Below are 71,717 nucleotides of genomic sequence, written 5' to 3'. Positions count from 1 at the left end.
TAATGGTTCTAGACTGTGCGCAAGAACAGAGGGATCTTGGGGTGGCAGGGGTTATTGAGATGGTATTTAGCAAAGCAGGTGGAATCTTGAATTTCTTAAATAATGTTATTCAGTACAAAAGTTGTTTTAAAAAGGTTTAATTGGAATTTTTCATTTATGACACGTAAGACTTATTATCAGATAGTTCAGTTGTACAGTTACGTTAATCATAACTGAGGTTATAAATAATTTGCACCCATTTGGTCAAAATTTACATTTGTGTTATCAAACAAAAAAACAGAGCAAAAGACAAAATACAGCAAAAGAGGTAAGTGTCTATTTACATTGCAGTGACCCCTGTCTAACTTCCCCCTGACCCCTACTTCCCTACTCTGATAGTTTCCCCCTTCTCCCCCCCCGCCGCCACCCCACCCTGACCCTGCTCCCTCCTCTAGCTGCTAGTCATGAACAGGTTTTTTAAGAGGTTGGTGAATTGTTTCCACGTGTAGTTTAACCCTTCATCTGATCCTCTGCTGCCGATATTTATTTTCTCTAGTTTTAGAAACTCCTCCAGGTGGGATAGCCAGTCTGAGGCCTTGGGTGGTGCTGCCGACCTCCATCCAAGCAGAAGTCTCCGCCAGGCAATCAGGGAGGCGAATGCCAGGGCGTTGCCCACACCCCCTCCCCACAAAGAGCTCTGAATGCTCCGATACCCCAAAGCCAGCCAATGAAGGCCACCCCCACCACTCTGGACATGAGACATGGCCTCGAAGGAGATGGTCCAGAACCCAATGAGTTTGGGGCAGGACCCGAACATGTGTTTGGGTGAACCCCCTGGAACTGCTCGCACGTATTCTCCACCTCGGCGAAGAATCCGCTCATCCGTGTCCTGGTTAGGTGTGCCCGGTGCACCACCCCGGGCTGCATTAGGCTCAGCCCTCCGCATGAGGAGGTGCAGTTTACCCTGAACAGAGCTTCGATTCAGAGCCCTCCTCCTTCTCCAGGCCCTGTTCCACCCCCCAACTTTCTCACATCCCGTCCAATGGGGCCCTCTTCACACAATCGTCGCCACATTTATCGTCCCCTAGCAGGTCCGGCACCAATCGCCTGTCCAGTAGGGTGTGTCCAGGCATCTGGGGAAACATCGCGGTCTCCTTGTGGAGGAAGTTCCGCACCTGTAAATACCGGAGTTCATTCCCTTTCGGGAGCTGGAGCATCTCGGTTAGCTCTCCCAGGGTCATTACTCTGCCCTCCACATACATGTCCCTTACTGTCAGTACCCCTCCATCTTCTCTCCACGTTTTGAAAGTGGCGTCTATTTTCGCCAGGATAAATTTGTGGTTCCTACAGATGGGGGCTGCAACAGACATGTCACCCAGTCTGAAATGGTGCTTGAGCTGGTTCCAGGCCCGTAATGTGGCTCCTCGAGTGCTTGGCTGGGGGAATGGGAGTGAGACGGTGGCCAGCACCCGGAGGGACATCCCAGTACAAGTGGCATCCTCCATCTGCCACCTTCGGCTCTCTCTCTTTTAAAAAAAAAATATATATTTATTAAAGTTTTTTAACACAATTTTTGTCCCTTACAAACAATAACCCCCTCCCCCCCCCGTAACAAAATAGCGAGAAATTGCGCAGAGCAAGATATATACATGGCAAAATGATATATTTACATGGCTTTGTACACTGGCTCTCTCCCATACGTGCCAGTTTCCCCAACCCTTCATGTTATCTCTTGATCATCCACCCACCCAGGCAGTCCCCCCCCCCCCCCCCCCCCCCCCCGCCCCCAAGATTGCTGCTGCTGATGACCGATCTTCCTCTAACGCTCCGCGAGATAGTCTAGGAACGGTTGCCACCGCCTGTAGAACCCCTGCGCAGACCCTCTCAAGGCGAACTTAATCCTCTCCAACTTTATGAACCCAGCCATGTCGTTTATCCAGGCCTCCACGCTGGGGGGCTTCGCCTCCTTCCACATTAGTAAGATCCTTCGCCGGGCTACTAGGGACGCAAAGGCCAGAATGTCGGCCTCTTTCGCCTCCTGCACTCCCAGTTCGTCCACTGCTCCAAATATTGCTAGCCCCCAGCTTGGCTTGACCTGGACTTTTACCACCTGAGATATTGCTCCCACCACTCCTCTCCAGAACCCCTCCAGTGCCGGGCATGGCCAAAACATATGGACATGGTTCGCCGGGCTCCCTGAGCACCTTCCACATCTGTCCTCTACCCCAAAGAACCTGCTCAACCTCGCCCCCGTCAGGTGAGCTCTGTGAACCACCTTAAATTGTATCAGGCTGAGCCTGGCACACGAGGAGGAGGAATTAACCCTACCTAGGTCATCTGCCCACAGACCTTCCTCGATCTCCTCCTCCAGCTCCTCCTCCCATTTACCCTTCAACTCTTCTACCAGCGCTTCCCCCTCTTCTTTCATCTCCTGGTGTATTTCCGACACCTTGCCCTCCCCGACCCATACACCCGAGATCACTCTGTCTTGAATTTCTTGTGCCGGGAGCAACGGGAATTCCCTCACCTGTTGCCTCACAAAAGCCCTCACCTGCATATATCTAAAGGCATTTCCCGGGGGTAACTCAAACTTCTCCTCCAGTGCCCCTAGGCTCGCAAACGTCCCGTCGATGAACAGGTCCCCCATTCTTCCAATCCCCGCCCGATGCCAGCTCTGGAACCCCCCGTCCATCTTCCCCGGGACAAACCGGTGGTTACCCCTGATCGGGGACCACACCGATGCTCCCATTGCACCCCTGTGCCGTCTCCACTGGCCCCAGATCCTTAACGTTGCCGCCACCACCGGGCTCGTGGTATACTTTGTCGGCGAGAGCGGCAGCGGTGCCGTCACCAACGCCCCCAGGCTCGTTCCTTTACAGGTCGCCATCTCCATCCTCTTCCATGCCGCCCCCTCTCCCTCCATAACCCATTTGCGGATCATCGACACATTTGCTGCCCAGTAGTAGCTCCCCAGGTTTGGCAGCGCCAACCCTCCTCGGTCCCTACTGCGTTCCAGGAACCCTCTCCTTACCCTCGGGGTCTTATTCGCCCACACAAACCCCATAATACTCCTGCCTACTCTCTTAAAAAAGGCCTTAGTGATCACGATGGGAAGGCACTGAAACACAAACAAAAACCTCGGAAGGACCACCATTTTGACCGACTGCACTCTACCCGCCAGCGAGAGCGGTAACATGTCCCATCTTTTGAAATCCTCCTCCATTTGCTCCACCAACCTCGTCAGATTCAGTTTATGTAGGGCCCCCCAACTCCTGGCTATCTGGATCCCCAGATACTGAAAGCTCCCCTCCGCTCTCCTCAGCGGTAGGTCCCGTTTCCCTCTTTCTTGGTCCCCCGCCTGTAATACAAAGAGCTCACTCTTCCCTACATTGAGCTTATAGCCCAAAAACTCCCCAAACTCCCTCAGAGTTTGCATGACCTCCACCATCCCCTCCATTGGATCCGCCACGTACAGCAACAGGTCATCCGCATATTGCGACACCCGATGGTCTTCTCCCCCTCGGACCACCCCCCTCCATTTATTAGACTCCCTCAATGACATGGCCAATGGTTCGATCGCCAATGCGAACAACAGGGGGGACAGGGGGCACCCCTGCCTCGTCCCTTGGTACAGTCAAAAGTACTCCGACCTCCGCCGGTTCGTCACTACACGCGCCACCGGGGCTCTGTAAAGGAGCTTAACCCAACTGATAAACCCTCCCCCGAACCCAAACCTACGCAGCACCTCCCAGAGGTACTCCCACTCTACTCGGTCAAAGGCCTTCTCCGCGTCCATAGCTGCCACTATCTCCGCCTCTCCCTCCTCCGATGGCATCATTATCACGTTTAAGAGCCGCCGCACATTGGTATTTAGCTTCCTACCCTTTACAAATCCTGTCTGGTCCTCGTGAATCACCCCCGGGACACAGTCCTCGATCCTCGTGGCCAGCACTTTTGACCGCAACTTTGCATCCACATTAAAGAGCGAAATCGGCCTGTACGATCCACATTGCAGTGGGTCCTTGTCCCGCTTTAGGATCAAATAAATTGTCGCTTCCGACATTGTCGGAGGCAGGGTCCCCTCCTCTCTTGCCTCATTAAAGGTCCTCACTAGTAGCGGGGCCAACAGGTCTACGTACTTCCTGTAGAACTCCACCGGGAACCCGTCCGGTCCCGTGGCCTTCCCCGCCTGCATGCTCTCCAAACCCTTGCTCAGCGCCTCCAACCCAATTGGTGCCCCCAAACCAGCCACCTCTTGCTCCTCCACCCTCGGGAATCTCAGTTGGTCTAGGAATCGTCTCATACCCTCTTCCCCCGCTGGGGGCTGGGATCTGTACAGCTCTTCATAGAAGGCCTTAAATACCTCGTTTATTTTCGTTGCACTCCGAACTGTGACTCCCCTTCCATCTTTGACTCCCCCTATTTCCCTCGCTGCCGTCCTTTTACGGAGCTGGTGTGCCAGCATCCGACTAGCCTTTTCCGCATACTCGTAGGTCGCCCCCTGCGCTTTCCTCCACTGTGTCTCCGCCTTCCCTGTGGTCAACAGGTCAAACTACGTCTGGAGCCGTCGTCTTTCCCCAAGTAAACTTTCCTCCGGGGCCTCTGCGTATCTCCTGTCCACTCTCAAAATCTCCCCCACTAACCTCTCCCTTTCCATGCCCTCTGTCTTCTCCCTATGAGCCCTAATGGAGATTAGCTCTCCCCTGATCACCGCCTTCAACGCCTCCCATACCACCCCTACCCGCACCTCCCCGTTGTCGTTGGCCTCCAAGTACCTTTCGATACACCCCCTCACCTTCCCACACACCACCTCGTCCGCCAGCAGTCCCACATCCAGCCGCCACAGCGGGCGTTGGTCCCTCTCCTCTCCCAGCGCCAGTTCCACCCAGTGCGGGGCATGGTCCGAAACAGCTATGGCCGAATACTCCATCCCCTCCACCCTCGGGATGAGCGCCCTGCCCAGAACAAAAAAATCTATCCGGGAGTAGGCTTTGTGTACATGGGAAAAGAAAGAAAATTCCCTGGCCTGTGGCCTTACAAACCGCCATGGGTCCACTCCCCCCATCTGATCCATAAACCCCCTAAGGAGAAACCCCGCGCTTTCCACAGCCCGCTCAGCCCCCTCTGGCGCAGCTCCTGTCGCGGCCTTGTCTCGCTCCCCCAGCCCATATAACATTTCCTGCGTGTGATTGACCCCCTATATACAACCATCACACATCAAACCTCGAACATCCCCCCCACCCTCACAAACCCTCAGTTAGAGTCCAATTTTTGGGCTTGTACAAAGGTCCACGCCTCTTCCCGATCCCGAATCCTTCAATTGCCGAAAGCATAGGCGCCAGCATCTCCTTGTGCATCTCCTCACGCTGCTCTTCGAAGCAGCGCTTGATGAACTCCTGCAGCTCCGCTTTGTCCCTGGCCGCCGCCATTTTGTTTTTTTTACCTCGCTTCTCCCGTTGCTCCAGTGCCGCGTTTCTGGCCGTTGCACTTCGGGTCCGTTTCATAGGTGTTGGAGGGGGACCTCTCTCTTCCCTTCCCCACGGGTGTTTGTCAAAAAAAGTTCCGTTGGGGCTCCTCTAGCGAGCCCGAAAGTCCGTGGTAGCGGGAGCTGCCGAATCGTGCGGCTTAGCTCTGCATCGCCGCAACCGGAAGTCACCTTCGGCTCTCTCAACCACACCCGCACCCTCTTTGTTGTTGCTGCCCAGTGATAGACTAGGAGTTTTGCAGAGCCAAGCCCCCAATATGTCGTCCTCTTTGTCGGACGGTTTTCCGTATCCTAGGGTTCTTTCCCGCCCAGATGAAGGCCATGATCAGTTTATCCACCCTGGTGAAGAAGGATTTAGGGATGAAGATTGGGAGTGATCTAAATAGGAAGAGGACCCTAGGCAGCACGTTCGTTTTTACCATCTGCACTCTTCCCGCCAGGGAGAGTGGGAGCGAGTCCCATCTCTGAAGGTCCCCCTTCACCTCCTCCACCAGGCTGGACAGGTTCCATTTATGGAGCCACATCCAGTCGTGAGCTATCTGGGTCCCCTTCATTTGGGCCGGTTTGAACGGCAGCCACCTCAACTCTGCTCCTCCCCCTTGGGCGTTCACCGGGAAGACCTTGCTCTTGCTTAAGTTTAGTTTGTAACACAAGAAGGCTCCAAACTCCCTCAGGAGTTCCATTATCCTGCCCATTCTGGCTAGGCGGATCAACACGTAGAAAGCAGGTCATCTGTACAGAGTGAAACTCTGTGCTGCCTGCCCCCTCTCTGGATGCCTGACTACCCCTTGGCTGATCGAAGGGTGATGGTCAGTGGCTCAATTACCGGTGTGACCAACAACAGGGACAGCGGGCATCCCTGCCTTGTGCCTCTATTCAGCCAAAAATATTCAGAGCTGGTGGTGTTTGTCCGCACGCTCGCCATGGGAGCGCCGTACAGTAATTTCACCCACAATGTGAACACTGGCCCAAACTGTTCATGCACCCCCACAAGATACCTCCATTCTACTTGATTGAAGGCTTTCTCAGCATCCAGGGAGACGATAACACCTGGTGTCCCTCCCTGGGTGGGGTCATAACCACATTGAGCAGGTGTATTATGTTCGCCATTAGCTGCCTGCCCTTCTCTAACCCGGTCTGATCTTCCGTAATCACTTCCGTAATCTCTCCAGCCGCCTCCCCAGAGCTTTCGCCAGGACTTTGACATCTATGTTCAGGAGTGCGATGGGTCTATATGACCCACACTCTGCTGTACCTTTTGTCTTTTTTGGGGGATCAGTAAGATCGATGCCTGTGCCAACGTGGGTGTCAGGACCCTCCTCGACAGCGAGTCATTGACCATCTCCAGCAGGTGCGGGACCAATGCTGCTGGGAACATCTTATAGAAGTCCACCGGGGAACCCATCCCACCCCTGTGATTTATCTGACTGCATGAAATTAATGCATTCCATGATCTCTTCCAGTTGTTTCGGTGCTTCCAGTTCCTGTCTCCTGTCCTCCCCCACGACTGGTATGTTCAGCCCATCGAGCAAAAGTCGGAAAGTTAGGCTGAACCTTTTTAAAGCATCATTTAGGCTACAACTACAGTATTGGATCCAGTTCTAGTCACTGTATTTTAAGAAAATCCTTCAGAGGGTGCAGTGGAGATTTACTAGAATGTTTCCAGGAAAGGGTGATTTTAGTTCCAAAGTTAGGTTGGAGAAGCTGGAGATGTTCTCATTGGAGCAAGGGAGATTGAGGGGAGATTTGATAGAGATGTACAAGATTATGACAGGTTTAGAGAATGTAGACAAAGAAAACATCTTCACCCAATCTATGGAATTCCCAGCCGTCAGTGAAGCAGTTGAGGTTCCATCATTAAATGTTTTCAAGATAAAGATAGATAGTTTTTTGAAGAATAAAGGAATAAAGGGTTATGGTGTTCGGGCGGGAAAGTGGAGCTGAGTCCACAAAAGATCAGCCATGATCTCACTGAATAGCGGAGCAGGCTCGAGGGGCCAGATGGCCTACTCCTGCTCCTAGTTCTTATGTAAAATCAATTCCCAATAGCTGATGTTACAAGGACTAGGGAACTCAGATAGAAGGTTTTAGACAAGAGATGCAGGCAGAATGTGACAAAGAACTTTTTTATGCAGAGAATAATAATGCCCCAGAACTCACTATCAGTGAGGGTAGCAGAAGAGGAGACAATAAATGGTTTCAAAAGGAAATTGGATGGACACTTGAGGAAAATAAACTTCCAGGGTTATGGTGATAGCGCAGGGAAATGGGGCTGAGTGGATTGCTCCACAGACAGCTAGCATGGACTCAATGGGCCATGTGGCCTCTTTCTGTGCCGTTATGACTTTATAAGCTGAATATTATGCTGGGGGGCAGGATCTCCACCCGCCGCTTGGAGGGCTCACCGCTCAGCTATTTAACAGCCGTCAGGCCATCAATCTACTGGAGGCTGGCCTTCTTCACCCACCAGGGGCGAAGTGCCACCTTCAAAGCTGTTGGTCAATCAAAAGGATAGCAGCTCTGTTGTCTTGACAACTCGGGAAGCAGTGGGGACTGCTGGGATGGGAAGCGGGCTCTGATGGATCCAGACATAAAGGTGAGTCTGCAGGCTCACTGGGGCTAGACCGGCAGATCCCAGCGACGGAAGCAGGGAGTGGGGGTGCCGAAGTGGACAGGGCAGAAGGGAAGAGGTACCAGCCTCCCTGAAGCAGCCTCCCCGAACAGGCGGCGGAATGTGGCGACTAGGGGCTTTTCACAGTAACTTCATTTGAAGCCTACTTGTGACAATAAGCGATTTTCATTTCATTGCATTTCAAGAGGTAATGTGGGGAGAGGGGCAGCGAATGCCTTGGTGGGGGGCCTCTGATGGACACAGGGGAGGCCCTAATTGGAGGTACTATCCTCTTACCCTGACCATCAATCCACTAGCTATCACCTAGCAGGCTGGGTATGACGTCAGCCTGCTGTGCCACAGGTAAACTCACAGTGGCAGCAGGGAGAGGAAGTGTGACCATTAATTGGCCACTTCATAGTCTCAATCTGCATGGTCCAAAGGAGGGCAATTCACACAACAGTTCCCCCACCCTGGTAAAATTGCAGTCGGGACGGGCAGGGCAGTGGGCACAGGGCCCTGTGATGGCTGCCAAATTGATAGCCCCACAACCCCTCCTGCCATCCTACCCTGGGGGGGGGTGGGGGTTGCTGTAAAATTCCAGCTTATGACTCTATGACTCAAACAGAGATGGCGGAGTCACTGGACCTATATTTTGCCTCTGTCTTCACAGTAGAGGAGAATAAACATTTTCCAAAAACTGGAGTTAATGCAGAGGAACATGGTGCAATAACCATCACCAGGGAGACGGTATTGAATAAACTAATGGGATTAAAGGCAGATAGATCTCCCGGGCCTGATGTCATTTAACAAGATTCTGGCCATGATTTCATTGACTGGCAGAAGAGACTCGAGGGGCTGAATGATCCACTCCTGTTGCTATGTTAATTAGTTCCTGCATTTCCTCATAATAATAATCTTTATTAGTGTCACAAGTAAGCAGTGGCGTGGTGGTATTGTCGCTGGACTAGTAATCCAACCTCTGGGGCCTTGGGTTTGAATGCTGCCTGGGCAGATGGTGAAATTTGAATTCAATAAGTCTAATGATGACCATGAAACCATTGTCATAAAAAAACACCTGGTTCACTAATGTCCCTTTGGGAAGGAAATCTGTCGTCCTTACCTGGTCTTGCCTACATACGACTCCAGATCCACAGCTATGCAGTTGACTCTTAAATGCTGGCCCGGCCACTGATGCCCACATCTCTTGAACGAATAATGGAAAAACAAAAAACACTGAAATGCAGAACCCCTAGTTGCCACACATGTTCAGGTACACTAAGGGAGAATTCAGAAAGTCCAATTCACCTTAACAAGCTGTGGTAATACCAGGTATTGCGGTACCTGAGAGGTGGATGACCATTGGTTAGACCCAGGAGTCTACCATTGGCTGATGTACATAGCTCCGCCCTGAGAGGCGGAGTATAAGAACCGATGCCATCCCAGCAGCCTTCACTTTCTGTATCGAAGCTGCTGGGGAAGTGTTCTAGCAGATTAAAGCCTATTAGCTATGACTCACCTTGTCTTGAGAGTAATTGATTACGCATCAATTTAATCTGCTACAACTTCAGTTGAAAGGATGGATCTCCGTATCAAACCGGAGTGCCTTCAGCTCAGCCCCCACGCGGACAACTCTGTTGCTATTTTTAAACATTGGCTGGCGTGCTTTAAGGGCTACCTCGACACGGCCACCGACACCTCCACAGAAGGAAAAAAGATGCATCTCCTACGCTCACGGGTCAGCCCTGGGATCTACCCCCTTATCGAGGAGGCGGCGAATTATGCTGCCGCGACCGAGCTGCTAGAAGGACATTATATCCACCCTGTGAACCAGGTCTACGCTCGTCACCTGCTGGCGACTAGGCGGCAAAGCCCCAAGGAAACGTTGGAAGACTTCTACTGGGCGCTGCTGGTGCTGGGCCGAAACTGTGGCTGCCCGCCAGTTTCGGGAACGAGCACACGGAACTTTTGATCAGGGATGCTTTCGTGGCAGGTATGACCTCCCCCGATATCCGCTGAAGGCTACTAGAAATGGACACTCTGGGACTTGCAGAGGCATGGGCACTGGCGGGGTCCATGGACGTTGCATATAAAAACGCGCTGTCCTTTGCTCCCGATCGCGCGGCGCCCCCCTGGGCTGCGTGGCACCCCGTAGCGGCAGCCCCTCAGACCTTTCCCCTGACCTCGCAAGCCTGCGCGGCGAGACGGCCTGCTAACGCCACCGGACACCGCTGTTTCTTCTGCGGGCTGGCGAATCATCTCCACCCGCGCTGCCCGGCCCGGACCGCTACCTGCAAAGGGTGCGGCAAGAAGGGCCACTGTGTGGGGGTCTGCCAGGCCCGCGCCGTGGCCGCGGTCTCCAGCGACTATCGACAACCCCCCTTTCAGGCCCCGACTGCCCAGCGCTCGCCGCCAGCCCCCTATCCCAAGGCCACGTGCAACCCGTGGGCGCGGCCATTTTGCCCCCCAGACACCATGCTGGACGGGTGGGCGCCGCCATTTTGTCCCTCGCCGCCGCTATCTTCTTCATCCCCGGACACCATGTGCGACCCTTGGGTGACGCCATCTTGGATGGGGCCCCAGGCCCCCAGCACAGCCGACTACATGCTGCCCGACCAGAACTCTCCATTACTGCAGCTGGCCTCGGTGACTCTGGACCAGAGTCGGCCCCGGACGCTTGCGAAAGCTACAACGACGATCTCCATCAACGGCCACGAGACGTCGTGCCTGATCGACCCAGGGAGCACCGAAAGCTTTGTTCACCCTGACACGGTAAGGCGCTGTTCTCTTATCACCCATCCCGTAAATCAAAGGATCTCCCTGGCCTCTGGGTCACACGCGGTGGAGATAAAGGGGTTCTGCCTAGCGAACCTCACTGTCCAAGGCAGGGAATTCCGCAATTTCCGCCAGTACGTCCTGCCGCACCTCTGCGCAGCCACCCTCCTTGGGCTGGATTTCCAATGCCATCTGCAAAGCCTGACTTTTAAATTCGGCGGCCCTATGCCCCCCCTTACTGACTGCGGCCTCGCGACCCTTAAGGTCGACCTGCCTTCCCTGTTTGTGAACCTCACCCCGGATTGCAAATCCGTCGCCACCAGGAGCAGACGGTACAGTGCCCAGGACCGGACCTTTATCAGGTCGGAGGTTCAGAGGCTGCTGAGGGAAAGGGTCATCGAAGCGAGCAACAGCCCCTGGAGAGCTCAGGTAGTGGCGGTAAAGACCGGGGAGAAACATATGGATGGTCATTGACTACAGCCAGACCATCAACAGGTTTACGCAGCTGGATGCGTACCCTCTCCCCCGTATAGCTGACCTGGTGAACAGGATCGCGCAATACAAGGTTTTCTCTACGGTGGATCTCAAGTCTGCCTACCACTAGCTACCCCTCCGTAATGGTGACCGCCAGTACACTGCCTTCGAAGCAGACGGGCGGCTCTATCACTTTTTAAGGGTTCCCTTCGGTGTCACGAACGGGGTCTCGGTCTTCCAATGAGAGATGGACCGAATGGTTGACTGGTACGGCTTACACGCAACATTCCCGTATCTGGATAACGTCACCATCTGTGGCCATGACCAGCAGGACCATGACACCAACCTCCGCAAATTTCTCCAGATCGTGAAAATCCGTGACATACAATAAGGATAAATGCGTGTTTAGCATCGACCGTCTAGCCATTCTAGGCTACGTAGTGCGAAGTGGAGTCATAGGTCCCGACCCTGAGCGCTTGCGCTCCCTCCTGGAGTTCCCCCTCCCTCACTGCCCCAAGGCCCTGAAGCGCTGCCTCGGGTTCTTCAGCTAGAATGCACAGTGGGTCCCCAATTACGCAGACAAAGCCCGACCCCTGATCCGGTCCACAACCTTCCCTATGTCGACGGAGGCCCGCCAGGCCTTCAGCCGCATCAAAGCCGACATTGCAAAAGCCACGATGCGCGCCATCGACGAGTCCCTCCCCTTCCAGGTCGAGAGCGATGCGTCCGACGTAGCTCTGGTGGCCACCCTCAATCAGGTGGGCAGGCCTGTGGCTTTCTTCTCCCGCACTCTCCATGCTTCCGAAATTCGCCACTCCTCAGTCGAAAAGGAGGCCCAGGCCATAGTAGAAGCTGTGCGACACTGGAGGCATTACCTGGCCGGCAGGAGATTCACTCTCCTCACGGACCAACGGTCGGTTGCTTTCATGTTCGATAATGCACAGCGGGGCAAGATTAAGAACGACAAGATCTTGCGGTGGAGGATAGAACTCTCCACCTACAATTACGAGACCTTGTACCGCCCGGGGAAGCTGAACGAGCCTCCTGATGCCCTGTCCCGCGGCACTTGTGCCACCGCACAAGTGGACCTCCTCCGATCCCTCCACGAGGACCTCTGCCACCCGGGGGTCACTCGTTTCTTTCATCTTATCAAGACCCGCAACCTGCCCTACCCCATCGAGGAGGTCAGGACCGTCACCAGGGACTGCCAAATCTGCGCGGAGTGCAAGCTGCACTTCTACCGGCCAGAGAGGGTGCACCTGATAAAGGCGTCCCGTCCCTTTGAACGCCTCAGCATGGATTTCAAAGGCACCTTCCCCTCCACCGACCGCAACACGTACTTCCTTAACGTGATTGACGAGTACTCCCGGTTCCCATTCGCCATCCCCTGCCCAGACATGACCACAACCACCGTCATCAGGGCCCCCCAGGGTATATTCCGGCTTGGGTCACTGTCTGTGCGGAGTCTGCATATCCTCCCTGTGTGTGCGTGGGTTTCCTCTGGGTCTCCGGTTTCCTCCCACAGTTCAAAGATGTGCAGGTTAGGTGGATTGGCCATGATAAATTGCCCTTAGTGTCCAAAATTGCCCTGAGTGTTGGGTGGGGTTACTGGGTTATGGGGATAGGGTGGAGGTGTTGACCTTGGGTAGGGTGCTCTTTCCAAGAGCCGCTGCAGACTCGATGGGCCGAATGGCCTCCTTCTGCACTGTAAATTCTATGATAACGCTATGATCTTTACACTGTTCGGGTTCCCCGCTTACATACACAGTGATAGGGGGTCCTCCTTTATGAGTGACGAACTGCGTCAATTCCTGCTCAGCAAAGGCATCGCCTCGAGCAGGACAACAAGTTACAACCCCCGGGGAAACGGGCAGGTAGAGAGGGAGAACGGAACGGTCTGGAAGACCGTCCTGCTGGCCCTACGGTCCAGGAATCTCCCAGTCTCCCGCTGGCAGGAAGTCCTCCCAGTGGCCCTCCACTCCATCCGGTCACTGCTCTGTACAACCACGAACCAGACACCTCACGAACGTCTCCTTGTTTTCCCCAGGAAGTTCTCCTCCGGGACCTCGCTCCCAACCTGGCTAGCGACACCTGGACCCATCCTGCTTCGGAAGCACGTGCGGGCGCACAAGTCGGACCCGTTGGTCGAGACGGTCCACCTGCTGCACGCCAACCCCCAGTACGCCTACGTAGCGTTCCCTGACGGCCGCCAAGACACGGTCTCCCTTCAGGACCTGGTGCCCGCCGGAGCCCCACGTGCACCCGCACCATTGCCCCCACCCCCACCACAGCACCTAACTGGAGGGTCAGTACTCCCGCCGCCCCTGCCTAAGCCCGAACACACACCGACGCCCCCTACAGGTGCCTTCCCCCCTTGTCCACCTTTCGCCCCAACAGCGCCGCCTAGGGGTGACGAAGCTGCCAGGGAGGACGACATCACGTTCCCGGAGTCGCAACCTCCGGGACCCCCATCAGAATCACCGCCGAAGCCCAGACACTCCAGAAGGACGACCAGGCCACCCGATCGACTGATTGCTGCACCATGAAAACTTTGTAATTACCCTCAACATCACGGTACCTCCATACCTGGTCATACCATGCGAAAGGCGACTATTAACGCTGGCCATCACCCCGCCGGGCTCTTTTCTTAACAGGGGGTAAATGTGGTAATTGCGGAATCTCCCAGGTATTGCCCAGGTACCTGAGAGGTGGATGACCATTGGTTAGACCCAGGAGTCTACCATTGGCTGATGTACATAGCTCCGCCCTGAGAGGCAGAGGAGAAGAACCAGTGCCGTCCCAGCAGCCTTCACTTTCTGTATCGAAGCTGCTGGGGAAGAGTTCTAGCAGATTAAAGCCTATTAGTTATGACTCACCTTATCTTGAGAGTATTTGATTGCGCATCACAAGCATGTCTTTTGGGATTTTGTGGGAGGGAATTTGTGGGAGGGAAACCCACACAGGCACAGGGAGAACATGGAGACTCTGCCCAGACAGTGACTCAAGCTGAGAATCGAACCTGGGTCCCTGGTGCTGTGAAGTAACAGTGCTAGCCACTGTGTTACAGTGCCACCTACTCTTCCTTAGAGTTGCTGGTTTCTTGCACTATGGGTTTTGATCATTAAATTCAAAAACAAGGCAGATCTGTTGCAATTGTGTTACTGGGCTGACTTCAAACTCTGCCAAAATCCAGGACTTCCACATGAACACCTAGAGTGAGACTGGAATAAATGCAGCCACTTTCACACTGTTGTACTATTGCAAAGATCCCAAACCACCTGTCCTTGCAATACGTGGTAGCGGCATTAAGTATTTGATTATAATGGGTGCAGGTAGATCTCGTGATGTTACAATGAGTAAATTCACCATATTGCATATTGAATCACATGGGCCCTGAGAGACCAGCTTGCTGAGGTGGTTTATCACAAGTGGCACAGCTATTCGGGTCAATGCAATGCCAGTTCCCCTGAGTTTGAAGCAAGCATAGGCAGCCAGAGCACGCTCTTGTTTGCACTCTTGGACTTAACAGATTATAAGCGTGCACATCAGGAATAGAAAGCCTAATGGGAGGAGAAGGGGATTAAGACACTAAAAGATTTGTTTCTATGGGGTCGGTTTGCAGGATTGAGGGAGCTGGAAGTGAAGTATGGACTGGAGCAGCGGGAAATGTTTAGATACATGCAGGTTCGAGATTTTGCCAGAAAGGAGATACAGAGCTTCCCGGTGGAGCGGCCTCCACATTGCTGGAGGAGGTGCTGACGACAGGGGGACTGGACATTGGGGTAGTATCGGCGGTTTACGGAGCTATTTTGGAAGGGGAGAAGGCACCATTGGAAGGGATCAAAGCAAAGTGGGAGGAAGAGTGGGAGAGGGTATGGAGGAAGGGTTCTGGCGTGAGGTACTCCGGAGAGTGAATGCCTCCACCTCGTGTGCGAGGTTGGGGCTGATACAGCTGAAGGTGGTATACAGACTGCACCTCACGAGGGCGAGGATGAGCCGATTCTTTGAAGGAGTAGAAGATGTGTGTGAACGTTGGTGGGGGGGGGGGGGGGGGAGCGGTAATCACGTTCATATGTTTTGGTCCTGTCCAAAGCTGGAGGATTACTGGAAGGAGGTTTTTAGGGTAATTTCTAAAGTGGAGCACGTGAAACTGGACCCGGGCCCCCGGGTGACCATATTCGGGGTGTCGGACCAGCCGGGGTTGGAAACGGGTGCGGAGGCAGATGTTGTAGCCTTCGCCTCGTTGATCTCCCGAAGACGGATCCTGATAGGTTGGAGAGCAACCTCTCCACCCTGTGCCCTGGCGTGGCGGGGGGGACCTGTTGGAATACTTGACTCTTGAGAAGGTTAAGTTTGAACTGAGGGGTAGGATGGTGGGGTTCTACAATTCATGGGCATTATTCATTATGCACTTTCAAGAACTGGATAACATCGAATTGGGGCGTGTGGGTGGGAGGGTTGGGGGAGGGGGGATGTGTGTGTTAATGGCGACTATGGGTGATCCCTAATTCCTTGTTGTCATTTGTTTATGTAAACATGCGGGCTAATGTTTGGGGTTTGGTGGGAGGATGGGATTGTTGTTATTGATATGGGGATTGACATATTTGTTAATGATTATTGTTTATTGTTGGTGGGTGTAAATTTGGGAGAAAATGTGAAAAAGGAGAATAAAAATATTTTTTACAACAAAAAGGAAAACAAAGCCTGTATTCCTTAACTGTGATGCCTTCCAAGGTTGAATAGGCTGCTCCATGTCACTGCACACAAGAACGGTCACTTGGCGAAGTTCTCACAGTGGTCATAAACTTGCACAGCAGGACTCCATAAAGAACTGGGAGGGAAGGGGGAAAGATTGTAGCGGGGGGGGGGGGTGTTTGAAGAAAACCTCCAATTGCTGTGTGCATGGACATCATATGGGCAAGGTAGGCTTTCTGTACCTAAGATCCTGAGGGAACACAAAGTTGGTTGAAATGTATTTGAGAGGGCTGCAGGGATGAGAGTAGAATTATACAGGAAATAATCTTTGTAAAATAAAATGACAACAGTGAGATTCCTGGTTTATATTGCATCCAGAGAAAGAGAAAAATAGGGCTCGTCCGGGATTTGAACCCGGGACCTCTCGCAATTTCAACGTTGACAGTTCCCTAAGCGAGAATCATGCCCCTAGACCAACGAGCCCTTCTCCAGATGTTTTGCTTCCTGCTCTCTCTAAGAACTGCCACATCTCTATAATTTCCGTGCACACAGCAATTGGAGGGGGCTCTCATGTTACAGAAACAGAGCCTCCACCTAGAGGCAGCACAGAGAGTCTGCGACCATAGTCTCCTCATGAAGAACGACTTAGTCACATCATTCCCATCCTACCTTTCAGACAAAATGACACTCACTGGTTGTTCAAACACATGGGGCGCGATTCTCCCCTACCCGGTGGGGCGGGGGGTTCCGGCGTAATGGAGTGGCGGGAACCACTCCAGCATCGGGCTGCCCCAAAGGTGCGGCCATCTCTGCACCTTTAGAGGCCAAGCCCTCACCTTGAGGGGCTAGGCCCGCGCCGGAGTGGTTTCCGCTCCGCCGGCTGGCGGCAAAGGCCTTTGGCGCCACGCCAGCCGGCGCCGAAAGGTCTTCGCCGGGCGACACATGAGCGGGAGCGTCAGCGGCTGCTGATGTCATCCCTGTGCATGCGCAGGGGGGGGGTCTCTTCGGCCTCCGCCATAATGAAGACCTTGGCGAAGGCGGAATAAAAAGAGTGCTCCCACAGCACAGGCCCACCCGCGGATCGGTGGGCCCCGATCGCGGGCCAGGCCACCGTGGAGGCACCCCCTGGGGCCAGATCGCCCTGCGCCCCCCCCCCCCCAGGACCCTGGAGCCTGCCCGCGCTGCCTTGTCCCGCCGTTCAAAAGGTGGTTTAATCCATGCCGGCGAGAAAGGCTTGACAGCAGCGGGTCTTCGGCCAACCGGCGCGGCGCGATTCCCGCCCCCGCCAACCGGCGCGGCGCAATTCCCGCCCCCGTCAAATCTCTGGTGGCGGAGAATTCGGGACACGGCGGGGGCGGGATTCACGCCAGCCCCCAGCGATTCTCCGACCCGGTGGGAGGTCGGAGAATCGCGCCCATGATGTGGAGATGCCGGCGTTGGACTGGGGTGAGCACAGTAGGAAGTATCACAACACCAGGTTAAAGTCCAACAGGTTTATTTGGAATCACTAGCTTTCGGAGCACAGCTCCTTCCTCAGGTGAGTCACTATGCTCCGAAAGCTAGTGATTCCAAATAAACCTGTTGGACTTTAACCTGGTGTTGTGAGACTTCTTACTGTTCAAAGACAGTGCAAGATAGCTGTCCATCTATGTGTATTTATACAGTACAGATTCCTTTTAACAGATTTGATAATAAACTTCACAGTTGGCAAAGTACAATAAATTGCATTTTAAACCAACAAAGAAAATAAAGCACTTTTTCAAACCATTGGACATCCCAATCATTTAGCCAATGAAATATTCATGGAGTGTAGCCTGTTTGCAGGAAACAGTCCACATACAGACTCCACGGTTCCACAAACAACAATGGGAAATAATGACCACCTGCAGGTACCATGCCCTAAGCTGGCATTGGCAACCATAGATTTCCATTGGATTGGTCCATGATTATCGTTACCTTCTGTAATATGGCTGACCAGGAAACTCTCACCACCCGATTAGAAGCATCCATAGGCTGATAATCAACCTATTTTTAAAAAAAATTTAGCGTGCCCTATTCATTTTTCCAATTAAGGGGCAATCCCCTAGTCTGCACATCCTTTTGGGTTGCGGGGGCGAAACCCACACAAATATGGGGAGAATGTGCAAACTCCATACGGGCAGTGACCCAGAGCCGGGATTGAACCTGGGACCTCGGTGCTGTGAGGCCACAGTGCTAACCACTGTGCCACCGTGATAAGCAACCTGTTTGACCATGTGGCGCACAAAGACTCCGTGAGACGAATAGAGTGAAGTCGATGAGGCTTTATTAAGCGTGTCTGTTCCCCAGCAGCCCGATAGTAAACTGGCCTGCGGGGGAAGGCACCGGCTTCTTATACTTCGCCTTCAGGGCGGAGTATGAGGTCAACGGCCAACCAGGACCCGGGATCTGTCAGCCAATGACATTAGGGCTTCCAGTCCCACATGACCCCCAATACATACTACCACAGACCACTTTACAAATACATCTCCTGTGGTCATCCAGTCCTGAATTGGGGCTTGAACCTAGAGTCTTTGGCACAGAGGTAAGAACACCGCCCCTGCGCCTCAACACCTCCTACAGGCAAGGGATAGCTAATCAGTTTTAGGTGTTGCTTAAGGAAAATGGTGATCAGGGCACAGGGTGTGAACTCTGCTGCTCTTCTTCAACTAACAGCAAGGAATTTTATACAGATGCTCCTTCCAAAAGGCAGCACTGCCAACAGTGGTAACCTCAATTACATGAGTAAAATCCTGGAGCAGATCTTGAATCCATAACTTTCTGACGCATGAGCTCTATTAGCGACCCCTGAAGTATGCAGACCAGCTGTTTGAGGGCACCGCACCAAAGCCTTACCCTATTCTCACCTCGTCCAGCAGCGGTAGCTGAGCAATGATCAGAAGCTGGAACCTTGGCTGATGCTCCTTGCTTGTTTCGCACATATATACAGAGGCTAATTTTATTACCCCAAATACCAGCTGGTTCAGATCAGACAACTCAGTGCAGATTAATGTTTGTACATTCCTGGTCTGCATGTTTCCGTTAGATATTGCCCAGCTGACAAGGAACATGTGTGTGTGTTGCCTCACTGTTGGATGGCTGTGTAATCTGATCCATCCTCCATACAGCTCCTATATACAGCCTGAAGTAGCAGAGACGTGGCAGTTCTGAGAGAGACAAGTTAAAAATCTTCAATTGCAGCTAGAGGAGGGCTCGTTGGTCTAGGGGCATGATTCTCGCTTAGGGGAGTTTATCACTCTAAGCTGCGAGAGGTCCCGGGTTCAAATCCCGGACGAGCCCTAGTTTTGAAAGAAATAATCAGCATTTTTCTATAATTTCTTATTGATCCTTAATTTCTTAGAGGCTTGTAAATTATTCTGTTTAGAGGTCAGAGCAATAGCTTTAACCGATTTGTCAGTTTCTTCCTTCATCTCCTGCATCTTCTGATCCTTGTTGGGTATATGTTCACCCTACAAAAACTTGCCCATGTGGTCAGTCTTCATGAGTGAGCTGTGATATTGAACGTCAGCCAGATGTTCAGCTGTGGATAGCATCACAAGCTAAGTTTGATTGGGGGTTCAAGTGTGACCCAAGCGCACAGTTTTAAAAAAACATTTCAATTAAGGGGCAAGTTAGCATTTTGTCTGGCGACAACCCACTTTAGGTATTTGGGGGTGCAGGTGGCACGGGATTGGAGTGGGCTCCAAGGTATAATTTTACTAGTTTGATGGGGAGGGTGAAGGCCGATTTGGCAAGTTGGGACAATCTCCCTCTTTCGTTGCTGGGTAGGGTGCAGGCAGTTAAAATGAATGTGTTACCGCGGTTTCTGTTCCTATTTCAGTGCCTGCTGGTCTTTATACCAAAATCTTTCTTCACGAGGTGGCACATGGCACAGTGGTTGGCATTGCTGCCTATGGCGCTGAGGACCCGGGTTCAAATCCTGGCCCTGGGTCACTGTCCAACTGGAGTTTGCACATTCTCCCCATGTTTGCGTGGGTTTCACCCCCACAACCCAAAGATGTGCTGGTTAGGTGGATTGGCCAGGCTAAATTGCCCCTTAATTGGAAAAAAAATAATTTGCTACTCTAAATTAAAAAAAAAAAAATCTTTCTTCAAGGAGGTGGACAAATTGGTCACTATGCCTATTTTTTGGGTGGGGCAGTGCCCAGGGTTAGGAGGGTGGTCTTGCAGAGAGGTTGGCAGAGGGGGCTAGGCCTCCCAAACTTACTGAGCGGCAAATGCTGAGAAGGCGCGGGGCGGGGTTAAGGTGGGGGTGTCCCGATAAGTTGAGATGGAGGAGGGCTCGTGTAGGAGGTCGGGGCTGAGGGCACTGGCAACGGTGCCGCCCACGATGGCACTAGGCAAGTATTCGGGGAGTCCGGTGGTGGTGGCTACTTTGAAGATCTGGAGGCAGTTTGGACAGCACTTTAAGCTGGGGGCCGGGTCAGGGGAGATGCTGATTAGGGGGAATCATGGGTTTGAGCTGGCGAGGATGGATACAAGGTTTTGGAGATGGGACGAGAGAGGGTTTAAGGAAATGAAGCATCTGTTTCTTGGAGCACGATTTGCGAGCCTGGAGGAGCTGAGAAAGAAGTACGGGTTGGCGCAGGGGGAAGGGTTTAGGTACCGGCAGGTTCAAGATTTCGCAAGGACGGTTTTCCCGACCTTCCCAATAATGCCTCCTCGCTGTTGGGGATGGTGCTGTCGGCAGGGGGGGTTGGAGAAGGTGGTAGTCTTGGCGATTTACGGGAGGATCCTGGAGGAGAATAAGGGGGTCCATAGAGGGGGTTAAGATGAAATGGGAGGTAGAGCTGGGGTGGGGTAATAGAAGAGAGGGACTGCTGTGAGGTGCTGCAAAGGGTGAACACCTCAACCTCGTGCCCGAGGCTGGGGCTGATACAGTTGAAAGACGTGGTGTGCCCTCACCTCACAAAATGAAAGATGAGCCGGCTGTTCGAGAGGGTGGAGGATGTCTGTGAGCGATGTGGGAGAATCCCCGCAAACCATGTTCATATGTTTTGGTCCTGCCCGAAGCTGGAAAAGTGTTGGGCAGGAGGTATTTAGCACAATCCCAGGGGTGTTGCATATGAATGTGGACCCGGTCCCCTAGAAGCCATTTTCGGGGTGTTGGACCTGCCCGGGCTGCAGGCCGGTGCGGGGCAGACGTTTTAGCCTTCACTTCGCTGATCGCTCGTAGGCGGATCTTGCTGGTGTGGAGGTCGACTTCTCCACCCTGTAACTCGGCGTGGTTGGGGGTGAGGGGGTGGGGTGGGGGGGTGGGGGGTTCTGCTGGAGTTTCTGACCCTGGGAAAGGTGAGGTTTGAGCTGAGGGGGGGCGAAGGAGGGGTTCTACAATTTTGGGGTTTGTTTATCATGTACTTTCGAGAGTTGGTTGCCGTTGAATGCTAAGGGGGGGGGAGGGATTTGTGTTTGTTTTTTGTTTTGATACATGAGTCTATGTTTTTAAGTTTTATATGGTTGGGGTTGTTTTGTTATTATTTTCTTTCTTTGTATGGTGAGAATGATGAAAATACGGTGAATAAAAATATTTTTAAAAAAGGGGCAATTTAGCATGGAGAATCCACCTAGTCCGTACATCTGTGGGTTGTGAGAGTGAGACCCACACAGGCACAGGGAGAATGTGCAAACTCCACGGACAGTGACCCGGGGCCTGCATCGAACCCGGGTCCTCAGTGCCGCGAGCATGCAGTGCTGATCACTACCCCATCATGCCACCCCCAAGCACACAGTTTGACCTGACATTCCCAGTGCAGGACTGAAGGAGTGCTGCACTGTCAGAAGTGCCATCTCTCAAATGAGACATTGAATTGTTACTCCGCCTTTAGATGGATGTAACAGATCCCATGGCACAACTTGTAGCAAAGCAGGGGAATTCTCCTTGGTGCCTTGGACCATTAAAAAAAAAATCAATTTTAAAGTAGTCAATTTTTTATTTTGCCAATTAAGGGGCAATTTAGTGTGGCCAATCCACCTACCCTGCACATCTTTGGGTCATGGGGGTGAGACCCACGCAGGCTGTGGACTATATTTATCCTCATTCCAGAACCACTGGTACAATAATCTGGTCAGTTGCCCCTTGCTGTTTTGTTACAAATTGACTGCTACATTTTCTATGTTACAGCAGTGACAAAATTCAAAAATAATTGATTAGCTGGGGTTTTGCTAGAGAAATGCAAGTTATTTCTATCTTGCCTAATATCCATAAGCACACCCTTTCCACTGGAGGACATTGGAAAGCATTCGGGAGCTAGAAGTCCAAGTCTCTCCCTAGTCCAGGGACACTGAGGCTAATTGCCACACGACAACTTCTTTGCAAGCTGTGATCAGTGAACTCAGCACAGGCTGTGGTGCCAATAATGAGGGGAAACTGTTTTCAGTTGCAGGAGAGTCAGAAACCGGAGGACACAGATAGGAGTTCATTGACCAAAGGACCAGAAAGGAGAACCTTTTTTTACGAGGTGAGTTGTTACGATCTGGAATGAGCTGCTTGAAGGGGTGGAAGTAGAAGATTCAATACTAACTTTCAAAAGGGAATTGGATAAATACTTAAAAAGGAAACATTTGCATGGCAATGGTGAAAATGCAGGGGAGTAGGAACCCTTCAATGGCCTGAATTGTCTCTCTTCTGTGCTGCATTATATGTATATCTTTATTTTTAAAAATTCATTTACGGGATGAGAGTGTCACTGGTCAGACCAGCATTTATTGCCCATCCCTAGTTGCCCTTCAGGAGGTGGTGGTGAGTTGCCTTCTTGAACCGCTGCAGTCATTAAGGTGCAGGTACACCCACTGTGCTGTTAGGGAGGGAGTTCCAGGATGTTGTCCCAGCAACAGTGAAGGAACGGCGATATATTTCCAAGTCAGGGTGTTGAATGACTTGGAGGGGAATCTCCAGGCGGTGGGGTTCCCAGGTATCTGCTGTTCTTGTCCTTCTAGATGGTAGTGGTCGTGTTTTGGACGGTGTTGTCTAAGGAACCTTGGTGAGTTACTGCAGTGCATCTTGTAAATGGTACACACGGCTGCCACAGTTTGTCGATGGTGGAGGGTTTGAATATTTGTGGAGGGGGGAGCAATCAAGCGGGCTGCTTTGTCCTGGATGGTGTTGAGCCTCTTGAGTGTTGTCGGAGCTGCACTGATCCAGGCAAGTGGAGAGTATTCTATTACACTCCTAACTTGTGCCTTGTACATGGTGGATAGGTTTTGGGGGTTAGGAGGTGAGTTGCTCGCTGTAGGATTCCTAGCCTTTGACCTGCCCTGGTAGCCACAGTATTAATATGGAAAGTCCAGTTCAGTTTCTGATCAATGGTAACCCCCAGGGTGTTGATTGTGGGTGATTCAGCGATGGTAATGCCATTGAATGTCAAGGGGCAGTGGTTAGATCCTTTCTTGTAGGAGATGGTCATTGCCTGGCACTTGTATAGCGCAAATGTAACTATGATTCTAACATGGAACTCTCAGGTCTAAAGTTCAGTAATCGACCATCAGAAATCAACCAGCAGTAGCTCTGTTGATACCACTCCTGTCCCTGAATCACAAGGGAGGTTTAAGCCCCACTCCAGGGTTTGAACACAAAACAACCAAGGCTGACACTCCAGGGGAATGCTGCATTGTTGGAGGTGCTGTATTGCAGATGAGATATCAAATTGAGGCCCCATTTGTAGCTTGGTGGATATAAAAGAGAGAAGCAGAGGCGCTATCCCTGGTGTCCTGGTCAATATTTACATTTCAATCCACATCACAAAAACAGATGATTTAGTCATTGCTGTTCGGGAAGCTTGCTGTGCACAAAATTGGCCGCTGTGTTACCTACATTACAACAGTGATGACACTTGAAAAGTACCTGATTGGATACAAGGTGCTGTGAGGTGTCTGGTGGTCTTGAGAAGTGCTATGTAAATATTGTCATGTGAGTGTCCCTTTAAGAAAGGTTTCATCTCTTATCATGTGACTTGTGTCACATTGGGCTGTAGCTGTGAGGTCAGAGGGGCTTTCTGTTTCAGTTTGACTGCTTTGGATCCAGAAGGAGAAATAAGTGTTTTGCCTGTTTCTCTGTTTTCATTTTAAAAAGCTGTTCCAGTAAAAAGCACATTGGTTGTGGCTAACTGCCTTGGTAACTTTAAAGATACAGTTGTTTTCCGGAAGGAGATTGAATCTGCTGGTTGGAACTAGATTTGAATCTCGGGGACAGGATCAGCCCCATTCAAGTGAGAATACACGCCATTGAAAAGGGGCTTTGGTTCAATTGGATTGTGTTATTGAATTGGAACGGCTAAGGGGGAATTCATTAACTGTTACGTACATAGATTACTATAGCTGGGTGGTGTCTTTATATTTGTAATTGATAAATATTCTTGCAGTGTTTATACATATATATGTGTTAACTACATTCTTAGAATAAACCTTGTTTTGATTAAAGTGTCTTGGAAGTCTGGTGAATCACACCTGCAGTGAAGGCTTTTGTGCTCATCCTAGCCAAATTCAACATAAAGGTTGTAGGTCAGGTTGACTTCTTAATACACTTTGGAGTTTGAAGCCCTGGCCCATAACAAAATGAACATAGAACGTGGGGGTGGACCATTCATCAAATCATGGCTGGTTTGGTTGGGGTCTCAACTCCACTTTGTCATCTGCCCCCCATATCCCTTGACTCCCTCACCTATCAAAAATCTGTCTCCCTCTGCCTTGAGTAAATGTAATGAATCAGCCGCCACTGCTTTCGGGGCAGGAAAATTCCACAGACTAATGACCCTCGGGTAGAAAATAATTCTCCTCCACCCCGTCTTAGATGGTAGACCTCTTATCCTTAAGCTGTAAATGCAAGTCTTTATTTTTTAACTCACTTTGCTTTCAGATGCTGACATTATCGGTGTAAATTTCCAACTTTTTCCATTTCCATTCTCCCCACAAGAATTTCATTTGAAAGCCCAGACACTTCACCTACTGGGCTTTCTCCAGGATTTTTTAAAATTTACATTGAATGCAAAAGCTGATCTCCATAAGCGGCCAGTGTTTCTGTGAACTGATATTTGACTTGGTGTAGAAAGTTTCGAAGATGTCTGTGGGTGAACACTCAATCTTCGCAATACTGGAAGGTACGGCAAAAATAATACCAGTTGCCACTGTTTATTCCTGATCTCCCTGACTGAAGGAAAATGTCACCCACTGGAAGATTACTTCAGACTAAGATGATTAAAATCTACTTATTAAGACATGAGAGTAAAGAAGATCAGAATTTATACCAGCAATTCTTTTTTCAATTTAGAGTACCCAATTCACTTTTTCCAATTAATTTAGCGTGGCCAAATCACCTACCCTGCTCATCTTTGGGTTGTGAGGGCAAAACCCACGCAAACACGGGGACAATGTGCAAACTCCACACGGACAGTGACCCAGAGCCGGGATCGAACCTGGGACCTCTGCACCATGAGGCAGCTGTGCTAACCACTGTGCCACTGTGCTGCCCTATACCAGCATTTTTCGATATATTATATACATTATTTCACTTCACCATAAACCATCTGCTCCAAAACAATAAAGCTTCAAAATCTTAGTTCCCTCAACCAGAACATTTTTTTACATGGCATTCATCCTTTTAGGAGTTTCCTATAGACCCTGGGCTAGTGAACAGTCAATTCCAGCCCCACTTGACCCAGAGTCGCAACACAAGTGAAAGTAGATTTTATTTAAAGTACTCAAGGTCCTTGGTTGAGCTCAATAAACTAGTTACCAGGTTAGTAACTTTAAAACATAAGTAACTGTCTATTATGTACATTATTATAATTAAACGGACAGAAAATTGTAACTGACTATCTACTTCACCTTTCCCAGCCTACCTCCTTCCTAACCCGCCCCACTCTCTACACACACACACACACACACACACATAGACAAACAACACTGAGGGGAAAGGGGGTGGAAAGGGAAAAAAATAATAAAATAATAAAAGGATAGGGATATTTGATGCATTGGGATGACTTCCAGTTAATGTATTTCTGAAGTTCAGGTTTTCGTTTCGGTACTTCTTCCTTCTAGGCTTGAGATGGTTTTCTCTGGCAAGGTTGTCTACCTTCTCTGTGGACTCAGCATCATTTCAGGTTTACAGCAAAGGATGTGGCAGGCACTCACTGTTTTCAGAACAATTTCAACAAGCAGGAGAGAGGGAGAGAGAGAGAGAAAGAGAGTGTGTGTTCCTTTCACTTCCAAGGCCTAAACACTTCTGAAAGTTCTCTCAGAAAGCATCACACAAGAACCAATCATTAACCGTTGTCAGGGCGAACACTGACCCTGGCCAACCCACCGGTTGTCAGTTAACCAATTGAACCGAGTCCCTCCAAAGCTGGTTCCTAAGATCCACTCGGTGCCAAAGCATCTGGCTTCGATCTTCCAAAAACAAAACCTGGGAACACAGTGCCCTGGCAAGCAGGCTGTTTGAACGGAGGCTTCTGCTTAAAGGCACATCCTGATTATGGATTCACGGACCAAAATAATAAATTAAAAGAAATGGGAACAAAGGAAATACACAGGAAGGGCTCTTACACTGACCTTGGAATTGTGGAATAGTAAGTGAGTAATTATTGAAGGATAGGGGCTGCCAGTCCACATTATATGCTTGTCTTCCTATTCATGTGCAAGTCAATACAACACAAATTTTGAAAAGTGCCTTCACTATCAAAGCGACAGTCAAAACAAAAGTTTAAAAGTGTATTTGCAAATTTCAGATTTTGGTTCAAACAAAATCAGAATGAAGCAAAAATATGAGTTCACTGGATCGTCTCATGGGACAGCTGGAACAAAAGCCAATAATAATTGCAAATACAGCAGAGCATTCTGTAAATATAGATAGTCGAGGTGTTCAATGTGGATTTCTTTTTAGTTGAATTCACTTTCCGTTTACCAACACTTAAAAACAAGACTGAACGGGGATTGGAAGAATGGGGGACCTGTTCATCGACGGGACGTTTGCGAGCCTAGGGGCACTGGAGGAGAAGTTCGAGTTACCCCCGGGAAATGCCTTTAGATATATGCAGGTGAGGGCTTTTGTGAGGCGACAGGTGAAGGAATTCCCGTTGCTCCCGGCACAAGAAGTTCAAGATAGGGTGATCTCGGGTGTATGGGTCGGGGAGGGCAAGGTGTCGGAAATACACCAGGAGTTGAAAGAAGAGGGGGAAGCGCTGGTCGAAGAATTGAAGGGTAAATGGGAGGAGGAGCTGGGGGAGGAGATCGAGGAAGGTCTGTGGGCTGATGCCCTAGGTAGGGTTAATTCCTCCTCCTCGTGTGCCAGGCATAGCCTGATACAATTTAAGGTGGTCCACAGAGCGCACTTGACGGGGGCGAGGTTGAGTAGGTTCTTTGGGGTAGAGGACAGATGTGGAAGGTGCTCAGGGAGCCCGGCAAACCATGTCCATATGTTTTGGTCATGCCCGGCACTGGAGGGGTTCTGGAGAGGAGTGGCGGGAGCAATATCTCAGGTGGTGAAAGTCCGGGTCAAGCCAAGCTAGGGGCTAGCAATATTTGGAGTAGTGGACGAACCGGGAGTGCAGGAGGCGAAAGAGGCCAGCATTCTGGCCTTTGCGTCCCTAGTAGCCCGGCGAAGGATTTTGCTAATGTGGAAGGAGGCGAAGCCCCCCAGCCTGGAGGCCTGGATAAATGATATGGCTGGGTTCATAAAGTTGGAGAGGATTAAGTTCGCCTTGAGAGGGTCTGCGCAGGGGTTCTACAGGCGGTGGCAACCGTTCCTAGACTATCTCGCGGAGCGTTAGAGGAAGGTCGGTCAGCAGCAGCAGCAACCTTGGGGGGGGGGGGGGGGGTGGTGGAGGGGACGTCCTGGGAGGGGTGGGGAGGGGGGGGAGAAAGGGGGGACTGCCTGGGAGGGTGGATGAGCAAGAGATAACATGAAGGGTTGGGGAAACTGACACGTACGGGTGAGGGCCAGTGTACAAAGCTGTGTAAATATATCATTTTGCCATGTGTATATCTTGCTCTGCGCGATTTCTCTTTTTTTTGTTACGAGGGGGGAGGTTATTGTTTGTAAGGGAGAAAAATTGTGTTAAAAAACTTTAATAAATATATATATTTTTAAAAACAAGACTGCATTTATTTACACCTTTCGCAAACTCAGGACATTGCGAAACGCAAAGTTAATGAGTTACTTTTGAAGGATAATTACTATTATAATATAGAAAACATGGAAGTCAACTTGCACACAGCAAGTTGTCACAAATAGATGTGAGTGAAAAGATCAGATTATCTGTTTTTGCGAATGTTGGTTGAGGGATAAATATTGGCCAGACCATTAGGGAGAATTCTGCTTCTTCAAACTGGTGTCATGCTATCTTTTACATCCACCTGAGATGGCATTTGGGGCCTCAATGTTACAACCAGCCCCAGATGAGATTCCCCAAAAGTTGTTGATGCGGGTGAGACCCGTTGATTTGTCACCGTCCAGCTGGGATACCCCCAACATTGTTAAAATATGGGTGATAAGGGATGACAGGCCCTGTGTCTTTATTCAACCGCTCTCTACTCAAACAAGGTTCCTTTTCCCATGGATAATAATAATAATAATTGCTTATTGTCACAAGTAGGCTTCAAACTTGTCCAGACACATAGTTATGTTTTGAAAGCAACCAATTTAACCAGACATTCTTGATTTAAATTTATTCAGTATATTAACTACTTATGTAAGCCTACTTGTGACAATAAAAAGATTAAAAGGTAAGGAGAAATAGTAAAACATCTGCATCTACATTCATACGGACCAAGTGTAAGAATTGAGTCCAATAGTAGGTAAATATAAATAAAAGTTATACACAACAGTCCTAGTATTGCGAGGAGTAGATAGCACATTGTAACCAATACAGGTTGATTCCTGTAATAACAAAGAGTAACAAACAAAGAAAATTACAGCACAGGAACAGGCCCTTCGGCCCTCCCAGCCTGCGCCGATCCAGATCCTTTATCTAAACCTGTCTTCTATTTTCCAAGGATCTACTTCCCTTTGTTCCCCGCCCGTTCATATATCTAATAGCGCAAGGTATCACTGAGGAGTCTTATATAACAAAGAGATTTATTGGAAACGACAATATACAGGCTGTGATGAATGTAGGAATTTCAGATATGTTGTATCATAAGCATTTGGTTAAATAACGGTTAAAGGTCTGGGTTAGAGTGTGTTTGACTGCTGAAGTCATGTTTTAAAAGAATCTTGGGTTGCATGACAAAAAGCTTTTACGAGCCAAAGGTGCAATTAACCATCATAAAAAGCTTGGGCTAATGTAATTTGGTTTTTGTTATGGGGATTCCCTAGGATGTTGATTAGTTTACAGCTTAGTAAGATGATGTCATTGCTGGGTGGAGCTAAGGCATCAGGCTTTTTGAAAAAGCATTTTCAGTTCAGTTCTGTAATGGTTGAATTTTTGTGCACAGGTCAGGTTTTGCTCTCTGCAGTTCAGTTCTGAGTTGAATGAAGCTGTGAGCACAAAGGAGACAGTTCGGCTCTCACTGCAGATTTGTTAAAATAGATTAACAGTATTTAAAGCAGTGCAGACTTGTCTGAGGACAAGGTGGAGCTGGAACAATCCAAATGAAACAGCTTTTGAAGACATACAGCCAGAAGTTCTGACAGGAGTCAGCTTTTTTCTGTAAAGCAGTGTCAAGAGGTCTATGTCTCAATGAGTAACCCCTTGTTGTTTAAGTAGGAATAAAGATAGCAATTAAGGGTATTGAGTAGTATTGTTTAAAGGGTAATTGTGAGCTACTTTCTTGTCTGGTGTTTAAGATTTTAACACTGTGTTAGTAATAAAGTTTGTTTTAATATACCATATCTTTGTGCAATCACTCCTAGAGTGAAGTATCCTTTCCTCACATTCTTAAAAAATTAAAATTAAAAAGGGCAGCACGTTGGCACAGTGGTTAGCACTGCAGTCTCATGGCGCCACGGTCCCAGGTTCAATCCAGGCTCTGAGTTACTGTCCATGTGGAGTTTGCACATTCTCCCCGTGTTTGCGTGGGTTTCGCCCCCACAACACAAAGATGTGCAGGCTAGGTGGATTGGCCACGCTAAATTGCCCCTTAATTGGAAAAAATGAATTGGGTACTCTAAATTAAAAAGAAATTAAAATAAAATATTTGTTTTTTTGTCCAGTATCCTAGCCACTGTTGGGGTTTGGTCTGGGATCGTAATAAGACACAGAGGTATATCATAGGTCTTTACTCCTTGACTCCCGGGTCCACATTGCCCAAGCCCCTGCTCTGAGGGTCCTGCGTTTTCTCCCATTGCTTGGGGTTTGTGTGCTCCCACATGCTAGGCCCTGAACAGGTCATGTGCCCACAAAAGGTTGCCCCTTAAGCGGCCACGCTACCACAATTCCAGTAGTTGATTCATCGGTTCAGGTACTCTGTAGTTCGGTGGAGAGATTTGAGTTATTTTCCCGCTGCGATCCTTCAGCTGGCTGATCCACTTTCCCAGCCAGCGAGTGAGTTTTAAATGTTCCTGCAAAAGCTGGCCAATTTGCAGGGCCCCTGCCCCGGTTACTGTATTATCTTGTGTGGGAAACCTCCAGCTGCTTTTCTCACAGCACACACAGACCAACAGACACTGGGCAGCTCTCTCGGTTAGCATCTAATCCCGTCTTTGTGCATTCAAACAGGGGCCCATTTGTTGGTCTAGGCAATTATACCCAGGGTCATTGAATGCGATAGCACATTATGTTCCTTTGTCTTTGCCAGAGATGGTAATCAGTCTTTGGATTCTTTAAGAATTACCTTGTCTGGAACTGTGATATGGTACGAATAAAGTAATGGCATGATGGGAAAACTGGTCAATGGGAAGACTGGTCAAAATATTTGATACAATGTAAGAAATGCTGCCCTAACCATTTCAGACCCCTGTAAGACTAATAAGGCCAACTCTGCATAACTTGAAGTATGAATAAGATCAGAGAAGGTCAAACCATTCCAAAATACCGGACCTCGGCAACTCCTGATAAGACTAACTCGTCATAACCCAGGGCCGTAGGAATAAGACAAGATAAGTTCAGGAAGAAATAAGTCTCCTCTGACCTCTCAATGTTCCCTCCAAGGACAAGATAATGGTACAAGTGATGCGACAAAGAGCCCACTAAGGTCAGCAGGCATTGCTTCCGTTTCTACTTCCGATCGAATTCCTGACTAAGCTGTAGTCACGCAATCTTGATAATGATAATGTATAAATACTGAACTGATTTTCTGTAAAAGCGCGGACTTGAGAAGGAATCAGCAGTTTCACTAACTGCTCTCTGACCTCAAGTTTCAGCCATTACTGCATGCAGTCTCTTCGTAAATAAAGCCTTGTTATTTTGTCTCAACGAGCGTTGTTGAATCTTTCTACTACAGAAGCAGGGAAATATTGACTACAACAGAACTAGAGGGGGGGGGGGGTTCCATTGTTATTTAGAGAAAGACCCTGCAGCCATTCCTGTTAGTGGCTTATGGTGCATTTTCGGGGTTTGTGCCCTTTTTAAAAATAACAACTCAGGTCTTTACAAAGTCCAATATCTCCTTGTTCAATTCCAAGGTTTTTTTCTCCATCTTCTTAAATCTTATCCAAAAGGCAGGGTATCCAACAGTGCAGCATTCCCTCAGTATTAAACTGCGATGTCAGTCCAGATTGGGTGCTCTTGCCTCTTGAATGGGGGCTGAAACCCGAGAGGTGGGATTACCACCAACTGAGCCATATACAACACTGATAACATAGTGCGAAGTGAGGATCAACACATAATTGCAGAAGATATTTGAAAGTGGTACAAACATTAGGTTGTTTGCATTATTTCCCAGACAGTTAATACATTTAAATGTTGTTTGTGTACTACAGGGTAGCATCAGAGTGGCAAGAGAAACTTCAGAAATATCACTCACCCAATGCTCAAAGCCTGGAACTATACTGTGACACACCGTGTCGAGGGAGATTTGTTTTGCGTTTAACCCGTGCTGTACCTGCCCTGGGTTTGTTAGATGGTGAATGTGAGGGAGCTTTCCTCCATATCTCACCATGCTGCACCTGCCCTGGGAGCATTTGACGGGCAATGTAAAGAGAGCTTTACTTTGTACCTAAATTATGCTGTACCTGTCCTGGGAGAGTTTGGTGGTAACTGTGTAGAAACTAAATTTATCGTGAACAGAATGTGAAAGCAGTTAATCAGAGAGGTGCCTTCCCTTTTCTCAGCAGTTTAAGCTGCAACATGATAGATAGACAGCACTTTGGGATGTTCCAGGGGATGTGATGAAGTGTTATAGAAACGCAAGGTTAAGGTCCTCTCACAGGCAAAGACCTCCCCTTATTACATCCCTGAGGTGATTGTTGCTGCCAGTAGGTGTCTGAGTAACCCGAGCCTCTCTCGTTGTGTCCAGACTGAGGGTGCAGAGATGTGGCAGTTTGCAGAGAAAGAGAGAGGTTAAACATATGGCAGAATATGCTCATTGGTTTAGGAGCAAGAGTCTTGTTTAGGAATTTTGTAAGTTTTAAACATGAGATTATGGATGAATCCTGAAAAAGACATTTTTAAAACTTTATTTCATTGAAAGGTTTTTTTTTTAATGAAGTTTTCTGTTTGGAGAGGAAGATCTAATTCTTACATTACACCTGAAGACAGTTGAAGTTTAGAAAAATCTTTAAACCTCCAAGTCATAAGTCCGCAGAGGAGAAAACCTACAGAAAGCTACAGGTACACAAGGAAATGATCAGAAATTAGTTATTCTCTAAACTTCAGTTCATCCAATACGCACGCTGAATTTATAACAATTTCCATATAACTATCACCCCATCCTCGCTTATCTACATCCACTCCAGTGGCAGCACAGTGATGCAGTGGTTAGCACTGCTGCCTCATGGCGCCGAGGTCCCAGATTCAATCCCGGCCCTGGATCATTGTCCGTGTGGTGTTTGCACATTCTCCCCGTGTCTGTATGGGTTTTGCCCCCATAACCCAAAGATGTGCAGGCTAGGTGGATTGGCCGCGCTAAACTGCCACTTAATTGGAAAAAATGAATTGGGTTCTCTGATGCACTATCAATTACGACGAGTCGAGAGGAGTGTGTAATCGAGGCTTTATTACGCAGAGATGTGTAGCCTCCTGCAGCTGCTGCCAAAATGGCTGCAGCTCGGAGAGCACACACATTTATACTCCGCCTACTGGGCAGAGCCAGCAGGCAGGGATCTACCCCCGTACCTGTAGTACAGGAGCCTTACCGTATTACATCTCGTATGTGATATATACAACAGTGGTGACTACCACATTCTCTAAATTATTTTTTAAAAAGATCTACATCCACTCCTGGTTCAGCAACTCAACTTAAAAAGTCTCATCCTCATTTACATTCAGAGTCACTGCAGGGACAGTATTCACAGAGTCACATACTTAATCAGTGCTGATACAACCAATGTTACGGAGAAATCAAAAATTAATTTTTGGAGCACCCTATGGTGTCTCGCAGTACACCGCAAAGTGCTTCCTGTCCGAGGGATTACTTCTAAAGTGAAACTACAGTTGCCATCTCGATAAACATGACACTGCCAGTTCACAAAATGACTAACTAGCATTTGTTCTTTTTGATGGTGTTAGTTCAGGAACAATGCTCATCAGGACAAGCTTTTCATAACTTTTGTGAGGGCCACGAAGAATCCAGCACGAGTTTTAAGGATACAAAGTAATAACATTTATTTAAAATAACATATATATATATAACAGTAGCAGTAACTTCCCTTGCTGCATACTCCTTCCTGCTGGTTCCTGAACTGGCCAGCTTTATTTATACTAGGAGTTTACTAATCGTTTCTCCGCCCCCCTCATTGGCGAAGCTCATACTCCCACAGGATTGTGGGATTCTCATTAGTCCCCAGCCAATGGTACGTAGGCAGGTTATAACATCCCTCCCCCCCAAAGTCCAAGGAATCCACCGAAGACCCTGGCGAAGGAGGGCGTCGGACTCGTTTGGCCGCAGGCCGGACACCATTTGCACGCGGCGCTGGATCAGGCGGTGTGTAACGAGATGGAGACCGGCGCTTCCGTGATGAACGGCGCAACGGTTGTACATCCATAGCTCGTGGACCCGAGGATTCCCCCTCTGATGCATCCTGTGTCTCCATCTCGGAGTCAGAGTCTGCTGCCTCCGTCATGTCAGCGTCTCTATCTCCATTCGGTTCTGTAACGACCTGCGCAGGCTTCGAGTGAGGCACCAGTAGAAGATTGTGAGGACTACCTTCCCTTGTCTCTGGTCTCTGCGGCTGTAGAAATGAGCTCCGGGGGTGGGGAATCTTTGGAGGGGGTAGTCTTCTGGACCGAACGTGGTCTACATGTTTGCGCTGGAGACAACCCTGGGCTTGCACCTGGAAAGATATAGGGCCCGTTTGTCGAAAGATTACACCAGGAACCCATTGGGCACCACCAGCAAAATTCCGCACGAATACTGGGTCACCGGGCGCAAACTGCCGAATCGGCCGATGCCGAGAAAACCCCTGTCCCTGCCGTTCTTGTGTGCGGCGTACTTTTGCGCCAATGTCCGGGAAAACCATACTAAGGCGGGTGCGAAGTCTCCGGCCCATTAGGAGTTCTGCGGGAGCTACCCCAGTCACTGCATGGGGGGTGGTCCTATACGTAAACAAAAAGCGAGCCAGTCTCGTGTCCATTGATCCGGAAGACTGCTTCTTTAGGCCTCTTTTGAATGTCTGCACTGTGCGCTCTGCCAACCCATTTGAAGCCGGGTGGTAAGGGGCAGTGCGGATATGGCGGATGCCGTTCATCTTCGTGAACCTCGCAAACTCCTCACTCGTGAATGGAGTGCCATTATCCGTGAACAGCACTTCGGGGAGGCCATGCGTACTAAACGATAAACGCATCTTTTCAATTGTTGCACAGGACGTTGTCCCTGCATCTTATGCACCTCTAGCCATTTAGACTGGGCGTCAATTAGTAGAAGGAACATGGATCCTTGAAAAGGGTCTGCGAAATCTGCATGCAAGCGTGCCCAAGGCCTCCCTGGCCATTCCCAGTGGTGTAGGGGCGCGGCCGGCGGAAGCTTCTGATGCTCCTGGCAAATGGAGCAGTTTTGGGCCACCTTCTCAATGTCGGTGTCGAGGCCTGGCCACCAGACATAACTCCGGGCCAACATTTTTATTTTGGTCACACCTGGATGCCCATTGTGCAAGTCTGTTAGTATCAGCTCCTGGCCTTTTTCCGGGACAATCACACGCGTCCCCCACAAGAGGATGCCGTCTTCCACGCTGAATTCTGACAGCTTGGAGGAAAATGCCCGCAACTCGCCTGGGAGCTGTCTATGATCCCCACCATACAGGACTATGTGCCGAACCTTTGACAGGACTGGCTCCGTCTGGGTCCACTCACGGATCTGTGATGCCGTGACAGGCAAGGTGTCCATAAAATTTAGGGTTGCAACCACCTCACCGGTCGTGGGTGTCGACATGGGGCCGGTCGATAAAGGCAATCGGCTCAGTGAGTCGGCATTTGCTATCTGCGTACCTGGTTTGTGCTCCAGGGAATACTCGTATGCAGCAAGCAACAAAGCCCAGCGCTGGATCCGTGTAGAAGCAATGGGCGGTATTGGCTTATCCTCTCTGAAAAGTCCCAGCAGGGGCTTATGATCAGTCACGATAGTGAAATGGCGGCCATACACGTACTGGTGGAAGCGTTTCACCGCAAAAACCACTGCCAGGCCCTCCTTCTCGATCTGCGCGTACTTTTTCTCCGCTGCAGTCAATGTGCGGGAGGCAAAAGCTATCAGTCGCTCGGCCCAGTTCTCCATCTTGTGGGACAGGACGGCCCCAATACCATACGGGGATGTATCACATGTGACGAGCAAAGGCTTTCCAGGATCATAGTGGGTTAGTAACCCAGACAACGACAATTGTTGCTTTACCCGCCGGAAAGCAGTTTCTTGCGGCTGACCCCAAACCCAGGTGTGATTTTTCTTTAGCAGAAGGTGCAAAGGGGCCAGCGTAGTTGCCAGATTGGGGAGGAACTTCCCGTAATAGTTTACGAGACCGAGAAAAGAACGAAGATGCGAAGTGTCAGTCGGGGCGGGGGCATGTTGAATTGCACGCACCTTCTCTGCGACGGGGTGCAAACCTTCGCGGTCCACCTGATAACCTAGGTAGACTACTTCCTTTGCCTGAAATGCGCACTTTGTGCGACGTAAACGGACTCCAGCCTCCGAAAGGTGTCTAAGGACAGCCTCCAGATTTTCCAAATGTTCCTGCTCCGACGTCCCTGTAATCAAAACGTCATCTAGGTAAACAGCCACACGTGGTAAACCTCTCAAAATGCCCTCCATAACACGTTGAAAAATTGCGCAGGCAGAGGATACTCCAAAGGGCAACCATGTATTTTCATACAGGCCCCGGTGTGTATTAATCGTTACGTATGGTCGGGAGGCAGGGTCCAGCTCCAACAGCAGGTAGGCGTGACTCATATCTAATTTTGTGAACGAGAGTCCACCTGCAAGTTTCGCGTAGAGATCCTCTATGCGAGGCATTGGATATCGGTCGAGTCGGGAAACCGTATTCACTGTAAGTTTATAGTCACCACACAAGCGAACTGTGGCATCTGGCTTCATTACAGGTACAATTGGTGCTGCCCAGTCAGCAAAACGGACGGGCCTGATAATACCCAAACTCTCCAAACGAGTGAGCTCCCCTTCTACCTTCTCGAGCAAGGCGTAAGGCACTGGGCGCGCCCGGAAATAGCGCGGCGAGGCTCGTAGTTCGACTTGGATACGGGCTATGGCCCCTTTTATTTTCCCCAAACCAGGCTGGAATACATCTGGGTATCGTCCTAGCACCTCAGTCAACCCTTCAGAAACTGTTTAGGTGATGTGCTGCCATTGCAACCACAAATGGCGCAACCAGTCCCGACCCAACAGGCTGGGCCCATGGCCGCGCACCACGATAAATGGGAAACACCCCTCCTGGTGACCATAAACAACAGGGGTGATTGTAGTTCCTGCAATGTCCAGTGGTTCCCCCGTGTAGGTGGCCAACCTGGCCTGTGAGTCGGTTAATGTAAGGGTCTGTATATCCTGCTTGATGCGGTCGAATGTCTTCTGGGCGATCACGGAGACCGCTGCGCCAGTATCCAACTCCATCTCAAGCGGGTGGCCATTGACCCGTACTGTCACCTTAATGGGGGCCACACGGGGAGCTGCCACACAATGCAGCTGCAGGCAGTCGTCCTCCGTCTCCACGTCCTCAGGAGTAGTCGCCGCAGGTTCAACCACATGGAAGGTACGGCCCCTGGGCTGGTCCCAGTTACGGCCCCTGGGCTGGTCCCAGTTTCGGTCGGAACGACGGTGCCTCTAGCGCCCCCAGGACCGCCGTCCGTGACGGGGTCGCCGCCTACAAGTCTGACACGGACATGGCTCCTCATCCATTGGTTCTGGAGAAGGCTCCCTTCGGGGAGGAATGTCCGACAGCCACTGGCGTCGGTCCGGACGTTGCCACGCCCAAGGTACCGCAGGAGTGCGGGGGGACGTTTTCGGACGGAAGGGGTTGCACCCCAAGGCATGCACTTCCATTCCCTGTAGCTCCTGCACTCCTTGTTCTGTGCTCTCTCGGGACAATACTATTTGAATGGCCTGTTGAAAAGTCAATGTTGGCTCAGCTAACAACTTTCTCTGGGTGGCCGCATTGTTAATACCGCAAACCAAACGGTCGCGTAACATTTCTGACAAGGTCTCACCATAGTCACAGTACTCCGCAATCCTGCGTAGCCTGGATAGAAAATTGGCAAGGGATTCTCCAGGGGTCCTCTCAGCAGTCTTAAACCTGTAACGCTGGACTATCGTGGACGGGGTTGGGTTAAAATGTTGCCCCACTATATTCACAAGTTCATCAAACGTTTTGGTGTCCGGCGCAGCTGGGTACGTAAGGCTCCTATTCACCCCAAACGTATGCGGGCCGCAGGCGGTGAACAATATGACCACCTGGCGCTTGTTTTCGGTGATATTGTTTGCCCGGAAATAGTAACGCATCCGTTGTGCGTACTGGTTCCAGCTTTCCAGCGCAGCATCAAAAACATCCAAACGTCCGGACAGAGGCATGGTATAATAGAAAACAACTTCCAACATGTGTCCAACAAAAATCCAGGGAGGTGGCTTCAGCAGTGTAGACAGCTATTCACTTTAACCCTCGTCGCCAGTTTTATGAGGGCCACGAAGAATCCAGTACGAGTTTTAAGGATACAAAGAAATAACATTTATTTGAAATAACATATATATACAACAGCAGCAGCAACTTCGCTTGCTGCTCACTCCTTTCTGGCTGGTTCCAAACTGGCCAGCTTTATTTATGCAGAGAGTCTGCTAATAATTTTTGGAGCACCCTATGGTGTCTCGCAGTACGCCGCAAAGTGCTTCCTGTCCGAGGGATTACTTCTAAAGTGAAACTACAGTTGTCATCTCGATAAACATGACACTGCCAGTTCACAAAATGACTAACTAGCATTTGTTCTTTTTGATGGTGTTAGTTCAGGAACAATGCTCATCAGGACAAGCTTTTCATAACTTTTGTGAGGGCCACGAAGAATCCAGCACGAGTTTTAAGGATACAAAGTAATAACATTTATTTACAATAACATATATATATATATATATATAAATAACAGTAGCAGTAACTTCCCTTGCTGCATACTCCTTCCTGCTGGTTCCTGAACTGGCCAGCTTTATTTATACTAGGAGTTTACTAATCGTTTCTCCGCCCCCCTCATTGGGGAAGCTCATACTCCCACAGGATTGTGGGATTGTCATTAGTCCCCAGCCAATGGTACGTAGGCAGGTTATAACAATAACCATCTGAATTATTGAATGAGGAAGTGGAGACATCGGTTTGTGACCTCATGAGAATGATTGCAGCTCAGCCTCCTACAGTGAAAACTTGAGAAACAGCGCTCCTATTTAAATTAGGTATTTTACAGCCTTGTGGTCTCAACATTGACGGCAAAAACTACAAATCATAACCACGGCCCCCATTTTGCAGACAGTAGGCACTGGTAATGATACTATTGTTGCCACTTTTTTTTGTTTGTTTTGTTACCCCTTTTATCCTGCGCCACCATTCATTTTGTCATTTATTCATTCCTGCCTTGCATCCTATCACAGCCCGTCCCTTATGCTTTTCCCCCCTCCCTTCCCTTTTCCCAGCTTCCGCGTAAACTGCTAAATTTCCAACTTCTCCCATGAGCGATGAAACCCATCAGTCTTCAATGTTGTTTCCATGACTGTCATTGACCCCATCAGCCTCCAAAGATCTTTCTCCATTACATCGAAGGCTGTATCGGTGCCACTTCATGCTCTCGCCTGGACGTGGAAACATTTGTGGTTTTGCTTACAATTTCCACCCCTTCTCACCTTCACATGATCCATCTGCAACACTTCCCTCCCCTTCCTTGACCTCCTGGTCTTCATTTCTGGCAATAGGGTGACAACCGATATTCATTACAAACCCCACTGACTCCCACAGTTACCTCAATGGCCTTTTCAAATCATAGATCACAGAACTTAAGAGTGCAGAAGGGGGCCATTCGGCCCATTGAGTCTGTACCAGCCCTTGGAAAGAGCACCCGACTTAAGCACACACCGCCACCTAACCTGCACATCTTTAGACTGTGGGAGGAAACCGAAGCACCCGGAGGAAACCCACACAGACACGGGGAGAACGTGCAGACTCCACAGTCACCCAAGGCCAGAATTGAACCCGGGTCCCTGGAGCTGTGAGGCAGCAGTGCTTTTTTAAAAATGCATTTAAAGAACCCAATTCATTTTTTCCAATTAAAGGGCAAATTTAGCATGGCCACCTACCTACCCTGCACATCTTTGGGTTGTGTGGGCGGAACCTACGCAAACACTGGGAGAACGTGCAAACTCCACACAGTCAATGATCCAGGGCCGATATCGAACCTGGGACCTCCTCGGTGCCGTGAAGGCAGCAGTGCTAACCACTGTACCACCGTGCTGCCCCAAATCCACCTGGTTTAAATCCTGCCTCCTGCAAAGACTCCATCCCATTCTCTCAGTTTCTCCCCCTCCGTTACCTCGCTTCCTACGATGCCATCTTCAAAATCAGAGCTTCTGATATGTCTGCCACCCCAACCACTGTGGTTGACAGGGCACTCAACCATGACCGTCCCATCTCCCAAACCTCTGCTCTTACCGTTTACCCTTCCTCCCAGAATGACAGGGCCCCTCTTGTCCTTACTTTTCACCCCACCGGCTTCCCCATTCAAAGGATCATCCTTTGCCACTTTGGCTAATTCAAGCATGATGCCACCACCAAACACATTGTTCCCCACCCCTTCTCTCTCTCTCTTTCCCTTCCCTGCCACTCTCGTCAGTAGGGGCCACTCCTCCATCATCCCTAACCCTTCACCCCTTCCCATGCACAGCAGGTGCAATACCAGACTCTTTTTACCTCCTCAGTATCCAAGAGTCCAATCACTCATTTCAGGTTAAGCAGCATTTCACTTACATGCCTTCAATTTGGTCTACTGTATTCGCTGCTCCCAATGTGGCCTCTTCTACTAAATTGACTAACTTGGTGTAACATCTTCGCTGCGTCTGAAAGGACGAATCTTGACCTTCCTGTCGCTTCCCATTTCAACGCTGCATCTTACTCACATGCCCACATGTTTGCCTTTGCCTGTTGCAATGCTCCAGTGAAGCCCAACACAAACTGGAACACCACTTCATCTTCGTATTAGGCATGTTGCAGCCTTCTGGACTTGAACGGAGTTCAGCAACTTTGGACTCTCCCCTCAATCATGACCTTCCCCCCCCCCCCCCCCCCCCCCCCCTGGCTTATACTAATTAACCCCCCCCCCCCCCCCCCCCCCCCCCCGGGTGAGTTGTCCCTCGTTTTTCAGTTTTGCTTCCACAAGCACTGATCTTTGCTCTCCTTTTAACATTCTGCTCTTGCCTTTATATCACTATTAGCACTTCAGTCCTGAATGCCACCTCTAACGCCCCCTTTGTCTGTCTCGTGTCCTTGACACTTTTGCCAATCTTTTGTTAGCTCTAATCTATATGACCTTTTTAATTTTTTTCTTTTCCCAATTTAGCATGGCCAATCCACTTAACCTGCACATCTTTGGTTGTGGGGGGACGGGACGGGGGGGGGGGGGGGGGGGGGGGGGGGGGGTGGGGACGGTGAGACCCATGCAGACACTGGGGAAAATGTGCAAACTTCACACGGACAGTGACCCGGGATCGAACCAGAGTCCACGGCACCGTGAGGCAGCAGTGCTAACCACTGCGCCTCTTGGACCAATTCCGCTCTCCCCACAGATGCTGCCACATCCAGCATTGTTTTTATGGCCTTAAAATGTTCCGTTTCTCTCAAATCTGCTGAGCTGTTCCAGTATTTTTTTGTTTTAACTTCACATTTTCAGCATCTACAGCATTTTGTTTCAGAGAAACAATTACTAGTTTGCGAAAATATTTTGACCTCACCAGTTCTCCTGGTGTACAAAAAAAAATTACCTTCACAGTTTCGTTTATCTGTAGTGTACATGGATTTTAGTAAGGCATTTGATAAAGTTCCCCATGGTAGGCTTATGCAGAAAGTAAGGAGGCATGGGATAGTGGGAAATTTGGCCAGTTGGATAACGAACTGGCTAACCGATAGAAGTCAGAGAGTGGTGGTGGATGGCAAATATTCAGCCTGGATCCCAGTTACCAGTGGCGTACCGCAGGGATCAGTTCTGGGTCCTCTGCTGTTTGTGATTTTCATTAATGACTTGGATGAGGGAGTTGAAGGGTGGGTCAGTAAATTTGCAGACGATACGAAGATTGGTGGCGTTGTGGATAGTAAGGAGGGCTGTTGTCGGCTGCAAAGAGACATAGATAGGATGCAGAGCTGGGCTGAGAAGTGGCAGATGGAGTTTAACCCTGAAAAGTGTGAGGTTGTCCATTTTGGAAGGACAAATATGAATGTGGAATACAGGGTTAACGGTAGAGTTCTTGGCAATGTGGAGGAGCAGAGAGATCTTGGGGTCTATGTTCATACATCTTTGAAAGTTGCCACTCAAGTGGATAGAGCTGTGAAGAAGGCCTATGGTGTGCTCGCGTTCATTAACAGAGGGATTGAATTTAAGAGCCGTGAGGTGATGATGCAGCTGTACAAAACTTTGGTAAGGCCACATTTGGAGTACTGTGTACAGTTCTGGTCGCCTCATTTTAGGAAGGATGTGGAAGCTTTGGAAAAGGTGCAAAGAAGATTTACCAGGATGTTGCCTGGAATGGAGAGTAGGTCTTACGAGGAAAGGTTGAGGGTGCTAGGCCTTTTCTCATTAGAACGGAGAAGGATGAGGGGCGACTTGATAGAGGTTTATAAGATGATCAGGGGAATAGATAGAGTAGACAGTCAGAGACTTTTTCCCCGGGTGGAACAAACCATTACAAGGGGACATAAATTTAAGGTGGAAGATATAGGAGGGATATCAGAGGTAGGTTCTTTACCCAGAGAGTAGTGGGGGCATGGAATGCACTGCCTGTGGAAGTAGTTGAGTCGGAAACATTAGGGACCTTCAAGCAGCTATTGGATAGGTACATGGATTACAGTAAAATGATAGTGTAGATTTATTTGTTCTCAAGGGCAGCACGGTAGCATTGTGGATAGCACAATGCTTCACAGCTCCAGGGTCCCAGGTTCGATTCCTACTTGGGTCACTGTCTGCGCGGAGTCTGCAAGTCCTCCCCGTGTCTGCGTGGGTTTCCTCCGGGTGCTCCGGTTTCCTCCCACAGTCCAAAGATGTGCGGGTTAGGTGAATTGGCCAATGATAAATTGCCCTTAATGTCCAAACTGCCCTTGGTGTTGGGTGGAAGTGTTGAGTTTGGGGTAGGGTGCTCTTTCCAAGAGCCGGTGCAGACTCAAGGGGCCGAGTGGCCTCCTTCTGCACTGTAAATTCAATGATAATCTATGATTAATCTAGGACAAAGGTTCGGCACAACATCGTGGGCTGAAGGGCCTGTTCTGTGCTGTATTTTTCTATGTTCTATGTCAGTTAAGGTTAGAAGGCTCCACTTGAATACAGGTTAAGGGAAAGACAAAATGCAAGGAGGCAGAGTGCAGAATCCAGGTCCACAACAAAAGTAACACTCGACAGGGAAGTGCTCCGTCAGAGGTAACATCTTTCATATCCCACAGCAACTATTTCAAAAAGTATTGTGCTCTCCATTGGCCTGGCCACTATTTAACTTGGCTGACTGTTTTGGTCATTTTTAAAAATGTGGTTTGAGACCTCCCTGTGCATAACGGTCTGCCACATTTTTGATATTACAACAGTAATTACACTTCAACGATACCGCTGTCTGTATAGTGCTTGGGACAGCCAGAGCTCAAGTTGCTGTATACATTTTAACTTCCCCTCCCTCCCTTTAAATCAATAGATTACATACATTTGAACTGAAAATCAACAACAGCTTTTTATACGGAATCACCATAGTAAAACATCACAAGGCAGTGCCCAGACATGATTAAGTAAATGGCCAGAGGTTTTCCGGAGGTAGGTTGTAAGGAGCAGAGGGGTAGGGGATAGAAAGCCACAAGGATGGAATTCCAAAGCTTTCGGGCTAGAGCAGATGTCAGAGTCAGCAATAGAGGATTAACAAGCGACCAAAATTTAGACGAGCACGGAGATCAGAGGGTTAAAAGATATTGCAGGATGGGGAGAGAAAAAAAAAAGAGAAAAGAAACTAGGCACCTATATATGTCAGCTAGTATGGGAACTGCTGATTGAGTGATCAGGTATATGTCAGCTAGTACAGGGGGTGAGGAGTGATCGGGATGTAGAGAAGTAAATTAAATCCTATTTCAGGAACAATTGCTTTGTCAAAATAATTTAAAAATCTGGTAATCCTTGTTTAAAAGCCGCAAACATATTATAGCTGGAAGTTGGTAAACCAAGATTGTGTTTAATCGAACAGAAGGTAAACACCACAAAGTATGTCACAACTGCAGTTTAACAAATTACCTCTTAGCACAGAACTGAAGTATTAGTACAGAGGAATGGCAAGTTTAGCCAAGTTATGACAAGAATTACAGCTAAATATTGCTTACATACAATCATTGTGATATTCAAATTGAAGCCTTTCTGCTTTAAGCTCACGCCAGGACGTTGGCACTGCAGCATGCCTGTGATATGTTGAAGAACACAAACTAAAGTTTGGTATTTATTCTCCAGCCTTGAACATTAGCATTAGCAGGATCGGTGGAGAAACTTAAAAAGAATGCCCAATTCATTTTTTCTAATTAAGGGGCAATTTAGCGTGACCAATCCACCTACCCTGCACATCTTTGGGTTGTGGGGGTGAGACCTACCCAAACACGGGGAATATGTGCAAACTTCACACGGACAGTGACCCAGAGCCAGGATCGAACCTGGGACCTCAGCGCCGCTGTGGAGAAACCTAATATTTAGAAAGCAATCTAAAATTGTTCCAAGACCATTTAAAACTATTGACTGACAAGTATCCAACCACTAATGTAATCCTCAGTTTTTAAACTGAGATTATAATGGCATCAGATGTTGGATCAGTCCTAGAATCCAACTTCCTCTTGGAACATTCTGGCAAGGAGTTAAAAAGTGACAAATTAAGCCTGCTGTCTATGGCACTATCTGAAGTCAGTCAGGTATCTTAAGTCTACAGCTACGAAACAGTAAGTGCAATTTAGAAACCATCCTTCTCAATTTACAAATCATGGAATTCCTACAGTGCAGACCATTTGAGTCTGCACTGACCCTCTGAAAGAGCACCCTACCTAGGCCCACTTCCCCACCCCATCCGTGTAATCCCACCTAACCCACACATCTTTGGACTGTGGGAGGAAACTGGATCAAACTCCACACAGTCACCCCCAAGGCTGAATTGAATCCGCGTCCCTGGTGCTGAGGCAGCAGTCCTAACCAGTCACCTGTAAATACCTGAAATTTCCATGGGTATATTTTATTCACCTAACATTTGCATTAAATCAAATGACAATTCAAAGGGTTAATTCCCCTTGTACTTCCAATATCTTTCACCTACATTCATGATCCTTTTTCCCTTATAAATTGGTGCATTCATTATTAATTGAAACTGAAAATGTCAACCTACCACACACACCCAATCCCATACCATCACTACAAGAAAGCACAATGAGCAGGACAAGTTTAAATGAAGACAAGTGATCAAAATAGAATGAGGAATTGTATGACTAAAATGTGAACAAAGATTCGCCTGCATATCCGCACCAACATTCCCACCCTCTTCCCCTGATGACTAATGTTGGTCACTACTTTGTGTGGCTAGAATAGATCACGGAAAAGTGACCAAATAATTTGTTGGTTGTCCAACAATAATGGTTACTCCTGTTGGCATTTGATGGTTGTTGCACTTCATATTCAGTTTGCAAACACAGCATTAAACATTGCTAAATGTAGAAAGCAAGTGGTGGAATTGTTCAACAGGTATGAGGGCATAGTACAGAAAAACAAAGCCTGCAAGATTGCTTGGGGGACGGGGATAAAAAAAAAAGAAAAGAGGTTTGACGCAAGAAGTACAATTGGATAAGAGTTGGTGATCCACAATACTAGAGAACTAGACCAAAAATAAACAATTGCAAACCAAATAGCGAGCACAAATCAGAACCAAGTCAAATAAACTGACGTATTCTTTATTTTAAAAAAAGACTTTATTGAGAATTAGAATTCAATTCAAAGCAGACAGGCAAACATTTTTACACAAAGAAAATATACTAATGTAGACATACCAAAAACGTGCTATTTACTGACACTTCAAGTACAGTGCGAGTGACAGCTCAGACCTGCCCTATGGCCACAGGCAGCAAAACTATGTTTAAATGGAGTTGTGAAAAATATATAGCAAACAAGTGCTGAATATCCCAGTGATGCACTGCAACTGATTAACCTCGAAGATCACACTTTCCCCGTCACATGATAAAAGCAGCAGTCCAATTTACAAATGTGCATCTGCCCTTCTCACCCAGCACGTGATGCACACCAGTTAGATCGAGCTGCAGATTTGGACCTCCCCACCTGTGGGTCTCTCTAGTTTAGTTTTTGCTGCTTAAGTGGTAGTTTTTTGTGGGACGTTTTTGTTTAAGTTTACAGGCAATAGTTGCCCAGCATCTTTCCCATGTAACTAGAGTCAGCTACAGGGATTCAGAGTTGGCAGCTATTCAACTCTGGAGATATGACATCTCAGTCCAAACTAATTCTGACAATCTAAATTGCCCTATGCACTGGGTGATTACAAACATAAATCGCTATAATTCACTGATCTAGATGATTATAAAAAAGGTTTGTAACCACTAATCTTGATTAAATTATTTTAAAAGAGGACAATTACAAAATCTAGACGTATTCATTTCCACCACCATGGCAGGGAGATTGGCCAAGTTACACAGGGTTGTGAGGGTAGGGCATGAAGTTTCAGTGTACCAAAATCATGGTGCTGTTATAAAATTAGAATGACAAACTATAAAATTACTAACCGAAATTGAGTACTACAGTTCTAGGCATTCTTTTGAAACCCCCAGTTAGATGCCATCCAAGTTTCCTCCAGGTACCGGTTAGTCCAGCCGATAATTCACTCACAGGTATCCTTTTCACCGACACAAACCCTTTGATTAGATTCCAGTCTGTAACTGGATGTTACTGCCCTCAGAATTTTTGAACCGTCATACAATGCAATTTGTGAGGAGAAATCCAATGTTTGCTGAAGGAAAGACTCCGATATCTTTAGACCTGGGCAGAGGCTCAACTTCACCCAAAATGTCCATTAAGATTGTCATTAGGTATTGGAGAATAATTGCACTCTTGTAGTTATGCAATCAGCTCCATGTGAAGTGAAATGGGGACAATTACATGTCACCAGGAGCCAAAACGGAAAAGCAGACAAACGACTTTCCAACTGTCAAACACCGATTCAGATTTGAATTCAACATTTGACATCTAATGCAACTTCTAGCACCTTCTCCTGCCATTACCGCTTTGTCTTGTGCCCGACACATATGTTGCAATCTCTCCTAGCAAGCTCCCACCAATCACTGACCTTCTAACTTACAGTATATAGTCCATCACATTTCTCCCTCTAGCTCTGAAGAGTCATACAAACTCAAAAACTTACTCTTTATCTCCATACATAGACTGCCAGATCTGTTGCGTCTTTCCAGCATTTCTGTTTGACATTACTGAATAGGGGCAGGGAAGAAGACAATAACTGCATAGTTGGAGATCATGAACCCCATTTTCCTTCAAGAATGAACATGGCGACTGTATCCAATGCTCCGAATTGGGCATTGTCTGGAGGGCATTGGTGAGTCCTCAGTGTCACAGACCAATTGGCCTGTTTTGGTGCTGTCATTTCGATGTAATCAAAGTCAGAAACTAGGAAGAGAGCACATGGAAGACAGGCAAAGTACTGCAGCATACATTTAAAAAAGCATTGCTCATTAGTGGTACAACAAATAAGGAAAGCAAGGAAGGAAGTGATGGATCTTAAACCCAAATCAACGAGAGATCGGTCAATATTTTGGATGCAAGGGTTACTGACCAACAGATCTCACTGCAGAAAGCCATTGCTTTAAAATGCTGGCTGATGTATGGGTTGCAGAGGCAAGCAAAAAATCCTAATGCGTCAGAGCGATATTCGGAAAAAAGTCAGGCTATGGCTATTCCTAATATGGTGTGTAGCTTGACACACCAAAGATACCAAGAATTTTAAGCACTTGCCTCTGCAGCCTGCAGGCTAACCACACTGCATTGTTGGTGTGAGTTTAATTTCTAACATACACATTAAAGGAAACCACACTAAAAGCGGTGCAGGAGCTTTGATATTTCCTTTCCTCATTCCCCTGCAAACGACTGTTAGTTGTAAACACAAGTGGAAGAATTCACAAGACTCATGGCTCGTTTCCCAAACCTTACACAGCGACACCATGTGCTTTGAACACCAATTTAGCCAAATGCAAATCATAACCCCATCAAAAATCTAGTCAGAAGCACCATTAATGTAAGCCAACTTTTGTTTCCAGCTCAAATGAAAGTTCGTCCACTCAAAACATTGATTGTTTCTTTCTACATAGAAGCTGTCTGATCTGCGGTCTGCTGAGTGTTTCTAGCATTTTGTTTCTCGTCAAACTAAGTGAACTGCACAGTACGTTCACCATGTGCACATAAATGCATTAAACTAAGAAAAAAAAAATCAACTACGCGCCTCCATTTGTGTACAAATATAACACTGAATTTACTTAGTGACTGGATGCAGGTGCTTTTTAATAGTATGCAACTTCTGTGATTGTTTATATTAAATCTCTCCAAATATACATTTTCTCCTCAAAAGACAGGATGGTAAATATAGGACCACAAAATGACCGGTAAAGTTACAGGGCAATATTTCATGTTAACCTTGGACACAAGTTACAATTCTCAAGAGGGCTGCCTGCTTGGTTTAATGATCAGCAGAGTGGAGCACCTGCCCCATTCCAGTGAGGTTAACCTGCTTTAAAATAACTGGCACTTGGACCAAGAACATAGTTCACTGTTTATGTCTGAACTCAGTTACACTTTAATCTACAGAAGGCAGCACGAGGCCAGTGAAAGGCTCGAGAGTTGGTACCAAAAAAGATTTATACTGTTTAACAACGTGATCACTGTTATATTGAATTTATTGTGCCTTCAAGGAGGGAGCCCTACAGTGGTTTGTGACTGGGGCAGAGACTGTATCATATGGAATGCAAGTATCTTGATAGCTAATACTTGCTCCATGTGATTGCCTTGGCAAGGAATTTACACAATGGCTCTGGCTCAGGCAGTGGGTGGGAAACAGGGTGAGAAGTCGTGGTGCTCCAGCCATCATGGAGGTATGAAGCAGGCTCAGGGACCAGCTCGTTTTTTCCGGCCTTCAGTTTCATACATGTTAATAGGTTGATTCTACTCCCAGTCACGTTGTTTGTGGCAGTACATTACAGGTTTGCAGAATACCGTACACCACAAATTTAACTGATGGCTAAGGTAATTTACTGAGGGTATATCTGGTTCCCAGCGTTTGTGTATAAACACATACTTGAGCCCCAAAATGGCAATTGTACAAATACACCTGCTAAGATATTAAACAAGGTGATCAGATCAAAAAACACTTCCATAAATCGAAGCATTTCTCAATTTTATGCATAACATTTGCTCTGGACTGCTACAAACCAGGCCTTGGACTTCCGCAAGTTAAGTAGACTTTGCATGGGATTAGAAGTTCTGAAGTCATCCAAAGAAGGAAAAAAAAATACAAAAATAAATGTAGTTAGGTTCTACACATACATGGGAAGTAAATATATATCAGTAATTACACATCACTTTGCAGGCACAAGATAGCTGTTCATTTCAGCCACCAACTCTCCTTCTCTGCTTCCAAATACAGCTCAGTTAACAACCTGAGAACAGAACACCGCGTTAAACAGCAACTTGTAAAAAATAAATTATCCCTTCTTCATTGGAATGGATTCTTGTTTGTTCTCTGCAGTAGTTCTCTACATACTTAGAATTCATCATGCCTTACTAAGGCTTCTCCGAAGTCTGTGGCCTGGCTCCCCACAAACAGGTCATACTTTTTGACTATTTCTTCTTTTGTGAGTTTTCCATCCTAGAACAGATTGGGAGGCAAACAGTTACATAGGAGCCACGTATTCACAGTAGAACAGCTTTCCAGAACAAGGAACGGCCATTAGAATATCAATCTTATCTCTTTGATACATTAATCTCATCCAGTCCCTTTTCCCTGGAAATGCATTTAATTATCTCTTGAACTCATCGAATTCTCCCCTTCAATGCCTTTCCCTCAACTTATTCTACAATTTCCCTTCCAAGATGAAAAGGTGCTTGCTCAACACAGACTCTTGAATACGTTCCGAATGTTTAAAACTGCTCTTTAAATGGCATTTGAGCTGTCAATACAATTAGCCTATTGTGTCAATTCCCCCCCCCCCTAATTTTGCAGAAGAAAATCACAGCTCACCCCACTCCTTTTAAAAACATTTTTTTAAATTACTTTATCAGAGTTACAAAGCCAGAGCTCAGAGTGTGGGTCAGGGGCAAACCCCTAATCCAGCTCCTTGCCTGCTCCAAAAATAAATTCAAATTCAATTCAATTTATGGTCCCCACAAGAGAGACATACCAGATCCAGGCATTACACCCCAATCCTCCCATCTAGTTTCCACCCACTGGTCAACTCAGCGGATCTCCTATTCCCACTCAGTATTTCTTGGAAAAACCCTGTTGGCTAGGGTTTCTAAGCTCCTGGAATATCCTCAGTGGTCATATTTAAACTAAAACAATGATGATCATGGAAGGTGCCAATGCCCAATCATGCCTTCAGCTGCTGCCTAAACAGAGGCACTTCAATCAGGTGAGACTAAGAACCCGAGCTGATTTTTCTGGCTCTCCCCCATTGCTACTACATCCAAGTAGTGTGATCGGCCCATTCTGGGACAAAACCTGCAGTTCTCATGTCTTAATGTTTGCCCCTCCTTCTCAACCAATTAAACTACCCCTTAAAGCCTAACTCAGATATTAGGACGTGACCATAAGCTTGATTGTGGTTGTGTGTTCGATTTTATCCATTCATGTGAAACATTTTGGACTTCCTACTGGTTTAATTGGTGCTGTTTAAATGCAAATTATTTTTTTTTTTTTTTTAAATAAATATTTTATTGAAAATTTTTGGTCAACCAACACAATCCATTGTGCATCCTTTACACAATATTATAACAGCACAAATAACAATGACCTATTTTATATAAACAAAAAATGAATAAATATTAAATAACAAAAATGAAAACTAGCCCTAATTGGCAACTGCCTTGTCACAAGTTCCCCCCCCCCCCCCAAATCCTGGGCTGCTGCTGCTGCCTTCTTTTTCCCCTTCCATCTATCTATCCGCAAGGTATTCGACGAACGGTTGCCACCGCCTGGTGAACCCTTGAGCCGACCCCCTTAGGACGAACTTAATCCGCTCTAGCTTTATAAACCCCGCCATGTCATTTATCCAGGTCTCCACCCCCGGGGGCTTGGCTTCTTTCCACATTAGCAATATCCTGCGCCGGGCTACTAGGGACGCAAAGGCCAAAACATCGGCCTCTCTCGCCTCCTGCACTCCCGACTCTTGTGCAACCCCAAATATAGCCAACCCCCAGCTTGGTTCGACCCGGACCCCCACTACTTTTGAAAGCACCTTTGTCACCCCCATCCAAAACCCCCGTAGTGCCGGGCATGACCAAAACATATGGGTATGATTCGCTGGGCTTCTCGAGCACCTCGCACACCTATCCTCCACCCCAAAAAATTTACTGAGCCGCGCTCCAGTCATATGCGCCCTGTGTAATACCTTAAACTGAATCAGGCTTAGCCTGGCACACGAGGATGACGAGTTTACCCTACTTAGGGCATCTGCCCACAGCCCCTCCTCGATCTCCTCCCCCAGCTCTACTTCCCATTTCCCTTTTAGTTCATCTACCATAGTCTCCCCTTCGTCCCTCATTTCCCTATATATATATCTGACACCTTACCATCCCCCACCCATGTCTTTGAGATCACTCTGTCCTGCACCTCGTGTGTCGGGAGCTGCGGAAATTCCCTCACCTGTTGCCTCGCAAAAGCCCTCAGTTGCATATACCTGAATGCATTCCCTTGGGGCAACCCATATTTCTCGGTCAGCGCTCCCAGACTCGCGAACTTCCCATCCACAAATAGATCTTTCAGTTGCGTTATTCCTGCTCTTTGCCACATTCCATATCCCCCATCCATTCCCCCCGGGGCAAACCTATGGTTGTTTCTTATCGGGGACCCCCCCAAAGCTCCAGTCTTTCCCCTATGCCGTCTCCACTGTCCCCAAATCTTCAGTGTAGCTACCACCACCGGGCTTGTGGTGTAGTTCCTCGGTGAGAGCGGCAATGGGGCTGTCACCATAGCCTGCAGGCTAGTCCCCCTACAGGACGCCCTCTCTAATCTCTTCCACGCCGCTCCCTCCTCCTCTCCCATCCACTTACTCACCATTGAAATATTAGCGGCCCAATAGTACTCACTTAGGCTCGGTAGTGCCAGCCCCCCCCTATCCCTGCTACGCTGTAAGAATCCCTTCCTCACTCTCAGGGTCTTCCCGGCCCAAACAAAACCCATGATGCTCTTTTCAATCCTTTTAAAAAAAGCCTTAGTGATCACCACCGGGAGGCACTGAAACACAAAGAGGAATCTCGGGAGGACCACCATCTTAACCGCCTGCACCCTCCCTGCCATTGAGAGGGCTACCATATCCCATCTCTTGAAATCTTCCTCCATCTGTTCCACCAACCGCGTTAAATTTAACCTGTGTAATGTGCCCCAATTCTTAGCTATCTGGATCCCCAGGTAACGAAAGTCTCTTGTTACCTTCCTCAACGGTAGGTCCTCTATTTCTCTACTCTGCTCCCCTGGATGCACCACAAACAGCTCACTCTTCCCCATGTTCAATTTATACCCTGAAAAATCCCCAAACTCCCCCAGTATCCGCATTATTTCTGGCATCCCCTCCGCCGGGTCCGCCACATATAGTAGCAAATCGTCCGCATACAAAGATACCCGGTGTTCTTCTCCTCCCCTAAGTACTCCCCTCCACTTCTTGGAACCCCTCAGCGCTATCGCCAGGGGCTCAATCGCCAGTGCAAACAGTAATGGGGACAGAGGGCATCCCTGCCTTGTCCCTCTATGGAGCCGAAAATATGCCGATCCCCGTCCATTCGTGACCACACTCGCCACTGGGGCCCTATACAATAGCTGCACCCATCTAACATACCCCTCTCCAAAACCAAATCTCTTCAACACCTCCCACAAATAATCCCATTCCACTCTATCAAATGCATTCTCGGCATCCATCGCCACTACTATCTCTGTTTCACCCTCTGGTGGGGCCATCATCATTACCCCTAACAGCCTCCGTATATTCGTGTTCAGCTGTCTCCCCTTCACAAGCCCAGTTTGGTCCTCGTGAACCACCCCCGGGACACATTCCTCTATTCTCATTGCCATTACCTTGGCCAGGACCTTGGCATCCACATTTAGGAGGGAAATTGGTCTGTAGGACCCGCATTGTAGCGGGTCCTTTTCCTTCTTTAAGAGAAGCGATATTGTTGCTTCCGACATAGTCGGGGGCAGTTGTCCCCTTTCCTTTGCCTCATTAAAGGTCCTAGTCAGTACCGGGGCGAGCAAGTCCAAATATTTCCTATAGAATTCGACTGGGAATCTGTCCGGTCCCGGGGCCTTTCCCGTCTGCATGCTCCTAATTCCTTTCACCACTTCTACCTCGATCTGTGCTCCCAGTCCCACCCTTTCCTGCTCTTTCACCTTGGGAATTTCCAGCCGATCCAAAAAGTCCATCATTCTCTCCCTCCCATCCGGGGGTTGAGCTTCATATAATTTTTTATAAAATGTCTTGAACACTTCATTCACTCTCTCCGCTCCCCGCTCCATCTCTCCTTCCTCGTCCCTCACTCCCCCTATTTCCCCTCGCTGCTCCCCTTTTCCTCAATTGGTGTGCCAGCAACCTGCTCGCCTTCTCCCCATATTCATACTGTACACCCTGTGCCTTCCTCCATTGTGCCTCTGCAGTGCCTGTAGTCAGCAAGTCAAATTCCACATGCAGCCTTTGCCTTTCCCTGTACAATCCCTCCTCCGGTGCTTCTGCATATTGTCTGTCCACCCTCAAAAGTTCTTGCAGCAACCGCTCCCGTTCCTTACTCTCCTGCTTCCCTTTGTGTGCCCTTATTGATATCAGCTCCCCCTAACCACCGCCTTCAACGCCTCCCAGACCACTCCCACCTGGACCTCCCCATTGTCATTGAGTTCCAAGTACTTTTCAATACATCCCCTCACCCTTAGACACACCCCCTCATCCGCCATTAGTCCCATGTCCATTCTCCAGGGTGGGCGCCCTCCTGTTTCCTCCCCTATCTCCAAGTCCACCCAGTGTGGGGCGTGATCCGAAATGGCTAGAGCCGTATACTCCGTTCCCTTCACCTTCGGGATCAATGCCCTACCCAGCACAAAAAAGTCTATGCGCGAATAGACTTTATGGACATAGGAGAAAAACGAGAACTCCTTACTCCTAGGTCTACTGAATCTCCACGGGTCCACACCTCCCATCTGCTCCATAAAATCCTTAAGCACCTTGGCTGCTGCCGGCCTCCTTCCAGTCCTGGACTTCGACCTATCCAGCCCTGGTTCCAACACCGTGTTAAAGTCTCCCCCCATTATCAGCTTTCCCGTCTCTAGGTCCGGAATGCGTCCTAGCATCCGCCTCATAAAATTGGCATCATCCCAGTTCGGGGCATACACGTTTACCAAAACCACCGTCTCTCCCTGTAGTTTGCCACTCACCATCACGTATCTGCCCCCGTTATCCGCCACTATAGTCTTTGCCTCGAACATTACCCGCTTCCCCACTAATATAGCCACCCCCCTGTTTTTCGCATCTAGCCCCGAATGGAACACCTGCCCCACCCATCCTTTGCGCAGCCTAACCTGGTCTATCAGTTTCAGGTGCGTTTCCTGTAACATAAGAAACTTAAAGCAGATGTGGTTAAGGTGTGCGAGTACACGTGCCCTCTTTATCGGCCCGTTGAGCCCTCTCACGTTCCACGTGATCAGCCGAGTTGGGGGGCTTCCCACCCCCCCCCTTGCCGATTAGCCATCATCTTTTTCCAGCTTCTCACCCAGTTCCCACGCAGCTGTATCTCCCCCAGGCGGTGCCCCCCCGCCCGTCCTCTCCCGTACCCGCTCCCCCCTTTCCCCAGCAGCAGCAACCCAGTAATTCCCCCCTCCCACCCCCCCTGCTAGACCCCACGCTAGCGTAATTACTCCCCCCATGTTGCTCCCAGAAGTCAGCAAACTCTGGCTGACCTCGGCTTCCCCCCGTGACCACGGCTCGCACCGTGCAACGCCCCCTCCTTCCTGCTTCTCTATTCCCGCCATAATTATCATAGCGCGGGAGCAAAGCCCGCGCTTCTCCCTTGGCCCCGCCCCCCATGGCCAACGCCCCATCTCCTCTCCCTCCCCACCTCCCCCCATCACCCACTGTGGGAGAGAGAAAAGTTACACCGCAGGATTAGAACATAAAACCCCTCTTCGCCCCCCACATTCGCCCCACCACTTTGTCCAAACGTTCTTTTTAATAATCCACTCATTCCAGTTTTTCTTCTACAATAAAAGTCCACGCTTCATCCGCCGTCTCAAAGTAGTGGTGCCTTCCTTGATATGTGACCCACAGTCTTGCCGGTTGCAGCATTCCAAATTTTATCTTCCTTTTATGAAGCACCGCCTTGGCCCGATTAAAGCTCGCCCTCCTTCTCGCCACCTCCGCACTCCAGTCTTGATAAACGCGGATCACCGCGTTCTCCCATTTACTGCTCCGAGTTTTCTTCGCCCATCTAAGGACCATTTCTCTATCCTTAAAACGGAGGAATCTCACCACTATGGCTCTGGGAGTTTCTCCTGCTCTCGGTCCTCGCGCCATCACTCGGTATGCTCCCTCCACCTCCAACGGACCCGCCGGGGCCTCCGCTCCCATTAACGAGTGCAGCATCGTGCTCACATATACCCAGACGTCCGCACCCTCCACACCCTCAGGAAGACCAAGAATCCTCAGGTTGTTCCTCCTTGCGTTGTTTTCCAGTGCCTCCAACCTCTCCACACATCGTTTCTGATGTGCCTCCTGTATCTCCGTCTTCACCACCAGGCCCTGTATATCGTCCTCATTCTCGGCTGCCTTCGCCTTCACGACCCGAAGCTCCCGCTCCTGGGTCTTTTGTTCCTCCTTTAGCCCTTCGATCGCCTGTAGTATCGGGGCCAACAGCTCTTTCTTCATTTCCTTTTTTATCTCTTCCACGCAGCATTTCAAGAACTCTTGTTGTTCAGGGCCCCATGTGAAACTGCCACCTTCCGACGCCATCTTGGTTTTTGCTTGCCTTCCTTGCCGCTGTTCCAAAGGATCCACTGCAATCCGGCCACTTTCCTCTCCTTTTTCCATCCGTGTCCAGGGGGAATTCCCTTCTGGTTTACCGCACGGTGTTTTTAGCCGTTAAAATTGCCGTTGGGGCTCCTATCAAGAGCCCAAAAGTCCGTTCCACCGGGAGCTGCCGAAACGTGCGACTTAGCTGGTCATCGCCGCACCCGGAAGTCTAAATGCAAATTATTAACCTGCAAGTGTGAGCCACATAAGGGGATTTTAGAAGAAGTGGGAGAGAGAGAGCTAGATGAAGAATTCTAGAGCCTAGGCCTTAAGCTGCTACAAGCTCAGCCAGCTATGGAGGATTGATGAAAACTGCATGAAGTCTAAATATTTAAATAAATATTTATAGTCCAATAAGCAACATGCACTGCTCACCTTGTTTTCATCAGATTCATAGACAAGGTGGCGGGACTCTGCTTCAGCATGGTCATAATCAGCTGGCAAGATCCAATCTTTGGTTTCATCCTTGTCCATTTTGCCATCTTTGTTGCGGTCTCTGAACTCTGTGAACTGCTCACGCTCGGTTTTGACCCACTCTGGCTCATGGCCATCACTGTCCGCAGTGTACATGTCACCTGAAAAGTGAGGGGTGGTCAGACATGTATACAACTTTCCCCTTGGATCTTCTTGATGCCTAACCCTAGTTAACAGAACCATTTTTGCCTAATCAAGTTGGTACAGCATGAAGTGTATCAAACTGAAAACTTGGTTCAGATTCTGCTAAACAGCCAACATACAGCTCCTCCTCCATATTGTCGGTTGACAATGCCTGCCTGCCTGCCCCCCCCCCACGTGATAAAGAGACAACTCAGTAATGCTATCCACATCATTCAATCTCAACTAGATACTGAACGTAGATGAAATTTCCAAGCCCCAATCCACAACTGGTGACTTAGTAACAGACCATCTACACCACAATTACATTGTTAAATGCTCAATCAGTTCATTGTAAATCAATCTCTCCTTACTCTTTGATCAACATCACAAAAAGAGATCTTGTCAATGTCACATTGATCTGTGCATGCTGCTCACAAATTGGCTGCTGTGTTCCCAATGATGGAACAATGACATAATTAAAGTACTTAATTGGCTCTAAACCATTTGAAATGTCGTGGTTGTGCAAGATGCTGTATAAATGAGACTTTCTCCACCTCCTAGGGTAATTGCACCATTCAAAGAATACAGCACAGGAACAGGCCCTTCGGCCCACCAAACCTGTACCAGTCATGATACTAACCTTGGCCAAAACTCTCAGCACTTGTGCCATATCCCCTATACCCATCCTGTCCACGTATTTGTCAAGATTCCTTTTGAACACCGTTAATGTATCTGCTTCCACAACCTCCCCTGGCAACGCATTCCAGGCACTCACCACCTTGTGTAAAAAACCTGCCTCGCACATCTCCTCTAAACTTTGCCCCATGGACCTTAAACCTATGCCCCCGGGTGACACCCTGGGAAAGAGTACCTGCCCATCCACTCTATCCACGCCCCTCAAAGTTGCAGACCTCAGGTCGCCCCTCAACCTCTGTTGTTCTAATGAAAACAGTCAGAGTCTATTCAGCCTCTCTGCATAGCTAACACCCTCCAGGCCAGGCCACATCCTGGTAAACCTCCTCTAATGACTCACCCTTGATTCGCTCTACCTCACCCCATATCACATCTCTCCTTCCTCTCCATAGTCCTCTGAACCAATCTCACCCACAAGTTTGAATTTTCTGTGTAGCTCACATTCTGTTTACACACCAAGATAGTGATATATAATGTGACAGCCACTGCAGCCCTTCACTTTTGGGGCTTCTGGTAATGTTGACCAATCCACCTCTTCATGAGCCACCCCAGTTCATCCCTCATTCATCTGATTTACTGTGCAAGCTCTGAGATGCTGCCACAGTAGCTTGTATGAATCTTTACCAGGAGCAACATTTAATTATTATTTTTTTAAAAAATAAATAAGAGTACCCAACCCCCCCCCCCCCGCCACCGCCGCAATTTAGCGTGGCCAATTCACCTACCCTGCACACATTTGGGTTGTGGGGTGGGCCCCACGCAGAATGTGCAAACTCCACACGATTAGGGCTAGGATTGAACCCGGATCTTTGGCGCCGTGAGGCAGCAGTGCTAACCACTGCACCACTATCTCCTACCAGATGCAACATTATACTCAGTTTCTAAATATTTTTCTGACCCCTGATCTACTTACCAATATACTCCTCCAGATCAATGAAGCCATCTCCATTCTTATCAATGTCTTCCATGGTTTCCTGCCAGAGAAACAATTGTTCATTTCTACTTAAAAGTTAAAACCATAGGAGGTAATATATCACAGAATACACAGAAGTTCTGCTTGCTGGTTAAAGACTGGTCTGGCCATGTTCAGTCTAGTGAGCCAGATCCAGCTGTCTAAAAAGCGTTTTTAAGAATGTGCCATGCATCAATTTGGAGTAAAATTAAAAATACCTGAACAATTTGGCTAAGTGCTCCATTGGCAATGTGGTGCTTGTGCATCTAGTCCTGCACTCCAAGGCTGACCTCTAATTGAACCAGCTGACCTGAAATTTGCCACAGCTCAGTCCAGAGGCTAATGAAGGCCGAAACATAATTGAAAATCCAACCAAGAAAAAGCTAGATTTTATTTAAATTACTCAATTAGTTTTTTTTCCCAAATTAAGGGGCAATTTAATGTGACCAATCCACCTACCCTGCACATCTTTGGGTTGTGGGGGTGAGACCTACACAGACACGGGGAGAATGTGCAACCGCCAATGGACAGTGACCTGGGGCGGGATCGAACCTAGGTCCTCAACGTCATGAGGCAGCAGTGCTAACCACTGTGACACAATGCTGCCAATCAAGAAAAGGCTAGACACCAGTAGCTTCATGGGAACCAGTGCTATTGAGGAGAGAGCACTTTTGTATGACTTGTCTTTTGGGATCAGCCAAAAAGTGATGTTTCCTGGTTGCGAAGGTGCCTCATGATCAATGAAAATGTACCACAATTCCCATTACACAGGCTTGACCAGCTGCATAGTTTCAAGAAGCCACAGTTGAGTCTACACTTCGAACCCCTAAACCCATCCCTCATCAGATTCATTCACTTCTTCCGTAGTTGTATATTGGTGCATTAAATAATTGAAGTCACAATAGTATATGAGAGAAAGAAATAGAGAAACAAAAAGTGAAAGATATGCTTATAGGGTTAGATGAAGTAGAGTAGAAGGAGGCTTGGGTACAGCATGAACCAGCATAGACTAGTTGCACTGTGTGCGATAAATACTATGTAACTATTGTTAGGTTAGAGCTGGGAGAAAACATTGCACCATTGAAGCACTGACCAGCACAACAATGTCCTTCATGTGGTCATATTCCTCTGGGTGTAGGAAGGCAGTGAACTCCTCTTTTGTGGCAAACATGTCACTATTCTGGTCAGCCCTTTTGAACCGACGCTCATCTCTTGCCATCATCTGTTTGTAGTTGTAGCCATCGTCAGCATCCACATCATCTGCGGAGAACAAACAGGTGGGGAAGGAGGGCATGAGGGGACAATTACTACCAGGTTGGAAACAGAGCAAGTGAATGATTGGAGAGAATGTCGGGCTCCAGATAAAGTTCAGTTACTGGCAGTGACCGACTGCTAAGCAGTCTTGCCTTTGCTGCTATGCTACAAGCAGAAATCGCTGCACAGAACAGGACTTTGCACTGTCAAGTTATTTCCATATGCAATAAAAGGAAAACCAGATAATTCTTTTAATAGGGACTACTGCAGTTGGTGGTTTTCCACAATTCCATGGTGCTAGCCCATTAGTGAACTTTTGTTCCATTTATATTAAAAAATGGACTCAACTGGGCTCAGGAAGAGTTTGGTTTTGTCTTTGGTCCATGTTAGTTAGCCAACATCAGAACAGTAATTGGCCTCAGTGACAAGGGGGAAAAGGAAGATGATGGGAAAAAGTTTACACCTCTACCCTCCGAGACCAGTGCTTTTTTTGGGCGGGGGAATCTACCAAGACTTGAACTGACAAGTTGAGTTTTTGTTGTGACAGAGGTCACTTAACATGATAAGACACCAATTTACCCTAGTCATACACTTGAATGTTCACGCCCTTCATGATGGAACAGTAAATAAGTGATTGCTTGTGCATCAGTGTGCGGATTCCCACACATTCCTGCATGCTAATCCCCAAATGCAATTTCCTTTAGTACAAGAAAAGTGTTAAATTTTAGGGAACATGATGCAGAACAAAGATTGGTTGATGTAACATTCTAAATAGTAGACTGCAGGAATACAATGCCTATAATTCAATCCAAAACTACAACATAAGGCACTTTTTCATGAGATTCACCAACTCAATTCACCTACCGTCAATGAGCAGAAGCCCAAGTTAGAATATTTAGCTGCATAGCCCCTTGTACATTTGCTACTCACAGCACATGTGCAGGAATAGCAAGTCAACATTTTCTCAAATAAATAACTACACAAGATAGATTTCTGTGACTCAATGTCAAAACCATTTCATTGAATTACCTTGTGCGCTTGTCCCACTAAGCGGATCAGAACAGTAGTTACAGTTTTTGGAAAAGACTACATTTATTCAGAAGATTCCCCCACCATTCTCCATTATATGCACTTATAAAGTGGCTATGTATGTTAATGTAGCCAATCAACACTACATCTGATCAGAGAAGACAATGCTTTAACAGATAAATGCTCTCTTTGCAAAATCATTGCTGTTGGTCCGAAAGAAGTCACATTTTCACAAATTTCTACTGGGGGTAGAAGGATGTACACAGTTCTAGATACAAGGGAATAAGGGAAATGATGCTAATGTGGGAAGGTATAGCTGAAGTAAAAGATCAGCAGGATCTTTCTTGATGTTGCAGCAAGCTCAAAACAGCCGGCTTTTGTTTTTAGGCTGAATAAGCTGAAACTCCTTCTACTTAGTCCAACTTCAAGAAGCCAACTCAACCCTGCTGACAGTTCAAATCATGAAGTGGGACTTGAACCCAGGACATCTGGCTCAGAGCAGGACACTCCCCACTGCATCACAAGACCTCTTGTGGTAGTGGGTAGAACTGTGAAAATTCTGGATGTAACTGAAGGGGGAAAAAAAGAAAGGAGCAAGAAAAGATAAAATAAAGAGAAAATACAACAAAAAAAAAAAAAAAAAACAGCTGTGATGGAAATCATGAATGCAATTTTTCTGATGGCATGGACCTTGACTGCTAAATTACTGACCTCCACAAGGGTAGATTAGAAGTTGAAGTCTCCAGTAATGCCAGGAACATCAGCAGTCCTAGATATGGAGTCACTCCTCTAACCCACAGCAGGGTATTTAGCACTGAAATCCCTCCTTCCATTGACTGCCATTGACCCTTTCCCCTTTATTATTTGCATGCAGCTCACGTCTCCCCCGCTGCTGCTCCTTACCCAGGTAGTAGCCGTATGTTACGTTTCTGTATTCCTCCCAGGAGACAAGCCCATCCTGGTTACTGTCGAAATCTGGCCACTGGCGCCCAACATTTTCGAAGATGTACCTCTTCTGAGCCCGCTTTATCCAGGCCTTCAGTTCTGCCTCCGTCACAAATCCGTCCTTATCCTCATCTATTTTATCTACTATCATTCTACAAAGAAACAAAAAATGTGCAGATGGCAGGGTCAGACTCAGAACCTTAAAGGGATGTCAAAAAAACCTACCTAACAGGGACCCATAGGTCGCATTTTTGTACTCTTCCCAGGACACAAGGCCATCGCTGTCTAGATCATGACCTTTCCACTGACGACCGACATCCTCGTAAGTCCAACGCCTTTGTGCAAATTTAATCCATTGCTTAAGCTCCTCCTCTGTGACAAACCCATCCTTGTCTTCATCGATTTTATCTACAATTTCTCTGTTGGAGAGTCAGAAAACCCGGGAAAGATTAGGACAGGAGCTTGGAGAAGCTATCAATCGGCACTTTCATGCTCAACGTGGGCGATTCTGGAGCATTTTACAGAAACCTCTGTGCGGTGCACACGTCTATTTACGTTGCTATTCTAGTCACCTTACATTTGACGATGAAGGTATGGCAATTTATGGGTAAGAGACAATAGAATTCCAGTTACGGATTTAAGGTAAGGCCAGACAGAATGGCATCAACATCGAAAAGATCCCTGTTAAATTATATTTAAGAGTATGATCTGCATCTCTTCTTTTTAGCATCCTTTAATATTAAACAAGGGCCTTTCTTAAATACCGTTAAAGTCTACTGTGCAGGCATTGCAGGAAGGATCCCTGCAACACCTCATCCAAGTGGCTATTCTTCACGGGTGCCCATTTGCTTGACTAAAGGGAGTTTTGAAAAAAAAAAAAGTGCAGGGTGAAGACAAACAACCAGGGTCACTACGTGCAAATCCGACCTTCACCAAAAAAACAATACACTTTGCATTCTAGACTGTTTGCTCATCAATCTTGGCCAATTTCTCTAACACAGGCAAATAGATCAATTGTAATGCCCCCAGTGCTCCCCACCAGCCAACTGTATAAACAAGGGAGTGCCTGAAAAAAACTCCTGGTCTTTCAGTAACTACCAGGAAAACGAGATTTACATAATTAGTCAAATTCCAGCTCCATTAGAAGAATGAAACCAATCTATCCAGCAAATATTTACAAGCTATATTTCAAAAAGTCTGATTGCTGGAGTGAGGAAAATATTACAATAGTGCAGAAGGGTTGCTAAATCGGGAAGTTGTTTTTAAAACTGTTACACAAACAGGGACCTGGTCTGGGATAACTTGCTGCCATGCTTCAGTTCATATTAAATATTTGTTGTGAAACCACACATTGCAGCATCACTTTTGGACGGTACTGACAAATGGATACATTTCTCAAGAATGATAGGGTATTACAAGAAAATGAAGGCTGCGCTTGTTGCCAACGCCACATAGTCGCAGTCTTGAGCGTTCTCTAGTTTTACAGCCATCACTACCTGACAGTGGAGAGTGGAGATAGTGACCTCCCACACCATGAATTTGATTACTACTGCTATCTTAATTTAACCCACATTTAAATCACAATACATCCAGTCTGTATGCGAGGGGTTTGAGTAAGGAAACCAAGCAGTATCGGTTTACCATGAATTTCAAACATACTCTACCTGAAATCTAAGCTCTTTTCTAAGAGACATGGGCAAGTCTGAAAAGAGCCTTTGGGTTCTTGGGCTGGATCGCTTCTTTTCTTGGAGCTGCTTTCACTTTGGGCTGGGCCTTTCATTTAAAAGAAAAAGCATTCTGGCAGGGTGGGTGCAAAGTGATGTCTGCATGGACCAGTGCGCATGTGCAGACAGCCATTTTGCATTGGCAGGTGACAATGGAAAATAAATGGCCAAGATCCATTGTGGGACTTCAATAAACCCAGGTTAATATCTCTTGTGTGCCAAGCCCATCTTGGGCCTCCAGCTTAACTGAATTTATTTTTAAAAATAAATTTAGAATACCCAATTCACTTTTTTTCCCAATTAAGGGGCAATTTAGCGTGTTCAATCCACCTACCTTGCACATCTTTGGGTTGTGGGGGCGAAACCCACGCAAACACGGGGAGAACGTGCAAACTCCACACAGACAGTGACCCAGAGCCGGGATCGAATCTGGGACCTCGGCGCCTTGAGGCAGCAATGCTAACCACTGTGCCACCGTGCTGCCCTAGCTTAACTGAATTTCTATTGAAGAGGAGATAAACAAGTCATTCTCAGCATCTTGTGTGGCAGAACATTCCATGGCACTTCACTAACAGTCTCACAAAAAGTAGAGGTAGGAAGGGAATTCGGAGAGGCGAAGGTTTAGATTTCTAATTAGGTTTTTGAGCGACAATGAGTGGAGGAAGGAACTGCTCTGCCACGACTCTGCTGGTCGGGGTGGGTCAACTTTAGATCATAAAAGCTGTGATGTAGGGCTCGGTGTAGAAAAACAAATGTAAATATATGAGAATTTTAAGTCGATGCCTTGAGGGACACGGAACTTGCAACATCAGAAAATCAAAGGCTGTTTTTTGCACACAGAAACAAAATGATCAAGTATTGACTTGAATAAAAAAAAAGGTTCAAGTTACAAACTGCAGAAAAAGGCCATGCGCTGCAAGGAAGCAAATGAAAGCAGAACATTCAGTTTCAACTTCAGAATGCTAGCGAACAAAACCAGTTTTCAAATATGTCCCAGTGATTCACTGTTATACAATGAGCTCAAAAAGAGTTACTCAGTTAGCATGCATTTTCATCACATTCACTTGCAGAATAAAAGGAGACTTCACCCCCTATTTATGTGAAGGTGAAAACTCTTGCTCAGATATTAGTTCCATCTGCAAACACCACCACCATTCTTCCCCCACTGCCTAAGTGGCTTTTCTTCATATGCAAACCTAAACAGTAAAGATTATGAACCTTCAGTACCCAAGCAACCTTAAGGTTAGCACACTCACCTGCGGATCCGATGTATTCCGTTCTCAGATGGGTCATTAAACAGCCAGTTTGGAAGGATAGAATGTTATAATGCACTGCAGGGTGTTCTTATGTATCTGAACTGGTCATAGCTGCCCACCCATCATTTGACAAAAACCCTATCAGGATCACAAACCAACTCAGAAAATAATCTCCATTCCACTTCGATAAAAAAATATTCCAAATGAACTGCCTTTCTTCTTCAACTCTCAGGTAATAGTTTCCTGACAGAGAACAAATCAGAAAGAGAGCAACTCCCTGCAGCTGGGCAACTGAGTAGATTTACCATCTAACAATGTGACCAGGGAAATGAGGTACATTGGAGGCAAAACATAGCTGAAAATGTAGCACTGCATTACCCAGCTCCCCTTGCAGCCACCCCTCCTGGAACATTGGACACTGAAATGGAGCTGAAGGGCAGGCTGAAATTCAGCACATTTTCCATATCACTCATTCATTCTGCAGTTTGTTGATCAAATTATCAATAATATAAATTCAGGGCCCTAGAAAGCCCCATTCTGGAGGAAAGGTCAAAGCAGCCAAGGGCAAAGCACAATCAAACCCATAATTATGGCAGAGGGAGTAGTAATGAATCCCAGTAACGGCTTTTATAAACTACATGTTTCAGAGAACATTCAATACAATAAAGTGAAGAGTAGCTAAATGACCTAGTTGCTCATGTTTCTGTAGAGGAAGGTAGCAACTAGACTGTTGTAATCCTGGTCTCAAGTTTAAAAAAAAATATCAAAATCCAGATGAGTAGAACCCCGATTTGAAATTTCTAATCCTACTGCTGTCAACAAATCAAGGAGTCTCATCTATTTTAACTGGGGGATTGGAGCACCCATTACTCAGAAACCAGCCACCACTTTGATGCATTCAGGAGGAACCTGTTCATTTATGATGGTATAGAGCACACTCTATACCATTAGAACCCCTACATATCTAGTGTTTAAGATCAAAACTCAGAATACAGCATTTGTAGTTCCAAATTAAAGCTAATCATGTGTGATAGAGAGGAAAATCTGGGCAACTGTACAGCTTTTGTAATGCAAACCATTATATATTCTGACATCTTATTACGCACCCAAGCCTGTCTTTGCTCTCTTCAGGAGTGAGCTGGTCAAATGTCTTTGCCTCCTCAGCTCCAAGGAAGGCATCATGGTCGTATTCAAAGTTCTCAGAGTCATCGTGTGCCTTGTCACTCAGCTCCTTCTCATGGAAGGTACGATCCTTCTTTTCAGTGGGCTTGCTCAGAGCATAAACACCACACACGGTCAGGTACAGAACCAACTTTGTTAAACCCATCATGTCTGTCGTCTTTCTGAAAGAAAATAAGAGTATTAAAGTCCCCAAAAAGCTGTTGTGTGAATGCACATGTGGTGTTGAACACAAAAGAGAAATAAGTGAATCATTTTCATTGCTTTAGAATTTAGGGGAAAAAAAGAAAACGTGCTGGAATTCAAGTTTACCGAGGCATTGGAGAAAAAAGTTGTCATTTAAAGGTCAGACATTTTGTAAGAGCACCGATTAAGGCAATTGAATTGCCTTATTATTCTTCCTGTGGAGGTAGCCAAACAAGCTATGCCTGTGCTACCAGTGATCTTGTAGTCTATTTATTTCTTTCACTGATCTTTGAATGAATGTTCTGGCAACTAACAAAGGTTCCTTCTGTTCCTGATTGCAATCTAGTAACAAACACTTGCTACAAAACTTGCACGTGGGTGATAGTCAGGCCAGAATCCGATTTAGGCTGTAATGTCTCCCATGTTGGCAATGTGCTACAGGGCATTGGCATCTATGGGCACTGCATGCCACATGAGACTCGGAGAAAATTGCAGGGTGGAAAAACGCTGGGCATCAAAACTCGTTGTCAGCTCAGGCTGATGCTTCAGTGGTGCAATACTGAACATCCGCTGAAGTGGATTCAAAAAGATTTGATGGTTCTAACTGAAGAGGAACTGGGTTGCTCTCAAAGTGTTCTCGCCAACATTTATCCCTCCATCAACACCAAAAAATGAAGTAACTGGTCATTTATCTCATGCTCTATTCACATTGGTTGAACTTCTCTACCATTTCCCTATCAGTGACTGCACTTCAAAAATCAAAACATAAACTGTGGAAAGCTTTGAATGTCCAGAGGACATGAAAGGCATTTAATAAATGCAAGTCATTTCTGTCGTAAACAAATTGTTATTATTTTTTAAATTAAGGGGCAATTTAACATGGCCAGTCTACCTAGCCAGCACATCTTTTGGGTTGTGGGGGTGAAACCCACGCAAACACAGGGAGAATGTTCAAACTCCACACAGACAGTGACCCAGAGCCAGAATTGAACCTGGGACCTCAGCGATGTGAGGCAGTAGTGCTAACCACTGTGTCACCATGTTGCCCTCTTAATTATCTTTTTGTACTTTGCACTGCTGCCTCAGTGCCAGGGACCCAGGTTTGATCTCAGCCTTGGGCGACTGTGTGGAGTTTACACATTCTCCCAGTATCTGCATGGGTTTCCTTGGGGTGCTGAGGTTCCCCCCAACAGTCCAAAAATGTGCATGTTAAGTGGATTGGTCTGGATCGGGATAGGGCCCAGGTAAAGTTCTCTTTCGGAGGGTCGGTACATACTCGATGGGCCAAATGGCCTCCTTCAGCTCAGTAGGCTTTCTATGGATCAGTGTCCTTGCTGTAAGCGTCATTTTAGTCACTTAAATGATATACTTTGTTAGGCATTACCACAATAAGACAGTCCAGATTAAGAAAAAAAAATCAAATGGGGCGGCATGGTGGTGCAGTGGTTAGCACTGCTGCTTATGGCACCAAGGACCCGGGTTCGATCCCAGCCCCAGGGCTCTGTCCATGAGTTTGCACATTCTCCCAGTGTCTGTGTGGGTCTCACCCTCACGACCCAAAAGCTGTGTCGGTTAGGTGGATTGGCCACGCTAAATTTCCCCTTAATTGGAAAAAAATTGGTTACTCCAAATTTATTTAAAGAAAAAAAATCAAATATCATTGCCACAACTTTTTCCAATTCTTCATCTTCACGCACAGAACTTCAGATGCAGGAAAATCACCATTTAAAAAAAAAATGGACAAAAGCTTAAATCTAACTGGATTTGCACAAATGACCAACAGAAAACCTCAGATGCTGGGATTTGAACTCTCAGCTAGGGTGGAAAAGATGCAGCTAACCCCATACCAGTTACTTTTCAGAATTCACCAGGGTTCAACACTATGCCAAACATAGCCATAAAAGGTCTATTAGCTAGGTTTTAAATAACCTCTCCTCCTCCTCCCCAACAGCATCTGCATATCCCGGTCCTGCCATTAAAAAAAAACTATTTCCTCAGTTTGCATCATACGCATTTCTTGAACTGTTGCCATTTCTTTGCAACTCTTATACTGATTGCTTCACTTTCAGGCTCATGCACATTCCTCCCAGATCTCACAACATGGTTCTTTATTGTGCTGGCCCACTCCATCCACTCTTTACACATATGCTGGGTATATAAACATGTAACTAACACAATGTTCCAGCATCTTGGGATACCTTGATGAAGTATCAAGCTAGTAGTGTGTATGGAAGTTCACACCTCACTAATATACTGCAGTGCAGCTTCAGGCAGAACACAGCTCTCCTGCACTTTCCTACACTATGTCACTAAGTTGTTCCTACACTCTCCTACATTGTCTCCCAAGTTGTTTCCAGTGCATAAACCAGTTCACAGTGCTCAACAAAATCTAAGCTTTGACATTCCTATGTACCCTGCAGGCGGAGATCAATCTCAAAACATTCACCATTGTGTTTCATTGGAAGATTGGAGTGGTGCCGACGTTAGAAAGCACACCTTCTGCTTGGAGATGTGACATTAGTCACCTTTGCTACACCAGTGGCATTCTTCAAGAGTACTTCATTGACTTTAGGATGCCCTGAGATCATGAAAGGCACAATATAATCGCAAGTCCTTTTTTATTACATCCAATTATAAGATCAAAAGTGGATTCATTTCAGACTTAGAGCACAATTACTTGCAACTCAATACCACTTCTTGGTGACAAACCACAAAAGAACTGAAACTGTCACAAGTCTTATCAGATATCTCGGACAAAAATGTTTCTATCACATTATGGAGTTATGAGCTTACAATTATGTACAAGTACAAATATTGCATTTATCCCCATATCAAATGGGCAGCAGGAAGAGATTACAGATACCAACACACACAAAAACACTGATCAATAGGAAATCAGATCCACATGACAAGGTGAGAACTTCTTTCCAGGCGTGCTAACTGAAATCACCTCACTCTTTCCTTAACTATTCACAGCCCTGAAGGCACCAAATCTGACAACTCAAAATGGTAATTCTTCATAGTAGGAGTCCACTTCTGGTTATGTGTCTATGCTCATAGCCAACATCACAGGCAAATACAATACTGCATCATCCCATTTCACAGAAGAAGGAACCTGGCTAGTATTCCTCTCCCTAATTCAAGACTGCTGACCAATTGTTACACCCTGGTAGAGAACAGGCAGCTGCATACAGGATCAAACCTAGGACAGACCTAGCTAGTAGACAGCCTTAATTCCACATAGAGCATCTTTCTGGTTAGTCCAAACACAAATTGAGGGCAGAATTCAAATGGCCCTTTGGCCAAGAGGAAAAAGAGAGGATAAATGTGGCATTTAATGTTTAATTAATTCCAGGAATGCCTCAGGGCAGCACAGTGGTGCACTGCTTCCTCGCAACACCAAGGACCCGGGTTCGAACCTGGCCCCGGATCACTGTCCGAGTGAAGTTTGCACATTCTCCCCATATCTGCATGGGTCTCACCCCCACAATGTTAAATCGCCCCTTAATTGGGAAAAAAAACAATTGGGTACTTAAAAAGTCAAGGAATTCCTTGATTGGCCACATCACTGCTCTTAATAAATACATTTCACCCACACAATCTATAATTAGTCTGGTCTCAGCTCCAAAAACAAATCAGAGGGAGTAAATCAAAATCTTCTGCACAAGATATTAAACATTGGGTCCCATTTGCTCACTTAAGTGGACATGATGTAACACTACTCAAAAACGGAGAGATTCCTAGTGTTCTGGCCAATATCCAAACCTCAAATCCGCCAAACCAATTAATTGATCACTTAGTTCATTGCTGTTCATAGAGTCTTGCTTTTGACAAATCAGTCATTTCCTCTACATTCTTTGCAACAATAACGACACATCAGGAATGTATTTCTTTGGAACAACCCAAGGTTGTGAACAACATGAGCTTTTTTCCCCCCCAGTAGCAAAAATTCTTATATTGCCCAACTTGGAAGTTAGAAACATAGAATACAACCAAAAAAACACCCAACCATTGTGGCTGACATTTGACTTCTCCTGCTTCTGACCCAACATCAAAAGTGGAGGAATCCAATGGCCAAGTACAAAAGGTCAACCCTACTTCACATTCTCAGAAGGCAGAACTTGCCCAATGACCCTACTGGTCTGAGGGAATTGGGTAACTGTGTTGCAATGGTGAACAATTAACGGTTTAAATACAATTTACCTCCGATGGAAAATTAACACAAGCAATGAAACTTAAACGACGAAAATTAAAAAGCTACATCATTTTTGTAATCATTAAATTGAAATCTTGCCCCTTGAAAAAGAAACACCCTATATTATCTGGGTTGGCAAATATCTTCCAGTTAATTGGACAGCTAATTAGTATATTAATCCTGAGCATTAAAGCATCAATCAAACTCAAACTTAACAGCATTACCAGCTCTCTCGCCCCCTTCTCCTGTCTCCTGAAGGGGTCTTCCGGAAATTGCCCACCCCTGCACCGAAACGGAAATGAGCCCAGTCCTATTAGCCAATCGGCGCTCGCCCCCTGTGTTCCCGCCTCTCTCCGGGCGCCACATCGGCCAGCCCCCATTGGTGGGTTACCGCGCGGGCTGCCATTGGCCGCAAACCGCCACGTCGCGCGCCTCGTTGTCTGGCTACGTGGGTAAGGCGCGTGTGACCCAACGTGCGCGCCGGCGAAGTTACGTCAGCCATTGGGACAGTGGTCGGGTGGCCGTGGGAGACGGCGGGGGTGGGATGGGATGGGATGGGCGGGGCTCGGATGGGATGCGCCTCCCCTCTCCCATCCTCCTGCCCCTCCCCTCTCCAAACGCCTTAGATGGAGGCGACATCCGGGGCCTGAAGAGTGACCAATGAAGATTGTGAGGCAACTTTATTTCTTTAAAGACCTATTATAAACAAATTGTTTTATTTGGCAGCTTGTGGTGTAGCCGAGTCATTGGCGTACTGTTGGAAAATTACAATTACAGAGGCAAAAAGAGAAAATACTGGACAATCTCAGCAGGTTTGACAGCATCTGTGGAGAGAGAAGGGAGCTAATGGGCATAATCTGTGGTAGTGAGTGGGCAATGCTGAGTGTTTCCCGACAGCTGACCCGCGCGAGTCACCAGTATCTAATGTTAATTAGGCCACTTAATGGAGCCCCTTGGGCTTCACGCCGCAAATGACTGTCCCGTCGACTGATTCGCTGGGACCGCACTTGGCAGCTCCCTGCTAACAAGGGGGAGCAGCACTTAAACCAATCCTGCAGAGCAAACCCCAGACAGCATGCAGCCATGCCACCAAGGAGACCAGCTTGGTGATTCGGAGATGCCGACCTGGCCTGACTAATGGACACAGTGGAGTCAAGATGGGACACCTTGTTAGCCCGAGTGGGTCGGTGGTTCAGCCACAGGTCAGCCAGTGCTGCCTGGAAGGCAGTGGCAATCAGCTCGGGGTGCGTAACAAGGAGGACTGCAAGAAGCTCAACGACCTCCACTGGGCTGCACAGCTGAGTTGGCACCGGTCCTGCCTGACAGCCTGGGGATGGGGGAGGGATAGGGAGGGGGAGGGGGAGGGGGAGGGGGAGGAGGGCCTCCCCAACGATCCAGCGACTGCCCTCCCAGCACAAAACTGCATCATGCCCCAGCATACTCCGCCCATGACCAGAGTTGGTGCCCACGACTGATCCCATGAAGCCTGTGGCTCACGATGCACCCTTTGTGTCCCTGCCGAAGAAGCTGGCCCACAACAGATGGGAGAGAGCGCAGACAGGTGGTGGGGTGCCAGATCT

At 47.7% G+C, this 71,717-nt stretch overlaps 1 protein-coding gene and 2 non-coding genes across 5 annotated transcripts; 1 reads left to right on the top strand and 2 right to left on the bottom strand.

Annotated features, from left to right (window-relative positions):
- Nucleotides 1–16,412: 16,412 nt before the first annotated feature.
- On the bottom strand, nucleotides 16,413–16,502 carry trnap-agg (transfer RNA proline (anticodon AGG)). The gene is given in 2 exon segments: nucleotides 16,413–16,448; nucleotides 16,467–16,502. It is a non-coding gene; the product is annotated as a tRNA-Pro (tRNA).
- A 2,745-nt stretch (nucleotides 16,503–19,247) lies between these two features.
- On the top strand, nucleotides 19,248–19,337 carry trnap-agg (transfer RNA proline (anticodon AGG)). Its single transcript is given in 2 exon segments — nucleotides 19,248–19,283; nucleotides 19,302–19,337. It is a non-coding gene; the product is annotated as a tRNA-Pro (tRNA).
- Nucleotides 19,338–45,746: 26,409 nt separating this feature from the next.
- Nucleotides 45,747–70,478, bottom strand: LOC140387902 (calumenin-like). Of its 3 annotated transcripts, none has more exons than XM_072471195.1 (7): nucleotides 70,362–70,478; nucleotides 65,684–65,920; nucleotides 61,823–62,016; nucleotides 59,463–59,629; nucleotides 58,331–58,391; nucleotides 56,503–56,702; nucleotides 45,747–49,733 (listed from the first exon to the last, which is right to left on the bottom strand). In XM_072471195.1, the coding sequence occupies exons 2-7, from the start codon at nucleotides 65,905–65,907 to the stop codon at nucleotides 49,629–49,631; spliced, it is 951 nt and encodes a 316-aa protein (XP_072327296.1). In that variant the 5' UTR covers nucleotides 65,908–65,920; nucleotides 70,362–70,478; the 3' UTR covers nucleotides 45,747–49,628. The 3 variants fall into 3 exon arrangements, with proteins under 3 accessions (XP_072327296.1, XP_072327294.1, XP_072327295.1); XM_072471193.1 differs by lacking the exon at nucleotides 61,823–62,016 and adding an exon at nucleotides 61,556–61,749 and having other exon boundaries at nucleotides 70,362–70,477; XM_072471194.1 differs by lacking the exon at nucleotides 61,823–62,016 and adding an exon at nucleotides 61,556–61,749 and having other exon boundaries at nucleotides 65,684–65,916; nucleotides 70,362–70,436.
- Between the last annotated feature and the right edge of the window lie 1,239 nt (nucleotides 70,479–71,717).

The sequence above is a fragment of the Scyliorhinus torazame genome, chromosome 13 (assembly GCF_047496885.1).
Source record: "Scyliorhinus torazame isolate Kashiwa2021f chromosome 13, sScyTor2.1, whole genome shotgun sequence".
Lineage (NCBI taxonomy): Eukaryota > Metazoa > Chordata > Chondrichthyes > Carcharhiniformes > Scyliorhinidae > Scyliorhinus > Scyliorhinus torazame.
Note: the sequence above shows the minus strand (reverse complement) of the source record. Positions and strands in the feature narration are given on the sequence as shown.

What these genes read in the sequence shown, in the direction of transcription:
- LOC140387902 (XM_072471195.1), bottom strand. Translation starts at nt 65,907, where the DNA reads ATGATGGGTTTAACAAAGTTGGTTCTGTACCTGACCGTGTGTGGTGTT. An exon ending in GAGAGCAAAGACAGGCTTGG is followed by an intron (nt 62,017 to 65,683) that starts GTGCGTAATAAG and finishes ACTCTCCAACAG; the next exon opens with AGAAATTGTAGATAAAATCG. An exon ending in TGATCTGGAGGAGTATATTG is followed by an intron (nt 56,703 to 58,330) that starts GTAAGTAGATCA and finishes CTCACTTTTCAG; the next exon opens with GTGACATGTACACTGCGGAC.